This window comes from Talpa europaea, assembly GCF_964194135.1.
Source record: "Talpa europaea genome assembly, chromosome: 2".
NCBI classification, from domain to species: Eukaryota; Metazoa; Chordata; class Mammalia; order Eulipotyphla; family Talpidae; genus Talpa; species Talpa europaea.
The window spans coordinates 103,690,957-103,763,045 of NC_140068.1; the positions used below are offsets into that span (position 1 = coordinate 103,690,957).

General features: G+C 46.0%; 1 protein-coding gene and 1 pseudogene across 2 annotated transcripts; one reads left to right on the forward strand and one right to left on the reverse strand.

Annotated features, from left to right (window-relative positions):
• The first annotated feature begins 3,562 nt into the window (after positions 1 to 3,562).
• On the forward strand, positions 3,563 to 7,541 carry LOC311188194 (neurogenic locus notch homolog protein 4-like; annotated as a pseudogene). Its single transcript has 7 exons — positions 3,563 to 3,620; positions 4,348 to 4,429; positions 4,605 to 4,897; positions 6,362 to 6,717; positions 6,813 to 6,925; positions 7,039 to 7,275; positions 7,378 to 7,541. The product of its transcript is annotated as a neurogenic locus notch homolog protein 4-like (transcript).
• Positions 7,542 to 22,839: 15,298 nt separating this feature from the next.
• On the reverse strand, positions 22,840 to 47,838 carry LOC311188195 (butyrophilin subfamily 1 member A1-like; the record flags this gene model as incomplete). The annotated part of the gene is made up of 12 exons (XM_084259349.1): positions 22,840 to 22,919; positions 22,982 to 23,008; positions 25,443 to 25,469; positions 25,562 to 25,706; positions 37,920 to 38,147; positions 38,313 to 38,461; positions 38,841 to 38,867; positions 43,073 to 43,099; positions 44,092 to 44,118; positions 44,264 to 44,350; positions 44,470 to 44,751; positions 47,475 to 47,838. 12 exons carry the CDS (start codon positions 47,836 to 47,838, stop codon positions 22,840 to 22,842), a joined length of 1,470 nt encoding a protein of 489 aa, XP_084115475.1.
• Positions 47,839 to 72,089: the final 24,251 nt, after the last annotated feature.

Genomic DNA, 72,089 nt, shown 5'->3' on the forward strand with positions numbered 1-72,089 from the left:
TTTGAAGCTTTTTCTTTATGTCTGGAGATGCCTGGTTAACAAAAGCTGACAAACTGCTGCCTGGCTGTCAGGGTCCTCAGGGTCAAGGGAACCATACTGCCTGAAAGCATTCATAATACGTTCTAGAAAGGCAGCCGGGCTATCCATCGGCCCTTGTCTTACATCATGAATCCTAGCCAGATTTGTCGGCTTTTTGGCCGCTGCTCGGAGCCCAGCCATCAGAGTCTGGCAGTACACCCGGAGCCGCTCCTGCCTTCAAAGGTGTTGTAATCCCAAACTGGTCAGCACAAGGGGAACCCAGGTCTTGGTAACCGGATCCTGGGTAGGGCAGCAGTCCACACCCGGGACCTGTTTACATGCCTCTCCCCAAATCCTGTCTCTTTCTTCTGTCGTAAACAGGATTTGCATATGCTGGAGGCCGTTGTCCCAGCTAGGTTGGTGAGTGAACAAGATAGACTCAAAAAGGGTTAATAAGACCTCTAGGACTTTCTGAGATCGGAGCGTTTTGATATTTCCAATTATAGAGGTCGTAGGTAGAAAAGGTCCAATACTGCATGGTTTGTTGGCCATTATCGCCTGCCGGCCCCATGGCCCTTAAAGGGGCTAGAATAAACGAATCTCCCACCTTCCCCCTCCCCCGTGTATGTGTGCTCGGGCCTGGTGACCAGATCAGCCAGAAGGGGAGTCAGGTGCTGCGTAGCCACAACAGCATCCGCTCCCTCCTGCACAGTCACTGCACCCGCTTCCTCCCCCTCTACCCCGGCCCATGCAGCTGCTACATCATTTTGTTCTGGCGGTGCCATGCCTACAGGAGGAAGGAGAGATCATCGTCCAAAGTCTAGAGGAGGGAAGGGTTAGAATTTGGAAGAACAGATGTTTTTTGATCACGTCTGGAAGTCTGGGCGACATAGATGTGGGTCGTCAGACCATTAGAGGAAATGATGCCACGAGGACAAAAAGGTCATAACCAGTCAGGCGGAAAAACAGTCAGGTCCTCCCAAAGGAGGATATAGGGGACCTGTTCAGGATGAGAAGTCGTGACAACCTTCTTTACTTGACGAATGAGAAAAAGGAACCACCGCGCGGCCACTGTAAACCTGGAAAGGAAGGCCATTCAGATGAACATAAAGTAATAAGGAGACGTTTGCAAACGTCTAAGGAAAGATTTTGAGCTCGTGCATGGACGTCCGAAAAATGATCCACCATGAGTGAGAGGGAAGTCATCTGTCTCTGCCCCATGATTACAAACACAAATGCAACAAGAACAACAGACACCAGGAACAAAACAACAATAGCTTTTTTGACCTTCCAATAAAGGGGTACCTGCTGCCCAACAAGGGGTGTGGATAACTAATCAGAGGGTACAGGGACATCTCCCATGGCCCCTCCTGGAGGCCTTCCAGTGCATCCACCTAGGACTTACCTGGCTCAAAACCAAAACAAACTATTACCTGGGTAAAACCCTGTGCTGCAACACTCATCCATTGTGGGGTCCCTGTCCCCTGTCTCCGTCCCAATGTCCTGTTAAATCAAGAAAGAGGGTTACGAACACCACAAGCAACAATAAACAGAAGACAGATGCAACACAACACAAGCCGGCTGGACAACTATGTAAGGCCTCGAAAGAATTTACCAGTGTGCACACAGGACCGGAGTTCCACGTAGGTCCCCTAGTCTCCGGCTTCCACTTCGGAGGAATCTGCAGTAGGCTTCCCCTAGACTCCAGCTTCCACTTTGGAGAAATGGGCTGAAGACTTATAACTGCTCCTGTCGTCGGGACGTCTCCAGACTCATCGATCTCCCAAGTCCCCGCGACTGAGATCGGCATGAACGAGGTTAGGCCAACTCACGAATTGGGAGGTTGATCACGGACGAGCCCCCAAATGTTAGAGCACACCAGTGCCGAGTCCAAGAACGACCGAGACTCAAGTTCAATGCAAAAGCAAAAGTGGCCTTTATTAGCTATCTCGAGCTAGGGTCCGAACCCCCGGAATGGAAGTGACACAGCGGCCGCACCCAGACAGGGTTGGACCCCATGCACCAAAGTTAAGCAGTTTAAATAGGCATACAGAAAGGGCCCCTTTGGGTAATCTGACAGCTGCAGATGTGGATTCTAGGAATCCAACTGTTAGGGTAATCTGATGGTTACAGATGCCGGTTCTTAGAAGCTAGGATTCCAGGAATTGCAACCTCACTATCAGTTAAGCTCTTAAATGGCTGCTGTACTTTAAAATGACTGCTGTTTTGCTCTATTCTTGCAAAAATTATCTAAAATTTTGGGCTCCAAGATGGTGCAAGGGGTTAAAACGCAAACTATGAAGCTATCTGCAGCTACTGCAACATGATTTCGATCACAGATCAGGGAAATACCCACATGGCACAGCAAACCTCTCCTGTCTTGCCCACTACTCCCCTCAGCAGTGTATTTCAGTAGATCTGCCTTTTCTGCTCCCCACTCTGTCTCTGGTGAATCCTTTCATCCCTCACACCTCTGGCCTGTACCCCAGTTCTTGTATGCATAAATAAATAAATCTTTTTAAAAATTATCTAAAATTTTATTATTGTTTAAGTTTCAATTTATATGAGTCAAAATATAAGGCTTAAAAAGAAGAATGAGGCTGGCAAAGTATATCCTGGACACCTGGAAAGACACCTGGACCCCTTGGTGCCTCATGGGGGGCTAAGGCTGCTCCCCTCAGGCTACTGGACACTCAGTTCTCTGTGCTGCTGGAGGAACTGGGGTCTGGCTGACCCCATGCTGTCCCATGTTGACTGGCCAAGGCAGGATGAGTCAGAGCAATGAATCCCCTGCAGCCCCTGGACACTGCCGAGGAGGGAGGGAGACACTGGTGGGGGAGGGGAGCAGCCACCTAAGCAAACGCAGTGTTTGCGTGAAAATCCTGAACGCAAAATTTTGTGCTAACAATGTTCATTTATCCTTGACCTCCCCCCAAAAACCAGCCCAGCATCTTGCATATTCCCCTAAAAGAGAAAACTAACTTCCCCACGAGGGTAAAAGTAAGGTTCAAAAGTCCCCTGAGTTCCCTCTGCCAAGGTTTGTGGTTTCCACTAAGGCAAGTTGCAGATTCTGAGACCACTCTGTCCTGACCTCACAAAACAACCACCCTCTCCCGGAAGAGGAAAAGGGGATCTCTCACCCCCTACACACACCTCTGTTCCCAGGTCCTGATGCTCCGAAGCACAGGGAGGCCACCTTGCAACCCCCTCTCTAGAAAGGAGGGATATCAAGAGGCAGAAGGGCTGTGTTGCCCCCAAGGACCCCACCAGCCAGTCTCCTCTCCTAACACCTGCCCTGCAGCCACACAATTCTCCTTCACCCCCACCTCCCCTGGGGTTGTCAGGGACAGAAAGCCCCTCCCTCATCCACTCAAGTTCCTCCCCATCACTAGGGTGTCCAGGACATTGTGTGACTCAGGAAACAGCTCAGACGTGAGGCTTGGAGCCCAGCAGGAGGAGGAAGGGCCTGGAAGCAGAGGTGGCAGCTCGGTGCGGGTCCTTCCTGCAGAGGTGGAGGGGCCTGGGCTGGGGCAGGGGCTCTGGCATGCAGCCTCCCTCACTGTCGCTGCTACTGCTGTATTGCTCAGTCATCAAGACCAGAGGTGAGGTGTGGGGTGGGAGAGGTGGGGGGACCTATCTCCACTTAGGAGGATGATGGTGGTTGGGGCAGAGGCCTGAACCCAGGATTTGAGGCAACACAGGATGGAGGCAGTGCTCACCCCCAGATAGGGCCGCTGCAGGGAGAGGACTCTGCCTGGAGCTGCACAGACAGGGCTCTGGGCCTGGTGCCAGGGATGGGTCTGTGGAGGGTGGGTAAGAATTGCCTATGCCAGGGAGAACCCAGCTGTCCCTGGAGCTAAGGGACGGGGGCTCTTACACTCACATTTAGGAGGGAGAGAAGAATCAGCTTGACCACCTGCCAGGGGAATAAGACGGGAGCAGGAGATGGAGACAGAAGGTCAAGGCCCACCAGGTCCCTCTCCCAGCCCAGCTGTCCCCACCCCTGGATGGCTGGAAGCTGGGCCCTTCCTGGAGGAAATCCCTTCCCTGTCTCAGCCATTCCCCTCCCAGGAGCCCTCAGCCCCCCTCCTGATCCCAGTTGTCTTACTTCCAAGGGATGGAGCCTGAGGCTGGACTCGGAGCCCAGAGAATAAACAGGAAGGGGGGGAAGGGGACTAGTAACTGAGAGGCTGGGATCTAGGGGGCTGGGCAAAGGGCCACACAGGGACAAGGATCAGGGGTATGAAGGAGATGGGTCCCTCTGGAGCACCCCAGGAGGAAGCGTGGACACAGGGCTCCCTAATCCCAGCTCCTCCTGTCCACTCCTAGGGCTGCATTGTGGGAGCGCCCCAGGACCCTGTGCCAATGGAGGGACCTGCCTGAGCCTGTCTAGAGGACTAGGCACCTGCCAGTGAGTGTGCCCTGAGTGGGGGCCAGAGAGGAGGGGAGCAGAGAAGGAGCAGGTGGGGAGGAGGCAGCGGGGAGGAGGTGGGGGAGAGGAAGGGAAACCATGAAGACACAGGAGGGAGGGGGAGACAAGATGAAGGGGCACTGATAGGAGTGTTCCTCTCCCCACCCACCCCTAGGTGCGCTCCCGGCTTCCTGGGTGAGACATGCCAGTTTGCTGACCCCTGCCAGGATGCCCAGCCCTGCAAGAATGGGGGCAGCTGTCAGGTCCTGTTTCCCACCCTACAGGGCACCCCCAGTCCTCCCTCTCTCTCAGCCCCCACCTTCTTCTGTACTTGCCCCTCTGGCTTCACTGGCAAGAGGTGTCAGGCCCCGCTCAAGGACCCCTGTGCTTCCTTCTGTTCCAAAATGGGCCGCTGCCACATCCAGGCCTCAGGCCTCCCGAGGTGCTCCTGCCTACCTGGATGGACAGGTGAGCATACGGCAGGGGTGCAAGGGCACAGGCAGGTGCAGGGGACTGGGCTGTGGGGTGGGAAAGGCGGCACCAGAGCCAGCGACTGGGAGCCCTTTGAGGACAGAGGCCGTGGGAACCAACAAGCTCTGGTTGGCAACCCGTTTACCCGAGACTGTGATCACCAGCCTGGTCGTGCTGATGCTAAAATGTCAAAACAATTCCACGGTCGGTAAAGAGCTGCTGTTATTGCCCCTTAGTGTGCCGCCCTGGCCCCTCCCTGCCCCCCCACCCAGAAGCTAGGTTAACACCTGTCACCCAGGCACCTCCAGGACTCTGCTCCCTGAGCATCTGAGTGGGGGTGCTCACAAAATCACCTGGAAAGTGTGCTGTGGGGGTGTGGGGGGAAGATATGACAGGAGAGAGGAGGGGGTGCCCATCCCAGGAGAGGGTGCCGCCCTGGGGCAAGAGAACAGGACAAGTGATGAGCAGGTTGTCGACCCTGAGGAAGTGGCCAGGGGGCATGGGCAGGGCTGGGCAGCCCGTAGAGGACCAAGGACTCCAGCAGCATGGAGGGGACGGGCCCTGGCAGCCAAGACCCCATGGGTAAGAAAGTGCTTGGAATGTGGGTGCCCCCATTAGGGGTAAACTAGAAAAAAGACTTGACTAGACACAGCAATCAGCTGGAAAGTCTTAAAAATACCAGCGCTTCATTCCAGAGAGTCTGATTTAGTGGGTCGAGGGCAGACCCAGGTATGGAGATTTTTTTAACTGCCCAGGTAATTCCGAGGAAACCAAGCCTGGGGCCTAGGGTAAGACACCAGCATGTGACAGCAGAAGATGGTCACGGACAGTTCACCAGACCTTGTGCTTCAGAGCAGGGACCAGGGGCTGCCAATTCCCAGGCCAGCACTAGCTGTGCTGCTGACTAGATGCACACACTTGTATGAGCTGTCTTGGCTCTCTGACATCCTCTGATGTCCTGAGGCTGTGAGAGGAGGACAAGGGTGATGCTGGGGAAGTGCTCCTTTAGCTCAATACCCGCACACAGGCCCTGCCCTGCTCCCACTGGGGTACCAGGCTGGAGTGAGTTATCACTATGCGATCACACTCCCTGGTAAAGATCAGCAGCTCAGGGTGAGCGGCTAGATGACCCCAGCTAGCTGCAACACAGGTGCTAAGACCTCTGAATGCAGAGAAGGGGGCCCTCAACCTCCCCACGGAGGCCGCCACAGAAGGGAACCTGTGCCCTAGACCCTCCCGGGCAGACGCATGTCCTCTTCAGCTTGGAAAATGTGGTCATTCTAGATAGAACCTGCCCAAGGAATTGGGGGAAGGAAGGCAAGGGGTGATGGTGCAGGGCGAAGATGGTCTGGGAGGAAAGAGAAGGGAATGTGAAGATGAGCCCCATTGAGGACCCAGGATGAGTGCTGGGTGTCCCAAGAGCTGGAGTCTGAGCTAGAAACACTCTGTCCTCTGCCTCAGGTGAGCAGTGCCAGCTTTGGGACTTCTGCTCATCCAAACCCTGCATCAATGGAGGGGTGTGTCTGGCCACATACCCCCAGATCCACTGCCATTGCCCGCCTGGCTTTGAGGGCCATGCCTGCGAACACAACATCAACGAGTGTTACCGGGACCCGGACCTCTGCCCCAGGGACCACCTGCCATAACACCCTGGGATCCTTCCAGTGTCTCTGCCCTGCTGGGCGGGAGGGTGCCGGCTGTGAGCTCACGCCAGGACGATGCCCCTCCAGAGGCTGCCTCAACGGGGGTACCTGCCAGCTGGTTCCAAAGAAGGAGTTCACCTTTCACCGCTGCCTCTGTGCCCCAGGTTTGTCCTCATGGGGACCTCCAGCAGGCCCCCTTTCTGGGCAGGAGGTTGTCTCCATGGATCCCCCGCCCCCAGCTGATCCCACCACCCTGTCAGATTTCACAGGCCTGGACTGTTAGGTGAATCAGACGACTGTGTTGGACACCAGTGCCAGCATGGGGGCACCTACCAGGATGAGCTGGGCACCTACACCTGCCTCTGCCCAGAGGCCTGGACAAGTGAGCTGTTGAAGCCATCTCCACAGCACCCCTACCCCGCAGGGCCAGCTCCTGAACTCCACCCCTCGGAGGGCTCCAAGCTCAGTCCCTGTCCCATTCACCCCCCCTCACAGGTTGGGATTGCTCTGAAGATGTGAACGAATGTGAGACTCAGGGTTCCCCTCGCTGCAGAAACTGGGGTACCTGCCAGAACTCGGCTGGCGGCTTCCATTGCGTATGTGTGAGTGGCTAGGGAGGCCCAGGCTGCAAGGAGAACCTGGACAACTGTGCGGCCGCCACCTGCACCCCAGGAGCCACCTGCATTGACCGCGTGGGCTTCTTCTCCTGCCTCTGCCCACCGGGCCGCACTGGTGAGCACAGAGGGTGCAGGAGGTGGGGGGTGGAGACGGTGAGTAAGAGAAGTGCCAGGAGGGCAGCTGGGCCTCAGAGCTTCATCCCTCCCTGCCCTCCAGGCCTCCTGTGCCACATGGAGGATATGTGTCTGAGCCAGCCCTGCCACGGGGAAGCCCCAGTGCAGCACCAACCCCCTGACGGGCTCCACACTCTGCCTGTGCCAGCCTGGCTACACAGGGCCCACTGCCACCAGGACCTAAACATAGCAAAAGGTCATATATGACAAGCCCATAGCCAATATCATTCTCAATGGTGAAAAACTGAAAGCCTTCACCTTAAGATCTGCAAAAAAACAAAGATGTCCACTCTCACCACTGCTTTTCAATATAATACTGGAAGTCTTAGCCACAGCAATAAAATAAGAAAAACACATACAAGGAATCCAAATAGGGAAAGAAGAAGTAAAACTATCACTATTTAAAGATGATGTAATAATATACATTGAGAACCACAAAAACTCCACAGAAAACTACTCAAAATAATCAAACAGTTTAGTAAAGTAGCAGGATACAAAAACAACACACAAAAAAACAGTAGTCTTCCTATATTGAAACAATCAATCTGAAGAAGAAATTAAAAAAAATCCCTTCTATTTTTTTTTAAGTAATGTATTTATTTATATATAAGAGCCAGGGTACAAGCCAGATGCTCGAGAGGGTGAGAGGATTCACCAGAGATAGAGTGTGGAACAGAACAGGCAGACATATGAAATACACTGCTGAGGGGAGCAGCAATGAGATAGAAAAGTTCTGCCATGCCATGTGGAACCCTTGCTGGACCGCCAGGGTCGAGCTGGTTTTGCAGAGGCTGTGGACATCTTCACGGCACTGTGTTCAACCGCCTACACCACCAGGGGAGGCCTCCTTCTATAATTTAAACAAAAAAAAAACCTTAATTACTTGGGAATACGCCTTACAAGAGAGGTATGGACCTATACCAAGAAAACTACAAACATTTTTAAAAGAATCAGAAGAAGACACAAAGAAAGGGAAAGACATCCCCTGCTCATGGATTGGAAGAATTAACATTATCAAAATGGCCATCCTATCAAAAGCAATTTACAGATTCAGTGCTATTCCAATAAAAATTTCAATGACAGAGGAGGCGGATCAACATGGCCGCAAGGAGACGTTGCGAGTCAGATCTTCCATTAAAGAAAACTTAATAGGGAGGAAAAGCGGCAGGTCCCAGTGAGAACTGGGACACGGAAGATAAACGGACGACTCCAGCAAACTACCCGAAGAAGAAAGTTGCCATAAAAGAGGACTAGAAGGGAGGAAAGCGCAGAACCCTGCTGCCCTCTCCCACCCACAAAGTCAGCACTCTCCCACCAACAGAAAGGAGGAAAAAAACAAACTGAAACGACCAACAAGAACAAACTACGCAGCAAGCGGGACTCTGAGTGGAAAGGAACTATTTCAGCCACCACACCCCGTGAACTGGAGCTGTGGAGAATCCTGCAGGATTTGCCGTGGAGGTGAGCGAACAGCTCCAGGCACCATTAGAGAACAACAGAGACCCCCGGAGACCTGCACACAGCACTGGGCCAGCTGGTAAGCTTGCACGGAAAAGCAGCATGCTTGAAAAGCAAACACAGATAGCGGCTACCCAGGTCCCCACGCCTGCGACCTAGGCTTATGGGGAGACGCGCGGGGGCACTCATTGAGGTGAAAGTCCCTCACTGAGTAATCAGGAACCAGGCGCCCAGGCACGGGAGCGGGGGTACAAAAGGCGCCATTTCTGCGGTCATTGAACTGGGCCACAGCCCGCGTCCTTGACCTGAGGGCTTTGGAACTGAGACCCGGGGAACAAAATTCGGAGTGTGGGTTCTCCACGACGGTGGGGCACAAGGCAGACACAGCACCCCAAAGCCGTTGAAGTTAACCCTACCATTCCCGCTCTGTTCCCTGTCCCACCGGGTGAAAAAAACAGCTCCCCAAGTACACTAGGAGAGATCTCTGGTGCCACCTAGCGAACAGAAAAAAAGTCACTAACACCCCATAGAACAGGGAACTTTCTTCAGAAAAGACTGCTTGAAAATGGCAGAAGACTCCCAGAGGAGCCAGTGGCCAGCTGGGAAGTTAGCCCACGCTAGGCCCCTTCTGACCAGCAGTCTGAGCCCACAGGGGGAGCGGGCACTCACGGCCGGGGCAGACCGGGCACGCAGAAGAGTGTGCCTGAGACCTGATGTGCAGGGAGTGCGTCCTGCATCGCCATTTTAGAACAGGGACATTTCTTCAGTAAAGACTACCTGAAACCAACAAAAGGCTCCCTCAGCAGCCAGAGGTGAGTGGGGAAGTTCACCCACGCCAGGCCCCTTCTGGCCTGCAGTCCAAGCCCAGAGGGGGAGCGGGAACCCACCTGGGGCAGACCAGGCGTGCAGGGGAGTGTGTCCCCACATCAGCATTTTAGAACAGGGACCTTTCTTCAGTAAAGACTGCTTGAAACAGACAGATGGCTCCTGGAGGAGCCAGAGGGGAGTGGAGAAGTTCACCCAGGATGCAGGCCAGTCCCAGCAACACAGTGTCCCAATGCATACAACAAATTAGAAAACAGACAGTAGGGAGTAGAAGAACCACACGCAACCTAACAACTCCTCAGGAAAAAAGCACACCACAAAAAGAAAACCACCACCCAGATTGCAACGACAGTAACTTGGAAGAACTTCTGAGCCTTCGAGAAAGAGAATTTAAAATTGCCGTGATTAAAAAAGTGACAGAACTCATAAAGGAAAACAATGATATGAGAAAAATAATCAACCATGAGAAGAATGAAATTGAGTCCCTAAAGGGGGAAGCAAAAGAAACGCAGGAGATCAAAGAATTAATGGAGGAACTAAAGAATTCTGGGGAAAGCAATGAAAGCAGAATAGATGAAATGGAAGAACGAATAAGCACTCTTGAAGACACAGAAATAAAAAGAACCAAAACAGAAAAGGAAAGAGAAGTACAAAGGAAAAACACTGAAGAAAGACTTCGGGAACTATCTGACTCCATGAGGAAAGGAAATATAAGAGTTATAGGAATACCAGAAGGAGAGGAGAGAGATGTAGGAACAGAGAAAATATTCAAAGAGATAATTGAAGAGAACTTCCCAAATGTGAAGAAGGAGCTGAAAATTGATATACAAGAAGCAAGAAGAACACCAAACTTCCACGACGAAAGGAAAAATACAGCAGGACACATAATAGTACAGCTCCCAAGAATCCAAGACAAGGAAAAAATAATGAAGCTGACAAGAGGGAAGAAACAGATAACATTCAAAGGAAAACCAATCAGGCTGACATCAGACTTCTCCGAAGAAACACTACAGGCAAGGAGAGAGTGGGGGGACATAGTCAACAGACTCCAAGAAAACAGATGCCAACCAAGAATACTCTATCCGGCAAAGCTCTTCTTCCTCTATGAAGAAAGAATAAGGACCTTCCCAGACAAACAGAAACTCTGGAATTTCATTACAACTAAACCCCCACTCCAAAAAATACTACAAGGAATCCTAAAGCCAGAACCTCAGAGGGACAAATAATAATGAAAGAAGGCCAAAAAAAAAAAAGTTATTAAAAGAATAAATAAATAAAATCAAAGGAAAGACAAATACAATGGCAAATACAGATGCTAACATATCAATATTAACTGTAAATGTAAATGGACTAAACTCTTCAATAAAAAGACACAGAGTTGCAGCCTGGATTAAGAAACAAAACCCAGAAAAGAGGGGCGGAGCAACATGGCGGCGAGGAGCGAGTAAGATCTCCCATTAAAAAAAGTTAATAGGGAGGAAAAGCGGCAGGTCCCAGTGAGAACTGGGACACGGAAGATAAACGGACGACTCCAGCAAACTGCCCGAAGAAGAAAGTTGCCATAAAAGAGGACGAGAAGGGAGGGAAGCGCAGAACCCTGCTCCCCTCCCCCGCCCACAGAGGCGGCACTCTCTGACCGGCAGAGACGAGGGAAACAACAAACCAAAACGCCCAACAAGAAAAACGGATGCAGCAAGCGGGACTGTGAGTGGAAAGGAACTATTTCAGCCACCACACCCCGCGAACGGGAGCTAAGGCGAACCCTGCAGGATCCGCCGCGGAGGTGAGCTCCACGCGCCATTAAAGAGAGCCCCGCCCCCCAGGAGGAGACCAGCACCAGCACACAGCCCCGGACGCCCGGTAAGCTTGCGCGAAAGCGGCGCTCGGATTGCAGCTGCCCAGGTCCCCGCGCCTGCGACCTAGGCTTGCGGGGAGATGGCGGAGGCCCTCCCTGAGTGAGCAGGAACAAGGTGCCCAGGCAGGGGAGCGGGATTCAAAAGGCGCCATTCCCGCGCCACTGATCTGGGCTACAGCCCGCATCCTGGAACTGAGGGCTTTGGAACTGAGACCCGGGCGGAGGCCCTCCCTGAGTGAGCAGGAACAAGGCGCCCAGGCAGGGGAGCGGGATTCAAAAGGCGCCATTCCCGCGCCACTGATCTGGGCTACAGCCCGCGTCCTGGAACTGAGGGCCTTGGAACTGAGACCCAGGCGGAGGCCCTCCCTGAGTGAGCAGGAACAAGGCGCCCAGGCAGGGGAGCGGGATTCAAAAGGCGCCATTCCCGCGCCACTGATCTGGGCTACAGCCCGCGTCCTGGAACTGAGGGCTTTGGAACTGAGACCCGGGGCACGAAATTAGGGGCGTGGGTTCCCCACGACGGTGGGGCACAAGGCAGACACAGCACCCCAAAGCCGTTGAGGTGTACCCTACCATCCCCGCTCTGCTCCCTGTCCCACGGGGTGGAAAATCAGCTCCCCAAGGGCTCTAGGAGAGATCTCTGGTGCCACCTAACGACTTGACCCCAGCACAGGCTACTGAAGGAGCTAGTGGCCAGCTGGGGAGTTAGCCCACACCGGGCCCCTTCTGAACAAGTAGTCTGAGCCCACAGGGAGAGCGAGCACCCACAGCCGGGGCAGACCAGGCGCGCAGAAGAGTGTGCCTGAGACCAGAAGCGCAGGGAGTGTGTCCCACATCACCATTTTAGAACAGGGACATTTCTTCAGTAAAGACTACCTGCAGAAGGCTTCCTCAGGAGCCAGAGGTGAGCGGGGGAAGTTCGCCCACGCCAGACCCCCTCTGGCCTGCAGTCCAAGCCCAGAGGGGAGCAGGAACCCACCGCCGGGGCAGACCAGGCGCACAGGGGAGTGTGTCCCCACATCGGCATTTTAGAACAGGGACCTTTCTCCAGTAAAGGCTGCTTGAAACTGACAGATGACTCCTGGAAGAACCAGAGGGGAACAGAGAAGGCCACCCAAGATGCCGGCAAGTCCCAACAACACAGTGTCCCAACGCATACGGCAAATTAGAAAACAGACAGTAGGGAGGAGAAGAACCACACGCAACCTAGCAACTCTCCAGAGAAAAAGCACACCACAAAAAGAAAGCCAGCCCCCAGATTGCAACGACAATAACTTGGAAGAATTTCTGAGCCTTCCAGAAAGAGAATTTAAAATTGCCGTGATTAAAAAACTGACAGAAGTCATAAAGGAAAACAATGATAAGGGAAAAATAATCAACGATCAGAAGAATGCAATTGAGTCCCTAGAGAGGGAAAACAATGGTCAGAAGAAAGAAATTGAGTCCCTAAAGAGGGAAGTAAAAGAAATGCAGGAGATCAAAGAATTAATGGAAGAACTAAAGAATTCTGGGAAAAGCAATGAAAGCAGAATAGATGAAATGGAAGAACGAATAAGTAATCTTGAAGACACAGAAATAAAAAGAACCAAAACAGAAAAGGAAAGAGAAGTACGAAGGAAAAAGAACGAAGAAAGACTTCGGGAACTATCTGACTCCATGAGAAAAGGAAATATAAGAGTTATAGGAATACCAGAAGGAGAGGAGAGAGATGTAGGAACAGAGAAAATATTCAAAGAGATAATTGAAGAGAACTTCCCAAATGTGAAGAAGGAGCTGAAAATTGATATACAAGAAGCAAGAAGAACACCAAACTTCCACGACGAAAGGAAAAATACAGCAAGACACATAATAGTAAAGCTCCCAAGAATCCAGGACAAGGAAAAAATAATGAAGCTGGCAAGAGGGAAGAAACAGATAACATTCAAAGGAAAACCAATCAGGCTGACATCAGACTTCTCCGAAGAAACACTACGGGCAAGGAGAGAGTGGAGGGACATAGTCAACAGACTCCAAGAAAACAGATGCCAACCAAGAATACTCTATCCCGCAAAGCTCTCCTTCCTCTTTGAAGAAAGAATATGGACCTTCCCAGACAAACAGAAACTCCGGAATTTCATTGCAACTAAACCCCCACTCCAAAAAATACTACAAGGAGTCCTAAAGCCAGAACCTCAGAGCGACGAATAACAATGAAAGAAGGCCAAAAAAAAAAAAAGTTATTAAAAGAATAAATAAATAAAATCAAAGGAAAGACAAACACAATGGCAAATACAGATGTTAACATATCAATATTAACTCTAAATGTAAATGGACTAAACTCTTCAATAAAAAGACACAGAGTTGCAGCCTGGATTAAGAAACAAAACCCAACCTTTTGCTGTCTCCAGGAAACACATTTAGCTACAAAAGATAAAAATAGGCTCAAAGTTAAAGGATGGAAAACAATCCTACAAGCAAATGGACCAAAAAAGAAAGCAGGAACAGCTATACTTATATCAGATAAAACAGATTTCAAACTCAAAAAGATAAAAAGAGACCCCAATGGTACTACATTATGATCAAGGGGACAATACTTCAAGAAGAAATAACACTCATTAACATATACTCACCAAACGAAGGAGCACCAAAATATATCAGACAACTGTTGTCCTCTCTGAAAACAGACATCAGAGAAAACACATACGTAGTGGGAGACTTCAACACACCACTATCAACAATGGATAGATCAACAAGACAAAAAATAAGTAAAGAAACCAAAGCTCTAAATAAAGACCTAGAGCAATTGGGCTTAACAGACATCTATAGAACACTAACCCCCAAAAAAACGGAGTACACATTTTTCTCAAGCGCACACGGATCATTCTCCAGGATCGATCACATACTGGGGCACAAGACAAACATCAACAGATACACCAAGATTGAAATCATATCAACCATCTTTTCTGACCATGAAGGCATCAAACTAGAAATAAACCATAAAAAGAAGGCAAGGAACTTTCCTACCTCATGGAGATTAAAAACCACACTACTGGAAGACCATTGGACTAATGAGGAGATCAAAGAAGAAATTAAAAAATTTTTTGAATTGAACGATAAGGAGGACACCAATATCCTAAATGTATGGGATGCAGCAAAAGCAGTAATAAGAGGAAAATATATAGCAATAGAAGCTCACATCAAGAAACAAGAAAGAACGCAAAGAAACAACCTAATCTCGAAGCTCAAAGATCTAGAAAAAGAACAACAAAAAAACCCCAAAACCAGTAGAAGAAAAGAAATAATAAAAACCAAAGCAGAAATAAATGAAATTGAAACTAAAAAAACAATCCAAAAGATCAATGAAACCAAGAGCTGGTTCTTTGAAAAAAATCAATAAAATAGACAAACCCCTAGCCAGGCTCACAAAGGAAAAAAGGGAGAAAGCACAAATAAACAGGATCATCAATGAAAGAGGAGAAATCACAACGGACACAGCAGAAATCAAAAGAATAATCAGTAACTACTATGAACAGTTATATGGAAACAAGTTTAATAATCTAGAGGAGATGGACAAATTCCTACAACTCTACGATCACCCAAAGCTAGATAAAGAAGAAATAGAACACCTAAACAGACCAATTACAATTAGCGAAATTGAAATGGTAATCAAAAACCTCCCCAAAAACAAAAGCCCAGGACCTGATGGATTTACAAATGAATTCTACCAAACATTCAGAGATGAATTAGTGCCTATCCTTCACAAACTCTTCCAAAAAATTGAGAAGGAAGGGACAATACCAAACACGTTCTATGAAGCCAACATTACACTAATACCAAAACCGAACAAAGACAACACAAAAAAGGAAAACTACAGGCCAATCTCCCTAATGAACACTGATGCAAAAATCCTCAATAAAATTTTAGCTATCAGAATCCAACAATGTATCCATAAGATAATTCACCACGACCAAGTTGGATTCATTCCAGGGGCACAAGGATGGTTTAACATCCGAAAATCAATCAACGTTATCCAACACATCAACAAAAAGAAATATAAAAACCATATGATAATATCAATAGATGCTGAGAAAGCTTTCGACAAAGTGCAACACCCATTCATGATAAAAGCCCTTGAAATTCTTGGGATACAAGGAACATACCTCAACATCATAAAGGCCATCTATGACAAGCCAACAGCCAGTATCATTCTCAATGGTGAAAAGCTGAAAGCAATTCCATTAAGATCTGGAACAAGACAAGGATGTCCACTCTCACCATTGCTTTTCAATATAATACTGGAAGTCCTAGCCAGGGCAATAAGACAAGAGAAAGACATCCAAGGAATCCAAATAGGAAAAGAAGAAGTCAAACTATCACTATTTGCAGACGATATGATATTATACATAGAGAACCCCAAAAACTCCACAGAAAAGCTAATTCAACTCATCAATCAGTTCAGTAAAGTGGCAGGATACAAAATCAACACGCAAAAGTCAGTAGCCTTCCTATACACAAACAATAAATCTGAAGAAGAAGAAATCAAAAAGACCATCCCTTTTGTTATTGAAACAAAAAAAATCAAATATTTGGGAATAAATCTAACAAAAGAGGTAAAGGACCTATACAAAGAAAACTATAAAACACTGTTAAAAGAAATAGAAGAAGACACAAAGAAATGGAGAGACATCCCCTGCTCATGGATTGGAAGAATAAACATTATTAAAATGGCCATCCTTCCAAAAGCAATATACAGATTCAATGCTATTCCAATCAAAATTTCAATGTCATTCTTCAAAGAAATAGAACAATTATTGACGAAATTCATATGGAATCACAAAAAACCCCGAATAGCCAAAGCTCTCCTGAAAAAAAAAGAAGGGAATGGAGGCATCAGACTCCCAGACTTCAAACTATACTACAAAGCCATAATCATCAAAACTGCATGGTATTGGAACAAGAACAGACATACAGACCAATGGAATCGAATAGAAAATCCAGAAATAAACCCACAGATTTATGGTCAACTAATCTTTGACAAAGGAGCAAAGACTATGCATTGGAGCAAAGAAAGTTTGTTCAATAAATGGTGCTGGGAAAACTGGGTCGCTACATGCAAAAGAATGAAGCTTGACCACCACCTCACACCATACACAAAAATCAACTCAAAATGGATTAAAGAACTAGACATAAGACCTGAAACCATAAAATATATAGAAGGAAATATAGGCGAAACACTACGTGATTTGCACATCAAAGACATCTTTACAGACACATCACCCAAAGCAGTGATAGTGAAGGCAAAGATAAACAGCTGGGACTATATCAAATTAAAGAGCTTTTGCACAGCAAAAGAGACAATAACAAAAACAAAGAGAAACCCCACCAACTGGGAGAACATTTTTGCACCCAACACTAATGATAAAGGACTGATCACAAAAATCTGCAAAGAGCTGATGAGACTCAACAACAACAAAGAAAATAATCCAGTCAAAAAATGGGCAGAAGAGCTTAAAAGAAACTTCTCTGAAGAGGAAATGCAAATGGCCAACAGGCATATGAAAAAATGTTCAACATCACTTGTCATCAGGGAAATGCAAATCAAAACTACCATGAGATACCATCTTACACCAGTGAGAATGGCACATATTAAAAAAACTAGCAACAACAAATGTTGGCGAGGGTGTGGAGAAAAAGGAACTCTTCTGCACTGTTGGTGGGAGTACAAACTGGTCCAACCACTGTGGAAAGCTGTGTGGAGATTTCTGGACCTACTAAACATAGAGCTTCCATATGACCCAGCAATTCCACTCCTAGGTATTTACCCAAAGGACACAGAAACATCAATTCCAAAGAACACCTGCACCCCTATGTTTATAGCAGCACTGTTTACAATAGCTAAGCTTTGGAAACAACCCAAATGCCCAAAAATAGATGACTGGATCAAGAAGATGTGGTACATATATACCATGGAATATTACTCAGCATTCAAAAAAGATAAACACATGCAATTTGCTGCAACATGGATGGCGCTGGAAGGGATCATGCTCAGCGAAATAAGCCAAAAAGAAAAAGAAAAATACCGGATGGTCTCACTCATAGCAGGAATCTAGAAAACTTAAATAAGGGACCAGGAAAATGAATAACTATAAGAAAGTGAAAATCAAAATCAACAAAAAACTATGAACCAGAGACACTTTTAGGGGGGCGGGGGTGGGAGGGGAGGGATTGGGGTCAGAATGGGGGGCTGCAATTGTATGGGGAATATAACAATAAAATTTATAAAAAAAAAAAAATTTGCCATTTACTATTCACAATAAAGCATCAGCAAATTAGGAATAGAAAAAAAAAAAAAGAAACAAAACCCAACCTTTTGCTGTCTCCAGGAAAAACATTTAGCTACAAAAGATAAAAATGGACTCAAAGTTCAAGGATGGAAAACAATCCTACAAGCAAATGGACGAAAAAAGAAAGCAGGAACAGCTATACTCATATCAGATAAAAGAGAATTCAAACTCAAGAATATAAAAAGAGACCCCAATGGTACTACATTATGATCAAGGGGACAATACTTCAAGAAGAAATAACACTCATTAACATACTCAGCAAATGAAGGAGCACCAAAATATATCAGACAACCGTTGTCATCTCTGAAAACAGACATCAGAGAAAACACATACGTAGTGGGAGACTTCAACACACCACTATCAACAATGGATAGATCAACAAGACAAAAAATAAGTAAAGAAACTAAAGCTCTAAATAAGGACCTAGAGCATTTGGGCTTAACAGACATCTATAGAACACTAAACCCCAAAAAAAACGGTGTGCACATTTTTCTCAATCGCACATGGATCATTTTCCAGGATCAATCACATACTGGGGCACAAGACAAACATCAACAGATACACCAAGATTGAAATCATATCAACCATCTTTTCTGACCATGAAGGCATCAAACTAGAAATAAACCATAAAAAGAAGGCAAGGAACTTTCCTACCTCATGGAGATTAAAAACCACACTACTGGAAGACCACTGGACTAATGAGGAGATCAAAGAAGAAATTAAAAAATTCTTTGAATTGAATGACAAGGAGGATACCAATATCCTAAATGTATGGGATGCAGCAAAAGCAGTAATAAGAGGAAAATATATAGCAATAGAAGCTCACATCAAGAAACAAGAAAGTACTCAAAGAAACAACCTAATCTCGAAGCTCAAAGATCTAGAAAAAGAACAACAAAAAAACCCCAAAACCAGTAGAAGAAAAGAAATAATAAAAACCAAAGCAGAAATAAATGAAATTGAAACTGAAAAAACAATCCAAAAGATCAATGAAACCAAGAGCTGGTTCCTCGAAAAAAATCAATAAAATAGACAAACCCCTAGCCAGGCTCACAAAGGAAAAAAGGGAGAAAGCACAAATAAACAGGATCATCAATGAAAGAGGAGAAATCACAACGGACACAGCAGAAATCAAAAGAATAATCAGTAACTACTATGAACAGTTATATGGAAACAAGTTCAACAATCTAGAGGAGATGGAATAATTCCTACAACTCTACGATCACCCAAAGCTAGATAAAGAAGAAATAGAACACCTAAACAGACCAATTACAATTAGCGAAATTGAAATGGTAATCAAAAACCTCCCCAAAAACAAAAGCCCAGGACCTGATGGATTTACAAATGAATTCTACCAAACATTCAGAGATGAATTAGTGCCTATCCTTCACAAACTCTTCCAAAAAATTGAGAAGGAAGGGACAATACCAAACACGTTCTATGAAGCCAACATTGCACTAATACCAAAACCGAACAAGGACAACACAAAAAAGGAAAACTACAGGCCAATCTCCCTAATGAACACTGACAAAAATCCTCAATAAAATCTTAGCTATCAGAATCCAACAATGTATCCATAAGTTAATTCACCACGACCAAGTAGGATTCATTCCGGGGACACAAGGATGGTTCAACATCCGAAAATCAATCAACGTTATCCAACACATCAACAAAAAGAAATATAAAAACCATATGATAATATCAATAGATGCTGAGAAAGCTTTCGACAAAGTGCAACACCCATTCATGATAAAAGCCCTTGAAATTCTTGGGATACAAGGAACATACCTCAACATCATAAAGGCCATCTATGACAAGCCAACAGCCAGTATCATTCTCAAAGGTGAAAAGCTGAAAGCAATTCCATTAAGATCTGGAACAAGACAAGGATGTCCACTTTCACCACTGCTTTTCAATATAATACTGGAAGTCCTAGCCAGAGCAGTAAGACAAGAGAAAGACATACAAGGAATCCAAATAGGAAAAGAAGAAGTCAAACTATCACTATTTGCAGATGATATGATAATATACATAGAGAACCCCAAAAACTCCACAGAAAAAATAATTCAACTCATCAATCAGTTCAGTACAGTGGCAGGATACAAAATCAACATGCAAAAGTCAGTAGCCTTCCTATACACAAACAATAAATCTGAAGAAGAAGAAATAAAAAAAACCCATCCCTTTTATTATCGAAACAAAAAAAAAATCAAATATTTGGGAATAAATCTAACAAAAGAGGTAACAAAAAGAACAAAAATAAATCTAACAAAAAATAAAAATAAATCTAAAAATAAAAATATATCTAAAAATGAAAAAATAAATCTAACAAAAGAGGTAACAAAAGGAACTCTCCTGCACTGTTTGTGGGAGTGCAAACTGGTCCAACCACTATGGAGAGCTGTGTGGAGATTTCTGGACCTACTAAACATAAAGCTTCCATATGATCCAGCAATTCCACTCCTAGGTATTTACCCAAAGGACACAGAAACATCAATTCCAAAGAGCACCTGCACCCCTATGTTTATAGCAGCACTGTTTACAATAGCTAAGCTTTGGAAACAACCCAAATGCCCAAAAATAGATGACTGGATCAAGAAGATGTGGTACATATATGCCATGGAATATTACTCAGTATTCAAAAAACATAAACACATGCAATTTGCAGCAACATGGATGGCACTGGAAGGGATCATGCTCAGCAAAATAAGCCAGAAAGAGAAAGAAAAATTCTGGATGGTCTCACTCATAGCAGGAATCTAGAAAACTTAAATAAGGGACCAGGAAAATGAATAACTATAAGAAAGTGAAAATCAAAATCAACAAAAAACTATGAACCAGAGACACTCTATGGGGGGTAGGGAGCAGGAGGGGAGGGATTGGGGTCAAAATAAGGGGGTTGCAATTGTATGGGGAATATAAAAATAAAATTTATTATAAAAAATAAAAAATAAACATGGAGTACAGGCTTAAAAAAATTTCAGTGACATTCTTCAAAGAAATATAACAAATACCGATGAAATTCATATGGAGATACAAAAACTTCAAATAGCCAAAGCTCTCCTGACTGAAAAGAAGGGGAATGGAGGTATCACAATCCTGGACTTCAAACCATACTACAAAGCCATAATAATTAAAACTGCACAGTACTGGAACAAATACAGACATGCAGACCAAAAGAATCTAATTGAAACCCCAGAAATAAACCCACAAGTTTATGGGCAATTAATCTTTGACAAAGAGGCGAAAAATATGCAATGGAACAAAGGCAGTTTGTTCAATAAATGGTGCTGGGGAAACTGGACTGCTACATGCAAAAGAATGAAGCTAGACCACTACCTCACACTATGTACAGAAGCCAACTCAAAATGGATCATAGAATCTCACACTATGCACAGAAATTAACTCAAAATGCATCAAAGAAGGCATAAAACATGAAACCATAAAATACATAGAAGATAATATAGGCAAAAGACTACATGACATACATCTCAGTAACATCTTTAAAGACACATCACCTAAAGCAAAGATATTGAAGGAAAAATGAACAGGTGGGACTACATCAAATTAATGAGCTTCTATACAGCATAGAAGACATTAACCAAAACAAAGAGACACCCCACTGATTAGGAGAAACTTTTTGCACTCTACCCATCCAATCACAAAGATCTACAAATAACTCACATGACTCAATAGAAACAAAGTAAACAGTCCAGTCAAAAAATGGGCAGAAGAACTTAAAAGACATTTCTCCAAAGAGGAAATGCAAATGGCCAACAGGCATATGAAAAAATGTTCTATATTCCTCATAATCAGGAAAATGCAAATCAAAACGACAATGAGATGCCACTTTACACCAGTAAGAATGGCACATATCAAAAAACTAGCAACTCCAAATGTTGGCGAGGATGTGGTAAAAAGGAACACTCCTACATTGCTGGTGGGAATGAAAACTGGTCCAACCACTATGGAAAGCCATATGGAGGTTCCTCAGTCTACCAAAAATGGAGCTGCCATATGACCCAGCATTCCAACTCCTAGAGATCTACCCAAAGGACATAAAAACATTGATTCAAAAGAATACATGCACACCTATGTTTATTGCAGCACTATTTCTAATAGGTAAGACATGGAATCAACCCAAACACCCAAAAATAGATGACTGGATCAAGAAGATGCACAATGGAATACTATTCAGCAATTAAAAAAGATAAACTAATGTCATTAGCAGCAACATGGATGGATCTTGAAGGTATCATGCTCTGTGAAATAAGCCAGAAAGAAAAAGAAAAATACAGGATGGTTACACTTATAAGAGGAATGTAGGGGATCAAGGGAAAAAACAACAGCAACAACAAAAAACACAATAAAACAAAACAAAAATGAACAGACAACTATAAATCAGAGACATTCTGTGGGGGCAGGGGGGAAGGGCGGGAAGAGCACAAGGGACAGTGGTAATGGTGCGCGGGTGAATTGGTAGTGGAAATTCTATGGGGACTCACCTGAGAGAAGAAAGCAAACATTGCAAAAATAAATAAATAAATAAATAAATAAATAAATCTAATAAATAAATTTACTTGTTTTTACCTGGACATTAGTTGATATCCAACTATAATATAACTATGATAACTCTTGCATACTATGAAAAAAAAAAAAAGACAGGGTAGTGAAGGAAAACAAAAACAGGGCAAAAAAAAAAAAGGAAAATAAAAGTGGCCTCTAACTTAAGATACAGAAGGTCAAGCACTGTCATGCACTGCAGTACACTAGGCAGTTAATTTTTATGGCAAATCATTTAGTCAGAAAGTGTTTTTCCATTTTATAAATAATATGAGATCACACATGTATCTATCGATGAACCTGTCAACATGAAAATGTTGATTCTAGTGTATTAGTGGTGTTTCTTCAAAATAAAAAATGTTAATAAAAAAAGTATGTGTGAAAATATATGAGACATGAGTTAAGCAGAGACTGGAATGATGGTAAAGAGGATGGTATGATCCTCACTGTGTGGAAATGGGCCCCCAGAAAACCAGGAGCCTCACTCTGAGGTGTAGTTCTCTGGTGGAGGCTGCAGAGTGAGAGGAGACCAGGGATGCCAGCCCTTCCTGGTGGGGGTCCCTGATAGAGAAGGGGCAGAGGGAAGCCTGGGAGGGCGTCCCAGGAGTCTCAGGACCACTCACCTGTGTACAGCTGGGACTTCCTCCAGGCTGAAAGGGAACACACAGGTGAGAACTCAGCACAACCACCAGCTCATGTGATCCAAGGGCCCTGTGGTCCCTCTGTTCTGCAGGTGAGACTTTCTGGGGGGTGGAGGGAGAGGCTGAGAGGTCATGACCTCCTGCCCTGTGCAGACAGCAGCGGGTGGTGGGAAATCCCTGGCTCAGGTCAGGAGCCTGCAGGACAGACTGACCCAGCCCTGCCTGCTGCCAATGTGGGGCTTTGGGAAAGTCACTGAGTGGCTCTGGATCTCACAGCCTTCAAAAGTCCTGTTTCATTGCTTTTGGTAGGATGGCCATTTTGATAATGTTAATTCTTCTGATCCATGAGCAGGGGATGTCTTCCATTTCTTTGTGTCTTCTTCTATTTCTTTCAACAGTGTTTTATAGTTTTCTTTGTATAGATCCTTTACCTCTTTTGTTAGGTTTATTCCCAAGCATTTCATTTTTTTTTTTGTTTCAATAATAAAAGGAATGGTTTTCTTGATTTCTTCTTCTTCAGATTTATTGTTTGTGTATAAGAAGGCTACTGATTTTTGTGTGTTGACTTTGTATCTTGATACTTTACTAAACTGATTGATTAATTATTTTTAAAAAACTAATTTAATTAGTTTTGGGGTTCTCTATGTATACATCATATTATCTGCAAATAGTGATAGTTTGACTTCTTCCTTGCCTATTTGGATTCCTTGTATGTCTTTCTCTTGTCTTATTGCTCTGGCTAGGACTTCCAGTATTATATTGAAAAACAGTGGTGAGAGTGGACATCCTTGTCTTGTTCCAGATCTTAATGGGAATGCTTTCAGCTTTTCACCATTGAGAATTATATTAGTTATGGGCTTGTCATATGTGCCTTTATGATGTTGAGGTATGTTCCTTGTATCCCGAGAATTTCAAGGGCCTTTATCATAAATGGGTGTTGTACAAAGAGTTGATGAGACTCAACAAAAACAAAGAAAATAATCCAGTCAAATAATGTGCAGAAGAGCTAAAAAGAAACTTCTCCAAAGAGGATATGTAAATGGCCAGCAGGCATATGAAAAAATGTTCAACATCACTTGTAATCAAGGAAATGCAAATCAAAACTACAATGAGATACCATCTTACACCAGTGAGAATGGCACATATTAAAAAAAACTAGCAACAACAAATGTTGGTGAGGTTGTGGAGGAAAAGGAACTCTCCTGCACTGCTGGTGGGAGTGCAAACTGGTCCAACCACTATGGAGAGCTTTGTGGAGATTTCTGGACCTACTAAACATAGAGCTTCCATAGGATCCAGCAATTCCACTCCTAGGTATTTACCCAAAGGACACAGAAACATCAATTCCAAAGAACACCTGCACCCTTATATTTATAGCAGCACGATTTACAATAGCTAAGCTTTGGAAACAACCCAAATGCCCAAAAATAGATGACTGCATCAAGAAGATGTGGTACATATATGCCATGGAATATTACTCAGCACTAAAAAAAGATAAACACATGCACTTTTCAGCAACATGGATGGAGCTGGAAGGGATCGTGCTCAGCAAAATAAGCCAGAAAGAAAAAAATACCGGATGGCCTCACTCATAGCAGGAATCTAGAAAACCTAAATAAGGGACCAGAAAAAAGAATAACTATAAGAAAAAAAATCAAAATCAACAAACAACAACTATAAAGGAGAGACACACTATGGGGGGGGCAGGAAAAGGAAAGATTGGGGTCATATAAGGGGGGAAATAAGAGGAGTGCAATTGTATGGGGAATATAAAAATAAATAAATTTTTAAAAAGTCCTGTTTCATGCACTACTCAGTGTTCCTACATGACCATAAAAAGTTTAAAGGAGGATGTCGTTTTAATACATACATTAAACCATAATTATTTCCTTGCAAATATATATGAGATATTAACATCAAACTGAAATAAGAACATATGTACATCAGACCAGCTCCAGGGTAAAAGTAACCCATCTTTCACAGGTGAAATATTTCTAGAAATAAACACTCTCTGGGAGATGGAAAGTTCCCCCACCCCTTCCCCTGCAGGATCACCCCGTCCTCTCCCATCACGACAGATCAGCATCTTCAGGAGCAGAAAGAACAGAATCTTCTTTGGTGGATTTTGGGGAGTAAGAACAGGGGGGAGGTCACTCTCCTTAGCGTAAAGAACCCATTGATTTATAAAACCTCAGAGCAGTTGACTGTGGTTTCCAGGTGCTGACCAAGAACAAGATGCCCTGAAGGCCAGAAAGCCAGCACCATGGTAGGAAGATCAGGGAATGAATGACATCAGGACACAGGAGACTCCAGGGGTCACCACATCCCATGATCCTAGAACTGGGGGTAAACAACAGCCCAGTTCAATGTGTGATTGAATAGACAAGGGGAGGGACCCCTGAGCACAGGGGCAGGGATCCAGGACACCTAGGGCATCACTCACCAGCCAGGTAACCTGCCTTCTTCTGGTCTGAAAGGCAACACAGGAAACAGGGGAGCTAAGAACTAGAATGTCACTAATAAAGGGGACACAGGGAGTTCAGGAAGAAGAGCAGAGCTTACCTAGATCTTCCTGGAGATCCTGCATCTGTGTAAAATGTTCTCTCTGGGTGTAGCAGGCAGCCCCCAGGAGCAGGAGCTGAATCAGCAAAGTCAGCACCACCTGGAAAGCCAGCTTCCAGGGAGAGGCCCCGGGGGAAGAAGGGCTCTGCAGACAGAGACCCCACAGAGACCCCATCAGGACACAGCCCAGGACACCCGAGCCCAGAACCCCTGGGGATGGCAGCGTCTTCCTCTGACCCTGCAGGGTTTGGTAGCTGGGAGCAGTGCTGACCTGGGATGACAATAGCCATGGCCTTCTCCTGGCCCAGGACTGGGTTGAGGATGGAGCAGGTCACGCTCCCCGCAGAGCTGTCTCACACCACCAGTGCGGCCTCCTCATTGTCATGGGCCTGGACCTTGGAGAACTCCAGGAACTGCTCCCCACGGGGGTGTCTCCACTGCACCTGGGGCTCTGGGAACCAGCCCTAGGCTGTGCACACCACACGCACCCCGTCCCCCTCTGGCCCTGTGATGTACAGTTGAGGGCAGAGCTCACACCTGCGAAAGGAAGATGAGAGCCAGGTGGGGCAGGGCCTTCCTGTGCACACCTCCAGGGGAGACTGTCAAGGTGCATTTGGGGGGTTTGGGGGATATCACCCCTGGGGGAGCAAGATGGAGACCCCAACACAGAGAACAGAAGGAAGGAGCATGATAGGCTAGAAGGGCCTCAGCTCCTCTTCCAACCCTGTAGGGAGAGATGATTCCCACAGGAGAGAGAAGGAATTTCACATCTCTCTCTTAAACACATAAGCCATAAGGATAAAACTCCAGATCACTCTAGGTGGAAAAGGCTTATATTACCAAATTTTCATTGCATAAATTAAATTCAGCCATACATTTTTGTCAACACAAAATGTTGACAAAATGAGTGAACTTCCTCTAGATAGCAAAAAATGTTGCGAGCCAGCCGCAGCAGTCTGGGTGTCAGGGGTTCCTGAAGGATGGGAAGGCATCGGGCAATTGTACAGAAAAATAGTAAGGGAAGGGGGAGAGAAAATGTGGAGACGCAGACACTTGATCAGGGTGCTGACATCATCCTGCTGAGGGTCTCAGCAGCCCTTTATTTATACTAAGCAAATCGTGAGTACACAAGCATAAGGTAGGAAGATAACAATTATCACATGTCCTTTTTCAGGAGCCGCCAAGGGTCTGTTTGCCTTCCGGCAGAGGCAGAGGTGTAACATTTATTATTCTTTGTCTTAAAGAAGGCACAGTTGCTAAACAAATGTTTTCAAAATAGTTATTTACTTTAAACAATCTAACAGTTATTTTATCACTAGCAAAAAGCATATGTGTCTACAATTAACATTTCTAAGTTTGCCATGGTGAATGATTAACTATGGGCTGAGGGAAACAAAGGGCAGGAAGTTACCTGGGGGAAGGGAGACAAAGGAATTTTTTCTAACTAACCTACAAAGTTTAGACCAACATATAACTAATTGATTAAAGTAAAAAACAGAAGGCTTTTATTTAGAAATTATTATCTATATTGTTTTAGCTCTACCAGTCATAAAATTGCTGTTGACTTATTCTTGAATGCATACTCTAACAGCTACCATACCCATTGTCACCTCCAGGGGAATCAGCCCTAAACAAACAGGAAGAATTTAGCAGGAGTCAGCTATGGTGCCTCCTGGCTCATCAGGAATTTTCTTACACTTGGAGAATGGATCACTTCTGCCACCCAACTGCTATCTTTAAAGTAATGGAATTTCCTTCTCCAATTAGCTCTTGCCTCAAAGGACCACATCTCCATATTAAAGACTTGGCCAAGGGATGTTTACAGCCTTTTGTTCCCAGAAGTTTTTTCACTTGCTAATGTAAGGCCAAATGTTGACTGCCTTTTGGCAGAGAAAGACTAATTTTATAAAAAATGTAATAATTGTATTATGCAGTGTCATTTGCCATCAAATTGGTTATTGAGTAATTGATCAGTATTTGCAGTTTTACTTTTAAATGTATATTTTTAGCAATGGTAGAAACTAGCCATAAACAAATGAGGAGAATCTTGGAGTCAGCTAACGAGATTCCTGATTTTTCAGAAATCTGCCCCATGCCTGGACTTTTGTCAGACGACATGAGTAGCGCAGCTCCCATTAAGAAAATATCTGAATTTATAAGATTTGTGGACTCGATATGGTTTTGCTTGTTTTAATCACCCCAAAACTCTTGTGTACCCAAACTGGTCTTCCCACCCTCCTTTGGATCAGGGGAAGGGAATCTCCCCTCCAAGGGTGACTGTTCCTGAGCTCAAATCCCACAGGTCCCCCTGTTATAGGGCAGGGAGAGGGGAGCACTCCAAGTGGCCTCAGACGCCATCTTTGATCTGGCCACATGGTCCAATGTACTGCCTAATCTTTTGAGTAAAACTGGCACAGAACAATTTCCACAAATTAAAATCTTTTAGCAAGTCACTACAAACAAATTACACACAAACACACAGAATTTTCACAAAACCCAAGCCAGTTTTTCTACAGCAAATCGACATATGAAACAAACACACTGGAGAAACCAAAAATCACATCTGCGCTTATGGTAGCCAGTGCCATAGGGAAGCCCAATTTCCCCATGGGGCTGACTAACCACGGATGGCTCTGTCCTAAATCTTCCTGGTCGCCAAATCTGTTATAGGACAGGGAGAGGGGCAGCCCAAGCCCCGCAAACCTGCCTATTCTAAATGGGTTCTGCCATCCGCCGCATCAACATAAAACAGAGGAGACTTTAATGAAAAGGAACTTTAATAAAACTAGGAAACAATACAGGTAAGGCAAAGAGTCTAGTTTCTAAATCAAGCACCCAAATTTACCCGACCCCTCGGGGGTAAAAGTCCATCCAAATGGGATTGGCCCAGAGCAAAGCCCCAAGGCCTGCCACAAGTCTAAAGCATTTTCCAGTGGGGACCCACAGAAAAGGGCCAGAAACCACCAGACAAGCTCGGAAGGAAAAGAGCAAAATCAACATCAAGATAAAAGCTGCCATGGTCACCTCCCCACTGGTCTCACCCACATCTGTGTCACCTAGTCCACGACCAAAAGACAAGCGCAATTTTTCTTCACGTGTCTCTGGGCTCCTTGCGGCTCCTCCAGGTCTCCTTCTGGCTCCATCTTGCTTCCTTACTTAGTCTCTTCTCCAGCTTCTTCTCTTCCTGCTCAGCTCCACCCTCTCTTGGGTGGGGCAGGGAACCTCCCCCTTTCCTGGGGACCACCCTGTTACACCCCTCTCCTCCTCCCTCTTAGGGGTTGTTATCATAATTCATTTTCATTCTCTCTCTCTCCCCACCCCCACTGTCCTTCCATCTTCTCCCCTTTTCTCATATCTTACAGACGTTTAATCACCATTGTTTTTTTTTTTTTAAAGATTTATTTATTTTTTTATTTATTTATACACGCACTGGGTACAGTCAGAAGCGCGGGAGGGTGAGAGAATTCACCAGTGCCAGAGTGGGGAACAGGCAGACTGACGAAGTACACTGCTGAGGGGAGCAGTGGGCAGTAGGAGAGGTCTGCGCGCCATGTGGGACCCTCGTCTGGCGGCCCGAGATAGAACCGGTGCTGCAGAGGCAAGGGCAGCTTCGCAGCCCAGCGTTCGACCGCTGCGCCACCGGGGAGGCACTTATCACCATTGTTAACCTCTACCTTTCTACCTATTATTTTTACAATTATATAAACATATTTAAATCTTTGTGGAATGTGTTTTTTTTTTGTTACAAGAGAGCACTCTATAATGTATAAACAGCTGTATTTTCTCACTTCTGCCCTACATTCAGCCACCACAGTGCAGCAGCTCCTACTGCTCCATTCACCAGTTCTGGGCTATGCAACATGTCTCCTGTCTGGTTCCCCAATCTCCAAGGTCCTTCTCATTCAATGTCCCCTCAGTGTAGGACATTCCTAAGTTCATCTTGAAACCATACCCATCTTCTTTGATCTCCCTATCTTGAGGATAGTTTGTTGTAACTTGACCACCTGCTGAGCCCTTTTCCTGTTCTCACCTCCACTTGATCCTTGAAGGCAGCACAGTCCCAGGGTTTAGTACATAAAGCCCCAACTTATCTCAACATTCTCCCACGGAATCTACTACACTTCCTGTTTCTACACAATTTCTTATACACCATTTCCAAATAACAACTCACAGCCTCCCCTACCTCTCCTCCCACTAAGCTCCATCCCCTTGGTTACTTCTACCTGCATTCCTCACATGTCCTTCACACTCCAATTATTGTATATATGAACTCAAGATTTTGCCTCATCTTTGGTAAATTAGTTATATATTCCTAATTCTCCGTCCTTCTTCATGTCTACCTCACACTCACCATGTACATTTTAGATCCCTCACACTCTGACTCTGGGTTCAGTCATGTGACTTCATGTGTCTAATGAGAAATCAGCTCATGTGACTCAGCAGAGGTTTAAAGTGCTGGCCCCAAGGGTCTTCCCTCTACCATCTCCATGGAAGACATTGTAGTCCAGGTGCTACAGGACGAGCTCATGGAGCAGGGCCTGTCACCACCAGCCTTTCCCCCTGAAGATGTCTTCCCTCAGCAAATACTCTGTGTCCATCATTCTTGTAAACAAGCCCAGCCAAGATCCACGTGGTAGCCAGTAGAGATTAGCCAAGTTTCTATTGGCAAAGTCCTGAAAGACCCAAAGTAAATGCAAGTCCATTTTTATGGGCCACTGAGATTTTTTTCTATGGTTCTTGTTATACAGCAGTATTATGGTAATAGGTAACTGATAGGCATGTTCTTAATATAACAAAAAAGACAGAACAAAAGAGGAAGCCTCTGCAATCTATGCTTCTCCCTTCAAACTGTGTCCCAATTATACTCCTTCAGTTGGGTCTTATTTCTACACCTCAATGATGGCTGCCCTCTGGTCTAGCCTCTGGCACTTGGTAAAGCCAAATAGTCCACTCCACACCCCATGACTGCACTCCACACCTCCAGACTTTCTCCACTCCCTTCTTCTCCCCACTACTGCCAGAGTCACCATTCTAAGCACTGTTCTGCTAAAAATCTTCAACAGCTACACATTCCAACAACATAACACAGCCAACTGCCTCCCTTCGCAACCCTTTTCTTTATGTTTCCTTCATTGATTTTACCACCTGTGCCCTCAAGGCCCAAAATTCCAAATCCAAGTATTTAACTGCTATTAACCACAATCACCAGGCTCTGTGGACCTGCTCATCCTTCCTTCTTCTGGTCTGAATGGCATTATAGAACCTTGCTTGATAAAATGAAGTCATAGCTCAAATATCTTATCCCATGGAGTTTTTTTACCAACAAACCTTCAGTGGCATCAATCAACCACCCTCAACTGTGTACTCTGTACCCATAGCACCTTTTCATAACAGTATTATCACCTCTTAATACCCTGCCTCCTTCACTCTGTCCCCCAGTTATGAGGACTCACTGGGAGCCAAGAATACACCAAACACATACTTACCCCAGGACATTCACACTGGTTATTCCCTTTATTTAGAAATTTCATTTCCTGTGACTTACAACATCATAGATAACACCACTGTGTGACAGAAGGAAAGTTATTAAGAGAGTAACATATAAGAGTTTTTTTATTCACTATCAGAAAATTCTTACTCTTTTGCTTCTTTTGCTTTACAGACACATCACCCAAAGCAGTAATAGAGAAGGCAAAAATAAACAGCTGGGACTACATCAAATTAAAGATCTTCTGCACAGCAAAAGAGACAATAACCAAAACAAAGAGAAACCCCACCGACTGGGAGAAAATTTTTGCATACAACACTAATGATAAAGGACTGATCACAAAAATCTGCAAAGAGCTGATGAGACTCAAAAAAACAAAGTAAATAATCCAGTCAAAAAATGGGCAGGAGAGCTAAAAAGAAACTTCTCCAAAGAGGATATGCAAATGGACAACATGCAGATGAAAAAATGCTCAACATCACTTGTAATCAGGGAAATGCAAATCACAACTACAATGTGATACCATCTTACACCAGTGAGAATGGCTCACATTAAAAACACTAGCAACAACAATGTTGAGTGCTGGGCTGCGAAGCTGCCCGCAGCCTCTGCAGCACCAGTTTGATCCCAGCCACCAGCGAGGGTCCCACATGGCATGCAGACCTCTCCTGTCACACCCGCTGCTCCCCTCAGCAGTGTACTTGGTCAGTCTGCCTGTTCTGTTCCCCACTCTGGCTCTGGTGAATTCTCTTACCCTCCTGCACTTCTGACTGTACCCAGTGCTTGTATAAATAAATAAAATAAATCTTAAAAAAAAAAAAAAGAATGGTCTTGGGAAAGATGGCTGCAGTCTTGCTCATCTTACACTAACATCCACAATCAAGAGGCAGAGGGTCTTAAAGAACTTTATGTAAGAAATACAAAACAGAAAAAATTCCAATAGCGACCAAGCAAAGGTTTTCAGAACAAAGGCTCTGAGCTCTCTGTCCCCATTATTCTGAAACCAGGGGCAACTGCCTGGGGACCTGCGCCCTCACTGGATGGACCAGCCTCCATACCCTCCTTCCACACATCTCCCCAGTGACCCCCAGACTCTTCCCCAGGGCTCTGGCCTCACCCTCCAGCTCCCCTCTGTCCCTCTGCCCCTCCCGCCCCCTACCTCTGCACTGCTGTCATCATGGCTTCTGACCCCCTGGCCACCAGAGACCAGCTCCTGTGGGGGAGAAGCAGCCTCACGCTCCCTGTCAGTCAGCTCTGCTCCTCCCTCCTGGAGCTGCTCCTGCATCAGGGGTCACACAGGAGACCCAATCAGATCTAGAAATTTCTAGTTCACACTCATTAGGTCAAAGTGGTCTCCTGACTCCTTCATCACACCCCCATCCCCTCCTCCTCTGAGGTGATATCCACCCCCTTGACTAAAGTGCAGGAGGGCAGAGGAGAGGCCCCAGTACTGAGACAGATTGTTCCTCCCCAAGGGGACCAGCACCCCTGGTCCTGGGCCTTCCTTCCTCTCCCTCTGCAGGGTGAGGCCTCCTGCCCTGGGGCTGCTCTTAGCAGGGAACATGCTCCTCCCCGGGAGCAGGGTGGCCTCTGGCTGCCCAGAGCTCTGAGGTTAGAGGCCAGATTCCCAGTTATTTCCAAACTTAGGGTTCATGTCTCTGGGGCACCTGCGATCAAGATTTTAGGAACATAGATAATGTTGATCAAAAAGTATTAGGACAGCATCACTCCAGGGGCATTGAAACATCCACGTGTCACATGTGGACAGCTGAAGGGAAGAAAGGGCAGAAATTGGGAAGAAAGTAGATGGGCCCAGTGGGAGTGAGAGATCAGGCAGGAGCACCCCCAGGGCTGAGGGAGCCATGTCTGCTCTGCCTGAGATCACAGTGATGAAATGATCCCCACAGAGCTGTGAGAGGATTGGGGTCCCCATGAAAGGAATCAGAAGCCGTATTGGGAGGAGGATCCTGAGGATACACTCTGACTCCCCCAAACCCCTGTGACCTGCCCATTTGCAGGGGACTCCTCTCCCTCTGGATGAAGATCTCACCTCCTCAAATGACTCCCCCTGAGCCAAGAGAGAAAGAGAGAGAGAGAAGATGAAGGAGACGGGGCTGGGAACAACTCACAGAGACAAGGGGACAAGCCCTTGTCAAGCCCTGGGGACGTGAACTCTGGGGCTCAGCTGAGGGCAGACAAGCTCCTGAGGTGAGAAGGACCATGAGTGTCAGATGAGCAGCTTCAGTCTAGACCCAGGGTCTGCCCCGTCCTGTCTGGGGCCTGGTGTCTCCTCCTCTCCTCAGGCTGCTCCTCAGGTCTGCAGGAGAAGGTGCTGAGCTGTGTGAGAACTGGTATTTCAGTTTCTCGTTTTTATGTTAAAAGCGGGAGATTTTTAATGCATTAACTTTAAAATTACTAGCATAAAGTTTTCTATTATAATCAATACAAAGCTTTCTGTATAAAAAGCTGTCTTAAAATAACTAATCTTGTATAATTTTTATAAAATCATAAACATGACTCTCAAATATATAAACAATTAATATTTTTAATTAATCAGTGGCAGTACTGGTATTATTGCAGCATGCTACAAAGAGCATTTTGAAGAATAGATCCTTTGTTATCCAGCATGAAAGCAACTTAAAATAAAATATTCTAATAAAAAGCAAAGGGGTAATAGCTATGGATAAAAAAATTATAGTTTTTGGAATTATCTTTTTTGCTTTACATACAGCGTGTGACTTCACAGCAAACACATCCTTTTTTTTTTTAAGAGATACTGGTTCAACTTTCAATTTTTTCTTCAGTCAACATTTATTTATTTATACAAGCACTGGGTACAGTCAGAAGCACGGGAGGGTGAGAGAATTCACCAGAGCCAGAGCGGAGAGCAGAGCAGGCAGAAGCACCGAAGTACACTGCTGAGGGGAGCAGCAGGTGGCAGGAGAGGTCTGCGCGTCATGTGGGACCCTCCTCCGGTGGCCAGGGAGCAGCCGGGGATCGAACCAGCGCTGCAGAGACTGTGGGCAGCTTCGCAACCCAGCACTCAACCGCTGCGCCACCGGGGAGGCTCCAAACACATCCTTAATAATGGTAAAAACACAAGTCAAACCTTGTACATTTTCTAAATAGTTATATGTTTGAATCCAATTACAAAATCTCTAATGTCCCATTTAATCCAAAGACTTAACACAAAGCTTACTTATCAGGTTTTAGTATCTTTTCAGATCAATAGAAGGAAAAAGTCCATGGATAGTAGCTGAGGGTAAATCTTAAAAACGACAAACATCCCATCTTAGGATCCAGAAGAAAAGCAGCACGACCACCAGGAGAGACATGTGTCCTCGGCTGTGACTGGGGTGCCCCTCCAGGGCTCATCCTGACACTGTGCAGGGGGCAAAGGAACATGCTCCTGGGTTCCAGCTCCAGGTCACACAGGGGGGAATGTGGGGGGATGTGGGCCAGGAAGTGATAAATGGTGATGGGAGAGTCCACACCTGTGACTACTAAGCTCCACACACACAAGTCACACTCATCTGAACACCCACACAACACAATTGCATGTTTTTGGGCCTCCCCGGATGGCGCAGGAGGTTGAGCACAGTGCTGTGAATCTGTCCGCAGCCTCTGCAGTGCCGGTTCCACCCCCGCCAGCCGGGCGAGGGTCCCACATGGCGCAGCAGAGCTCTCCTGTCGTGCCTGCTGCTCCCCTCAGCAGTGTACTTCTTCAGTCTGCCTGTTCTGTTCCCTGCTCTATCTCTGGTGAATTCTCTCACCCTTCCATGCATCTGGCCTGTACCCTGGTTCTTGTATAAATAAATAAATCGGCCTCCCCGGTGGCGCAGTGGTTGAGAACTGGGTTGCAAAGTTGCCTGCAGCCTCTGCAGCGCCAGTTTGATCCCTGGGCACCGGGTGAGTGTCCCACATGGCATGGAAGACCTCTCCTGCCACCCGCTGCTCCCCTCAGCAGTGTACTTCGTCAGTCTGCCTGTCTGTTCCCCTCTCTGGCTCTGGTGAATTCTCTCACCCTCCCGTGCTTCTGACTGTACCCAGTGCTTGTATAAATAAATATATTTTAAAAAAATTAAAAATAAATAAATAAATAAATAAATCTTTAAAAAAATACCACAATTGCATGTTTTTTTTTTTTAATAGAGGCATGTTTTATTTATTTATTTGTTTGTTTGTTTGTTTTGTTTATACATGCACTGGGTACAGTCAGAAGCGCAGGAGGGTGAGAGAATTCACCAGAGCCAGAGCGGGGAGCAGAGCAGGCAGAAGGACCGAAGTACACTGCTGAGGGGAGCAGCGGGCGGCAGGAGGGGTCTGCGCGCCATGTGGGACCCTCCTCCAGTGGCCGGGGAGCAGCCGGGGATTGAACCGGCACCTCAGAGGCCGCGGGCAGCTTCGCAACCCAGCGCTCAACCGCTGCGCCACCGGGGAGGCCCACAATTGCATGTTTTTAACTATCAAGAGAAAGCTCCCTTTACATGTCTCCAAAACAGCGCCAATCTTTGTTGTTTATATTACGTATTTCTCAAATTCAGTCACAATTCAATTGTTCATCTATTACCCAAATAATACATCATAAACATAAGGTATTCTTCAGCATCTGGATTCCTCAGCACAAGTTCAAGTTGGATAAACTCCAGTTAATTCAGGACACAAATTCATTGCTCATTCCCTTCCTTGTCCAACCAGTAGGAAAACCCCTTGAAATATTTTTTGATCTCCCATGGTAACATTCTTTCTACACTGAACAGGTTCAAGTCAGTCAATTTTACCATCTGTGGCCTCAGCAGGCCTGACCTGACTGTTCTCACAGCCACGGCAGTAAATGGGTGATAGGAGAGTCCATACATTCAACTCCTCAGCCCCATACTCACAATGTATAGACTGCTTATCTTTAAATATCAAGAGACGCTTCCTTTACAAGTGAAGAAGTGTAGGGGCAGGATGGCCACTGAACAGGTTTTTTGATCTGGTAGATGGGTAAAGGAGAGTCCTGGAGCCCTCAGTGGCTTTCTCAGGCTTTTATTGAGCTTTACATGCATTGGAGCAACCACGTACACAGCACCCTGGGGTGCCAGGGGGCCAAGAAGCCCACAGGCCTCCAAGCCCCCAGCAAGCCTTCACTCTGGCTTCTCTCTCTCCTCTAGCTTTCTTTACTCTCCTTCTCTCTCCTGCCTCTCTCCTGCTTCTCTTGCTTATCTCCTGCTTCTGCTTCTCTCTGTTACTATCTCTATACTCCTCCCACCACCCACAGAAGTAAATAAGTCAGCTTGCAACAATGTAACAAGAGCAAATTCCCCATCAGGCAGGGTCATCCTAATGGTGGGAGGGCAGAAAAGCCTGAAAACCATTTACCCTACAACAAGTGCTCACCCTTCCCCCAAAATGAGGAGGCAGACAGCCCCAATTTTTATTTTTAACAAGCCATTTAGGCATTTCTCAAATTTGCTCACAATACCTTTATCTATTCTGTTACCCAAAACTATATTATACACAAAAAGTACATCAACTTGTCTAAAAGCACAAGGGAAGATGACAAATGAAGACAATGGGTAATAAATACAAATTAACATCTTCTTGATCCACTCATAGCAGGAATCTAGAAAACTTAAATAAGGGACCAGGAAAATGAATAACTATAAGAAAGCGAAAATCAAAATCAACAAAAAACTATGAACCAGAGACACTCTATGGGGGGTGGGGGGTGGGGAAAGGAGGGCTTGGGGTCAAAATAAGGGGGTTGCAGTTGTATGGGGAATATAAAAATAAAATTTAAATAAAATGTGAAAAAAATACAAATTAACACACAACAAGAGAAATTGTTAGAACTATTATAGTCTCTTCACAGTCACACACCATCATGATGTCCGACATCTCCCCCACTCTTCCTTCTCTGTCTTCTCCTGGCACCAGAACCATGTCAGTGTCCCCTGGGGGAGGGATCACACCTTCCTCCCTGCAGGTCTGGTGCTTCCTCTGGCAGCTGTGGTTCCCGAGACCCTTTGTCTCAGGACATGGAAGGACCGAGTCAGCACAGGGGCCTCTGGAGCTCAGGTCACATTTCCCCAAGTCACCCCAAATCTGAGAGTCTCCTCTTCATTCACATCTTAATTCAGGGAGCTGTTCACTCCAGTCCAAATGGTGCTGAAACAAAAGAGGAACCAGATCCTTCTCCTGAGTTCACCAAGTTAACACACCACAAGTTTATCACTGGTCATAGAAATTCATCAGGTTTGAAAAAATAAGTGTATTTCATCCATTCCAGAGTAGGAAGCAGATAACAGAATATTAGGCTCCTCTAAAAGTCCATTGTTTGCCATTTCCCCAAATATTTTAGAGGCATAAGTACCTGGTCAGATAGTCCAGACCCCAATAAACAGACCTGGGGACCCTCCATCAGGCTCTAGTTTCCTCCACACAAAGTCAAGTTGGATAAAGTAAACACCAATTCATTTAGGAGAATCATTCAGAGCTCATCCCCTTTCTTGTGCTAGCAGCATAAAATCTCTAATAAATATTTCCTTTATCAAATGATAAATGATTTCCCATGGTAAAGTTCATCCTGCCCCAAATGGGTTCAAAATTATGTCTCAGCACAAGGCCTGACCTGACTGTTCTCTCAGGCACGGCCCAGGAATCTGCACCCAGAGCAGGAGGACGAGACTCCAGCATCTGGGACTAACTCACAGATTTGTCCACAGGGAACTGCAGCCCCAAGAAGAGCCCAGGGCAGGGCTGGGCAGGCAGGAGCCTCATGGGGACACAGTCTCAGGGGGTGCAGTGGAGGAAGGGGGCTTCAGGCCCTGGGGGAGCCCCATCCACACCAGAGCCTGAGGGGATCCCCTCCCTTCGGGGACTCACAAGCTCCTCCAGAGAAGGATTGTCCATGGGCCCAGAGGGCTTCTGGGGCCCAGCCTCCAGGGGGCAGAGGGTCATGGACACATCTCCTGAGATACATCTGAAGTACGGAAAGAGGGTCCCAGAGAAGGACTCAGGAGGGAAGGAGAAGATGTGGGAGCCATCAGTCATGTCATAGAAGGAGATGTCCCCGTGATCATAGTCCAGGAAAACCCCTACCCAGTGGGGAAACTGCCTAAGGAATAGCGGAGTATGAAGGTCAGTAAAGGCTTGGAAAATGTTACTGCACCGGCCAATCGCCCATTTCCCTTTCAGTGGAGACACAGTACCATATCTAGTTTTCTCATCTTCCCTCCAGACCCCCAGTGCCCACTCAGTTCTGTCTGCATTCCTGACCTTGACTTTCCAGTAGCAGCGCCCTGATGTGATGCCCTCAAGACCCAAAACACTGTCTATTAGTCCATTGTGTTGCTGGGTCAGACTCTTTTTATCATGAGAGAGGACAATGCTGTGTTTACAGGAAGCTGGATCCAGAGTGACAGTCCCTGCAGAGAGAGAACACATAAGCCAGCCTGACATAACAAGGGCACACACCTCCCCACCCCAGATACTCAGCTTTATGGGGAGAGGGATATGTGCCCTGAAATGAGAGCCTGGTGACCCCAGTCCACAGCCCCCAAGCAAAAGAAGGAGCCACAAGATTATTGGGGGTCAAATATGTCACAGGAACCCTGGGGACCTGCTCAGACCCCAAGGATTAAGGAGCCCCTACAGCACCCATGACCAGTCGCCCCCAGCCTAGCTGTGTGATGTCACAGCTGCACCCACCCCACCCCCCATGGAGGTTGCAGAGTCTGTGTCCACACAGAGAACAGAAGGAAAGGCCAGAAGCTGAGCAGCCCCAGAGAGAACAGAGTGACTCACAGGCCCGGAACTGCTCCTTCCGCCAATCTGCAAGAGACACACATGTCATGTGAGGGACTCTAGATGTTGACACATCAGGGCCCACACCTAGTTTTCTATAAGACAGTGACACAGAGTTCACAGGGGAAAATATTTGGAAAGATTAGTTGATGCATTTAACTTTTAGATTCATACACATGCACACACACACACACAATTGTTATGCTGCAAATCTCCCATGATTTAAGACCTAAAGCTTAATACTCAGAGGTAAGAGGCTGGACACCAACTGAACAGAAAGGTCTTTACCCAGACACGACCATCAAATTATACTTTTAAAGTCACCAGCCACAGCCCCATCCTGGAAACTAGGTTTTCTCGAGCAGGTTCTATGGAGATGAAACACCCAGGACTGCATGTGCTTGTGCAGAACTAACAGACCTGGCTGTGCCACTTCTCTGTGAGCCCTGGGGCTTAGAGCTACAACCAGCCCAGGCCTGTATGTGGCCTGATGCTCCTGCCTCCTGGGACAGCAAAGGTCTCTGGAGGCCTGGTGATGTGGGGGCTGGTGGGCAGAGCTTTTCCCTCTGATTGTGAATAAATCTGTTTGTCCAACAAGGGGAGAGAGACAGACAGTGAGAGAGAATGAAAAAAGATGACTGAGCAGCACGTGGGGGTGACTGTGACATGAGTGAGGAGACTCAGGACACTCTGCAGAGGGTCCTGCCCACTCAGGAGGGGGTGGAAAGGGTTCAAGGAGGAGAGAGACATGCAGAGTAGGGGACATGGACACACACTGAGAGGATCAACACTAGTGAACAACTTTCCACATTTTCATGTGTGGTAGAAACAAAACCAACCCTGTAGACAGAGAAGAACACAAACACATTGGATTGACACAACTGTTTCCTTCAAGAAGAGCCCAGAAAGATGGAAGCTTCAAAGTAAAACCTCTCTGTATAAGCAGAATAATGACTTCAAAAATGTCCATGTCCTCATCCCATGACCCTGTAAACATGTCTCCTTGACAGAGGAAAGAGAAACCTGCAGGTGGGACAGATACGGCACCTGGAAAAAGGTATGTTACTGTGGATCATCAGGGGGAACCAATCACATGAGCCTTAACAGCCGGGACACCGCACCTGTGCTCAGAGACAGTCACAAGGTGACGGCAGCAGGGCCATAAAGAGGCTGCAGGGCAGACTGTGTAGACAGAGGATGGGGTCCCCAGTCAATGCAGGGGCCCTAGATCCTGGGAGAGGAAGGGGCTCCTGGAAGGAAGGAGCTGCCAGACCCTGGAGTTAGTCCCAGGATGTGGTCTCAGGTGTCTGCCCTGCAGGCGTGAGTGATGATAAACTGTGTGGGTGACGCTGCTCAGGGTGTGGTGATGTGTGTCAGCAGCATCTGGAGCTCTGATGCCCCATGTCGGGGGCTCAGCAGGTGAGCAGAGCCTGTCAGTGGAGGGTCTGGAGGGAGCACCAGGACCCCAGGACACTCATGGAGAGATGAGGACCCAGAAGCATCACTTGTTCTGGGGAAGACAGAGTGAGAGAAGGGCCTGGAGAGCAGGCAGGGAAGGAAGGATGGGTGAAGAACGGAGTTCAAGGACATGGGACAGGAGGAAGTAACCAGAAAATTCATCAATTTGCTGACCAGAGACAGACCCATAACCTAACTCCGCTGTAGGGGGAGGGTCACCCACAAGCCCTAATGAACAGACAGGACCAGCCCTGCCCACGTCAGCATGTGCCACACAGACTCTTAGACCAATGGCCCCAGGGGAGCCCCTGAAATGACTGAAAGGGGAGCACAGGTCCCTCTCCCCCAGTGCCCCAAGGCCATGTCATCCCCACCCACACCTGCCTGGGAAGGAGGAAGCAGGTCATTCCCCAACACTCAGGTCAGACACAGCAAGACTGAGATGCCATCAGGGAAGAGCATGAGTTTCCCAACCATGTGAGGAGCGAGGGGGAGAGAGGAGAATCCAGGATCCACATTTGTAGGAATAAGGAACAACATCTTCTTGTGCACATGGTGTGTAAATGTGTGACACCAGCCACACCTGCACAAGCTCACTCAGAGAAACTGGCAATTCCATCTTAGCTTGGTAAGAAACAAGATCACATGCAATGACTGGGTGGCATATATGTGACCTCTTTGTAAAAAAAGGAGATTTTAAATTTACTTGTTTTTCCTGAGACATTAGTTACCACCCGGTATAATGCTCTATCCATGCTTCTTCATACAACAATGAAAAAGAGGGCATGGAGGAGAACAGGAACAGGAGCAGCAGGAACAAAAAGAGAAAATCAAGGTGGCATTTAATGTGAGACACAGCATGCCCAGTGTTGTGTGTGCACTGACTGCTCTAGTCAGTTAATTTTTGTAGCAAAACGTTAAGTAAAAAATTTTGTTAGGGCCTCCCAGGTGGTGCAACGTTGAGCGCTGGGTTGCGAAGCTGCCCGCAGCCACTGCAGCGCCGGTTCGATCCTCGGCTGCCAGGAAGGGTCTCACATGGTGCGCAGACCTCTCCTGCCAGCCGCTGCTCCCCTCAGCAGTGTACTTCGGTCCTTCTGCCTGCTCTGCTCCCTGCTCTGGCTCTGGTGAATTCTCTCACCCTCTCATGCTTCTGACTGTACCCAGTGCTTGTATAAACAAATAAATAAATAAACCTTTTTTTAAAAAAAGCACTGTATCAAATTTAAATTTTTTTTTAAATTTTACAAATAATAGGAGATCACACATGTATCCATCTGTGAATCTATCAGTGTCAAAATATTAATTCTAATGTATTAATGGTGCTTCATTCAAACACATCATTGTTTTTGCATGCCAAAGGAAAGTTTATGTTAAAATGCACGAGACATGAACTCAGCAGAGGCTGGAATGATGGTAAAGACGACTCTATGATCCTCACTGTGTGGAAATGAGCCCCAGGGGAACCAGGGAGACTCTCAGGAGGGTCCTCAAACTCCTGGTCCCAGGCCCCTCCCCCACAGTTCCCCTCTCTGTGGCTCAGGGTCTGTGTCCAGAACCATAAACAAACCCCTGAGCAGGGAAAGGGCGTGTGACTCAGGCTCAGGAGGCTCAGATCTCCCCTCACCAGCGTCTCTGACCTTCCCTGCAGGACTCTGTGCAGACCCTGCCCTGGGGTTACAGGGGGAGCTCATGTGAGAGGCAATGCAATTAGATGGTCGCCTCAGTAATGGTTTTTAAAGTGTAACTTTATCTGAAGTACTTCAAAAGGCCCACTGTGTTTCATTCCCAAGCCTTGCACAGAGTCTGCACAGCACAGATTCAAACTGGTGACTGTGCCCAAAACCTCTAGAAGGCTCTTCTCCCACACACCCCTCTCCTTCCTTCCCCTCTCTCTTCATCCAGACTTTTCTTTCAAATTTCCCCCCTGTTCTTCGAAAATGGGTTATAACCATTTTAGGTTTGTTCTTTTCCAGTCTACATAATTTCCTCTTAAAAAAAATAAATAAATAAAATAAATAATAGCAACCATGAGACTGTCAGACAGAATTCTCCTTAAAAAAAAGATGGTTCTGAATATCATACATTGTTTATCTTGTTACAAAGACACAAAAAGTACACAACTACACACACACACACACACACACACACAAACTGGATTTTACAGTAATTTCAGAACTTTCACAGGCCTCTGCCCAAGAATCATAATCACCCAGAAGCTCTGACCCAGACTCAGAACACCTGCCCTAAACAACTGATTCCTCAGCACCCACGAGGGATTAGAAGGAAAATCCAGCTTGGACATGATCAGAGCATGCATGAGAAGAGAGAGAATCAAGAGGAAACAGGAAACAAATACCAGATCCAAAATTGGACTGGAATTTTAAATCCAAAGGATCCATAAACAGGACCCTTTAGCACGACCTGACTCCGAAGCATGAAGTAGAATGTCTGGAATTTTCAAGAGATCAGCAAAATCCTGAACCACACATTTGTCCCTGCTGTAGCCTCTCCTCACACTGACCCCCACTGTCCTCACCCACAAGAAAGGACCAGGTGACAAGGGGTCAGAGGGTGTCCTGACCCCACATGACCTGCAGGGAGGACAGGACAGGTGGAGGCAGGTCTGTGCTCACTAGGGGGGCCCTGTTGTTCTCAGATGAAGACTCCAGAGTGAGAGGAGACCAGGGACTCCAGGTCCTTAATGTGGGGGTCCCTGATAGAGAAGGAGCAGAGGGGAAGCTGGGAGGGGTCCCAGGACCCTCAGGACCACTCACCTGCATACAGCTGGGCCTTCCTCCAGGCTGAAAGGAAACACACAGGTAAGACCTCAGCACAACCAGCTGCTCTTGTGATCCAAGAGCCCTGGGCTCCCCCTGTTCTGCAGGTGAGACTCTCTAGGGGTGGAGGGGAAAGGCTGAGAGGTCAGGACCTCCTGCCCTGTGCAGACAGCGGGGGTGGTGGGAAATCCCTGGCTCAGGTCAGGAGCCTGCAGGACAGACTGACCTAACCCTGCCTGCTGCTGCTGTGGGGCTTTGGCAAGTCACTGAGCAGCTCTGGGCCCCACAGCCTTCAAAGCTTCTGCTTCACCTGCTACTCAGTGTTGCTACACAGGATCAAAAACAGTATATGGGAAGATATTTTTTAATGTACATATTATTCCATAATCATCACATTCAGTATCTGCTTGGAAATTAATAGGAAGATGAAATAAAAAGACGACATGGACATCACACCAGCTCCAGAGTAGAAATGGCCCATCTTCCTCCAATGCAGTATTTCTAGTGATAAAAACTCTCTGGCAGAGGGAAAGTCCCCCCACTCCCTCCCCATGCAGGGTCACCCTTTCCTCTCCCAGCACCACTGATCAGCATCTTCAGGAGCAGAGAGAACAGACTTTTCCTGGTGTTGTTTGGGGAGAAAGGGCAGGAGGAGGTCACACTCCTAAACTTCAAGAGTCCATTTACTTATCAAATCCCAGAGCAGCTGCTTTACTTCCAGGTGCTGACCAAGAACAAGATGCATTGAGGACTAGAAAGCCAGCACCATGGTGGGAAAGTCAGGGCTGGAATGAGACCAGGATGCAGGAGAGTCCATTGGTCACCACCCACCAGGATCCCAAGAATGGGGAGAAATAGCACCCAGATCTGGAGAGCCCATGGAGCAGGGTCCTGCCTCCTACCAGCTCCCACTTCCACCCCAGGGAAGGGCCCACATGTCTGTACTTAAGATAGCCAAGGGGAGGGACCCCTGAGCACAGGGGACAGGGACCCAGAACACCTGGAGCATCACTCACCAGCCAGGTAAGCTGCCTTCCTCTGGTCTGAAAGACAACACAGGGAACAGGTGAGCTAAGAACCAGAATGTCTCTATGAAGGGGGCATGGAGAGTTCAGGAGGGAGAGCAGAGCTTACCTAGAGCTTCCTAGAGATCCTGTATCTGTGTGGAATGTTCTCTCTGGGTGTAGCGGGCAGCCCCCAGGAGCAGGAGCAACAGCAAGGGCAGGCTCACCAGGAAAGCCGGCTTCCAGGGAGAGGCCCAGGGGAAGAAGGGCTCTGCTGACAGAAACCCCACAGAGATGCCATCGGGACACAGCCCAGCCCAGCACACCTGGGGGTGCTGGTCCCCCATGTGATACTGAAGAAGCAAGGAGGAGTGGGGGAGCAGCACTGACCTGGGATGACAATGCCCATGGCCTTCTCCTGGCCCAGGACAGGGTTGAGGATGGAGCAGGTCACGCTTCCTGCAGAGCTGTCTCTCAACACCAGAGCAGACTCCACGCTGAACAGCCCCTCAGTGTCCTGGGTGTGGACCTTGGAGAAGTTCTGGAACTGCTCCGCACGGGGGTGTCTCCACTGAACCTGGGGCTCTGGGAACCAACCCGAGGCTGTGCACACCACGCGTATCCCATCCTCCTCTGGCCTTGTGATGTGCACTTGGGGGGCAGAACCCACACCTGTGGAGGAAATATCTTGAGAGCCAGGTGGGGCAGGGCCTCCTGTGCTCACCTCCAGGGGAGGCTGTCAAGGTGCACTCTGAGGTATCTGGGGATCCCTGGAGCAAGATGACGACCTGGCATGTCATCTCTACCTTTCTACCTATTGTTTTTATAATTATATAAACATGTTCAAATCTCTGTAGAACTTTTTTCTTGTTGGAAGAGTACACCTTATAATCCATAAACAGCTGTATTTTCTCATTTCTCACCAACATCTCAGCCTCCATAGTGCAGCTTCTCCTTCTGGTCCATTCTGTTCTGGGTGATTCAACAAAAGCCTCCCATTTGTCAACCCCAGTCTCCACGGTCCTCTCAATGTCCTTTCAATCAGGACACTCCTGACATGACCTTGAAACCACCTCCATCTTGGACTGGTCACTTCCCTCTGAGGGTGGCTTGTTGTAACTTGGGCCCCTGCTGAGCCCCTTTCCTGACTTTTCTCCCTGCACCTGCTCCTTGAAGGCAGCACAGTCCCAGGGTCTAGTCCTTAAAGCCCCATCTTATCTCACACCCTCTCTCAGGGCTTCTTCTCCCTCAGCTCCTGTGTCTCCTCACACATCACTTCCAGATATCATCACACTAACCTCCTCAACTCCCTCCCTGATAGCTCCAACCCTGTAGGTTACATCTGCCAGGATTCCTCACATGCTCTTCACACCTAAAATTCTACATCTGAACTCATGCTGTCATCTCATCTGAGGTAAATTAACAAAAAAAAATTCCTAATTCTTCATCCTTCTTCATATCAGGCTCACACTCTGCCATGGACATTTTACTCACACTCTGACTCTGGGATCAGTCATGTCACTTCATGTGTCTAATGAGAGATCAGCTCATGTGACTCAGTAGAGATTTAAAGTGCTGACCCCATGGTCTTCCCTCTCCCATCTCCATGGAAGGACATTGTAGTTCAGGTGGAGAAGGACCTGTCACTAGCTTTTCCCCCTGATGCTTGCCTCCCTCAGCCAGGTGCCCAGGACCATTCATGTAACAAGCCCAGCCAAGGTCCACTTGGTGACATTTTCATGTGACCAAATAATGTAGGAGTAACTCCAGTGGAGAGTAGTCAAGTCCATCCCAGTCCAGCTGAAGTCTCCACCAGCCCATGTGAATACAAGTCCATTACTACAGGCCATTGAGAGATTTTTTCTGGGGTTCTTTGTTACACAGCAGCACTGTGGTGACAGGTAACTGATACACATTATTAATGTTCCAGACATTAAATATCACACAGACTTTACAAGGCCTTGGAAGCCTCTGTAATCCCTTCTTCTACTTTCAATTCTGTGACTCAATTCTCCTCATTCAATTGGGTTATTTCTAAATTTCACTGAGGGCACCTCCTGTGCATCGACCACCACTGTGTGACCCAGACTCCATCTCCACCCCATACCTGCATCCACAACTCCAGATACTGTCCCCACCCTTGTCCTCCCCACTGCTGCCAGAGTCATCATGCTAAGTGCAGTTGTGCTGAAAATCTTCAACAGCTCCACATACAAACACCACAACATGTGCACCAGGACCCCTCATCTGTGACTCCTCCCCAGCCTCTTCTCTCTGCAGTGCTCACACTTTTACACCTGTGCCCTCAAATCCCAACTCCCCAAACTAAAGAATCTAACTGCTGTTGTCCACAATCACCAGGCTCTGTGGCCTCCATCATCCTTTCTGCATCTGGTCTGAGGGGCTTTATAGACCCTGTTAGATAAAATGATGGCCCAGCTCAAATATCTACATCACATGGAGGTTTTTATGATTACCTTTGGGAGCATTCATCAGCTACCCTTGTCCTCTCCGCCATGTACTCACAACATCTTTTCATGACAGTATTGTCACCTCACAACACTTTGCTCCTCACTCTCCCCCACCAGCCATGAGAACTCCATGTGAGCAGATCACACACCAAACACATGCTCCCCCCAGGTCATTCACACGGGCTGTGCGGCCACATAGAAATTCCCTTCCCTGTAATGTACAACATGACTGTAGCCAGCATTGCTGTGTGATGTGTCGGAAGTTGCTAAAAGAAAAGCTCCAAAGAATTTTTTTTCACAGTGAGGAAAATTTCCCCTTTTTGCTTCTTTTTCTTTCTTTTTATTAAACCTATAATAGCAGACAGATGTGATTTAACCTATTGTGGCAGTCAATTCACTGTATATATAAATCAGTGATTACATGTTACAAATGATACATAGTAATTGTCTATAAACTGGGGAGAAAGGAACACCCACACATCAGATATCTACTCATCTGTATTCCCACTTCCCTGGAGACTTTGCTCCCATGGCTCCAGCCTGAGCTCCTATTTATTACTGTAACCACCCCTCAGGCCCAGCCCCACATTGCTGATCCATCTCCCTGCTCCATTTGGCTTCTGTCCTCATCACTTCTCACTTCCAAATGTCATTTATGCTCTGGTTATTGATTACGATAGCTCTCTCTCCCACCACAAATATAAACTTACAGAGTGAAGAACTTTATTAGATTTGCTTTAGTATCCAAGAGTTTAAAACAGGGCCAGACATGTAGTAGGTACCCTGGATATTTACATTTCATAAAACATGAATGAATAAGCCTTTTCTTACTCGTAAATGAAATGAAAAACTAAATTGCATTGCCCTTATTTTCTCCCCAATGCCAACACTCTAGGACTCTGAGATATTTAACATGTCACCCACCTGCCACCTGCAGCTCCAATCTAGCTTGCTCATGGAAAACTCTGTTGCTGAAGAAGCAGGTGTACAGCCTGTTGTCAGCAGCCTGGACCTTGTGAATGAGCACAGCAGCCTCCCCCTTGCTGAGGAATTCCCCCACCAGCGAGGTCCACCCTGCATATTGGGCCATCAGTTCCTCATGTCGCTCCTGTCCGTCTTGATAGGTGAACACTGACTCCCAGAAATGTGACCGGAACCACCTCAACTCCATGTTCTCTGCACTCATGACTGGGTCCAGAAAGCAGGGCAGTGTGGCGTCCTCACCCAGCTCTGCCACAATGGGTGCTCGGGGGCCAAACACACGGAACCTCTTTGTGATCACAGACATGGGAGTTAGAAAGGCTGGGAGACACAGTCATATCAGGGAACACACACAACATCACTGGGGGAGGCCCCAGCAAGCTGAGGGAAGGTGTCTGATGAGCAGACAGCTGACATGAAGGATTAACACTGACAATTCCAAATCTGGGAAAGATCTTCCAACCACAACTTGTGGTCCAGAAATAATGTCAAAGATGCTCCCTCATTCACTGGTGTACCTGATGGCAGGACCTTCCATAAAAACTCTAACTCCATGGTTCTCACCTTCAGCATCACAGTCACCAGGAGGGCTTGTAACTGTAAAATGCCAGGAACCTAACCAAGGCCTAATGTAGCAGATTGGGCTGTACCCAAGAATGTCCATTTCAAAAGAGTTCTTAGGGGACTAATAAAGTGTCTGAGGAAATCTGTTTCATTGCACAAAGGATCATGAATGTGAATGAGTGGATAGGGCACCCAGAGAACACCAGGCTTGCGACAAAACTGGACACTCTTGTACAGCAGTCACCAGGCAGACAGCACCAAAAGGGACACAGAGGAGAGTCATGCTTCATTGAACAAGAGTTAGGCAGAGAAGACACCTGGAGGTTGTGGTCAGTGTGGGGGAGGCTGCAGCACACACTGTGGGGCTGTCACTCAACCAGGCGCATGACCCTGGGCAGGGAGAGCTGAGAGTTAGGGGCTCACAGCTCTGGTTGGGTGCTCCCAGCTAACAAGGTCCCCACTGAAGAAACAAGGCACAGAGGTGGATGCACCCCCATTCCCTCTCAGGACTGGCCCCGCCTTCCTGAAGCTCAGGGACAGTGTGCACAGGGCAGAGTCTCAGGGCTGGACTGGGAGAGGTGGGTGTCAGGGGTGCCATAAACATGAGCTCACACACCCCAGCCAGAGCACCCACCCCAGAGGCTGGATGACTGCAGGCCCCACAGTCTCTGACTCAGCATCTCAAGGATCAGGTCTCTAGTCCTGCATAAGTTTCAAATCTAAAAACATAACACGGTCACCTGATGGAAAGTTAGAAGTAGTTCAACTCTCTAAGTTACCATTACAGACACATTTTTTCAAAAATAAGAAATTAAAGCAGCAAAATAAGCCCTAGATACTTGAGATCTCATTGGAACATGAAATCACAAGACGAGACCAACTCTGCAATATGCAACTACTACGGTATGGAAGATCATATCCTACTATCAAGTAGAATTCAAATTGCTGTAATAAAGTCAAAGAAATGGAGAAAACACAGAAAAGTGAATCAAAGAGAAAAACAAAATTTGGAACAATAAATGAATGACTTGGAAAATAAAATGAGTAAAAAGAAAATAGAAATAGAAGCCTTAGATTAAAATCACAGTGATGGGAGCTGTAAAAAATTAGCAGAGAAGCTACTCACTCCTGGAGAAAGTATTGGAGCAGAACAGACCAAATGAAAGATCAAATCAGTGACCTGAAGATAATAATGAAGAATGGACTGAAATAGAAGAAAAAAGAGAAAATGAAGAAAAACTGGAAGAACTAACCAATCTATGAGGAAAGGCAACATAAGCATAATGGATATTCCACAATTTGAAGAGAGACAGAAATAGAGATTCGTTCAAAGAAATAGAGTAACATTACATATATACACACACATACACATAATGAAATAGTACTCAGATTTTTTTTAAAGATTTATTTTTATTTATGTATGCATACAAGAGGTGAGATATAAGCCAGAGGTGTGGGGGTGAGAGGATTCAGGCAGACTGACAGAAATAGACTGCTTAAGGGAGCAGCAGGCAAGACAGGAGAAGTCTGCAATGCCATGTGGGTAGCTCCCTGGCCAGGGATCAAACTTCTGCAGCAGTGGCTGGTGATAGCTTGATAATGCTGAGACTTAACCCCATGGTCATCTCTAACTCTGTGGGGGATTTCTGCTTCATGATGAGGGACCCAGAGAGACACCACCAGGGAGGCCCACATATTTTTTTTTTTTTAATAAGTAAAATCATGCCTTTTAAAACAACATGGATGGAACTTGAAGATACTATGCTAAGACAAATGAACAAAGGCAATTCCTGAAGGAGGAGAGTCCAGAGCCCCTGGGCCCCACCCACCCCAGGGACACACAGGTACAGGGAGGGACACACTCACCTGGGGAGCCCCCATGGGGCAGCTGGAGGAGGAGCAGCAGGGAGGGGAGGAGGCAGAGCACAGAGCTGGGGCAGGAGCAGGGCACCATCTCCTCAGGGCTGGGGAGAGACAGGACAGGAGGCAGCCAAGCCCATACAGAGGAGCAGGGCAGCCAGGAGCTCTGGGCTCATGGGGGAGCAGGGCCCAGGGACCCCCCACCAGAAGGAATGGGGCCCTTCCTGGTGACCCCTTAGGCCCCGAGTTCAAGGACAGACCTGGCTCCTCTCAGGGCTTCTGAGCCTCTGTGCTGCTAGAAACCAGAGGCTTATTAGAGAAAAATACTGTTTCTTCCTTTCCCACCCTGTGAAACTCACACCCAAGACCCACTCTCCTCAGTACACCAGGCCCCTCCATTCCCAGCACCTGGGCCCGGGGTACGAATTGCCCTCCCCTCCCCATCATAACACCCAGTGACTCACCAGGACAGAGGCCCAGACCCAGGCCACCATGAAGGACAGGCCAGCACCTGCTCATGGTCCTGTCCCCTCAGTGTGAGCAGGTGTCCCTGAGAAGGATCAGGACACATGACACTGTCCCCAAGGAGTCGGGGTACCCTCACAGGTCCCTGTCCTGCTCTGTCTGCTTGTTCAGCTCACCTTTAGGTCAGTCCCTCCCCAGCCCTGACCTGCCAGGAACAAGGACAAGATCCTGCCCCAAACACAGCAGGAGCCGTGTCAGATCCCCACTGAGGGCTTTGTCATTGTCCTCTCTAACTCTGTGGGGAGTTCTGCCTCATGGTGAGGGACACAGTGAGTCACAACAGCAGTAAAGGAAAATGAGTCCTGCTCTGAGAAAACACCCACAAACCACATAATGGCGGTTGTTAGGAGGAGGCATGTGATGGTTCTGGGAGGGCAGATTCTGGGGGGTGACTCCGAGGTCATCTCTAAACTCAGCCACTCTCTGTGTGACCATTTCATCAAGTCTCTTAAACTCCCTACCTCACTTTCCCCACAGAAAAATGGAAATAGTATCAGCATCCCCCAACCAACGTTGGAATGAGAATTACATGAAATTTATTGGAAGAGTCACTATCTACAATTCTAAAACAGGGTGCGCCAGGCTGTGCCTCCCATGCTGTCTCTTGACATGGTCCGGGCATTGGGGGAGACTCCCGAGAAGCGGGGAGTCCCTCTGCTCCCCCGAAGAGGGAAATTGTACTTCCCAGAAGAGGGGAGTTCTTGCACTTCCCAAGAAGATCCGAACTAGGGAGTCTCCATGGCAACGCCTGCTAAAGTTCTCCTCTTTGCTCTTGGTTAATGCTGAAATAAGTTAGTTATAAAGTGGCTTGTGAAAACCTAACACAGGTGACACAGGTGACAATTGGCTTATTGTTCTTACGCATGAATTGTCACAAAGCAAGTAAAAATTGTTCAAGATATAGTTAGGATAGAAATGTCCTGGCCCTGAGAACTATGGAGAACAAGCTGCCCTGAACCAGCTGTGCTTGGAAACCATAGCCTAACCTGGAGGTACATGTTGGTGGCAACAGTACATCTCCTGGTGTACGCGAAAGGCCAACAGTTCGCAGGTTGCGTGGAGGTTAGCTACTTCTAGTTAAAAGTTGGATTTCTGTAGAACTAAAACAGTATTGATGAACTAGTTACTTTAGATCACTCTGAAGTAATTGATAATAGGCTAGATGAATTGAGTACTAGGGAATGGGTTGATTTTAGTAATAAAGCATAACAACGGACTTTCATGTCTACTCCAAAATAGGAAGGCTTGACAGGATGATTGATTGTTACTGAACATTGCACTGTCTTAGACAATTGATGATGTTAGAAAATGAGTTGTACCAAGGAGAGTAATTGTCCCTGTTGATTTTCTTAATCAGATTAAAGAAGTGTCCTTTTGTAGTATGAGACCAAGAGGGTCTCTGTATGTTCATGAGAAAGTATGTAATGATTGTCTCTGTTCTGCTTTGATGCTTATGCTGATGTAATCTCACTGCTCACCTTAAGGTATAAATAAAGACCCGCTGAGACCCTCAGGAGGAGACACTTGCACGAGAGAAGGTGTCTGTGTCTACCTCACTCCCACCTCGCGCCACTTCCCTTTTGCCCTCCGAAAAAACTTCACTAACACCGTCCTCTTCTTTCTGAGATCCCTGACACGATTTCTAGCTAGAGCTGGTCTCCGGCAACAGGGTCCTGCCCCAGGATGTTACAGATAGATTATTAAAATAGTGAAGTACAATCTTTAGTGAGGTGGTGCTGGGTCCTCCTAGAGCTGCACCATTTCCGGTACAACCTCCCATCCCACCTAATGCCCACTACCTTCTCAGCCCCTCCTTACAGTCAGCTGCTCCCCACTTTCTTTTCTTAAAAGAAACATGTCCTCAAAACTGACATACCTGCTTTGAAATGACAGGGCTTCTAGGGCATCCTTCAAACTTGAGAAGTTTCAGTGCTTCCCCAAATCTTCTTACAGAGTTAGCACCTGCTGTTTAGCAGCTCGGGAGCCCTGCTGGGTGCCAAGGGGGCCTCATGGCTCAGAGATGATGGTTCCCATGAGAGAAGACAGTCAGAATTTGGCACTCATTGAGGGTTATCTCACCAGGGGAGGGATCCCTAGGATCCTCCTAATTTTCTCTTAAAAACCCAATCACCTTTCGCTGCTTCCTACACTATCTGAAAATGAAAGCTTGAAATGCAATCCCAGCAGCCTCCACCCTACCGCCTAGACAGTGCACCCCCGTTATCAGGAAGGAAACAGCAGAATCAGAGGCATCAGCAGAGGGGAGGTGCAGGCCTCCTGACACCTCTGCAGGCACAGGGGAGGCTCCCACCCAGCACCCACTGTTGAGCACCCCCTGAGCACCAGGCTGCTTGGCTTCCAGACCCAGAACTAGGGGTGAGTGTGGGGCCCAGTCAGGACTGACTCTGAACCCATGCAGGGCTCAGCCTGTGCCCCATGGTGATCACCCTAATGACCCCATGTCAGCTGTCACCCCACAAGACAGAACCTGTGAGGAGCCCCCAGGGGGTCTATTTTCTTCTCCTCACAGCAGCTGACCCAGGAACCCCCACACCCTGGACACCAGGAGTCAGCACTGGGCACCAGGAGCTGCCAAGACGTGGTCCTGCCCACACTGCATGGACAGGGCCTGTGGCTGGTTCAAATGTTAATGTCACCCGAGACCTGGTCACAGTGACCAGACCCTGTCCCTCCAGGACACGGGGTCACCAGGAAGGCCCGATTCTATGTCTCCAAGGAAACTATGGGGCCTGGGCCTCCCTCCCCCCTCACTTCCTATGGTTTCCCTTTCTCAGTGAAGGGCACCTGTGTCCCCCCCACTTATCTCTGCCAGAGACTCCAGGGTCATCTTCACAGTCCACTGCCCACCCAGACTACTTTAAATGCACCCAAATGTTCAATCCACATGCATGACAAGCACCTCTTCCACATCACCCTCATTTCTCACCTGGCACAAAGGTCACCCTACTTCACCTCCAGCCTCACCTCCACCAGTCCAAGACCGCACCTCTTACTTCCAAGACCATGATTGTCTCCAGTCAGCTCATATCATCTCCCTGTCTCATCCCTTCAGGGGATTCCTTGGCTTACAGCAGGGGCTCCCAGGCCTCCCCCTCCCTCTCTATTCCCCTCCCATTGCTCTCCTAGGGGACCCCTCTGGCTCAGGTGACTCCTCCAATTCAGTGAAGTCTCCCAGCCTCAGGCCTCCTCACAGTCCCTGATGCTCCTGCTGCCTCTGCTTCCCAAACCCCTTCACCTTTCAGGCCACATCTGAAGCAACCTGCTCAGGAGGGGCCTCTGCCAACCTCCTGATCCCACCTGTGCACCCCACACCTGCTTATTGGGCTTGGGGGTCCTGTCCTCCACCTCAGCCCTGACGTGTGTCATCTGGGAACCATGTGGGATCCCGGGAGGAGGTCCCATGAGTCTCGCTCTGTGTCCAGCAGGGAGGACCCTCACCAGCCTCAGCTGAGCTCGTCTGCAGAGGAGATGTTGCTGCTGCCCATCAGCCCCTAGGCCTCGTCCACTCAGAAAACCCCTCAGCCCACTGAGAACACGAGATGTCACCTCTGACCTGAGCACCAACCTCTGATAGACACAGTGTCCACCATGCTAGCCTGTCTGCTATTCTATGCCCCCATATATAAATGGGTCACTAATCACATCTTGCTGAGTTGGAATCATTCAGGGCAGCACCTGTGTCTGTCCCCCAGACCCTCCCAGGGCTCAGTCCCCAGATTCACTCCCTGGTGACTGAGGCCCTCACCTCACTCCTGCGGATTGTGGACTTCACAGCACATTCTACTCACCAGGGACCCGACTCCTCACGGAGTCACAGCCTCACACCAGCAGGACTGTCCTGCCAGGGCTCACTCTCCCTCTCCTGAGGGGCCTCCTGTGTCTGTCTTCACAGAGCCAGACTGACCCTAATGCACAGAAATGCTCGGTTTCTGCTGAAATCTTTTCCGAGATATTGAATCTCAAGATTTCTGTATATTCTTGAAAACACCCCATTCTGTCATCCTTAAAATTTCATTTATGATCATATTGACTTAGAATCCATCTTGGAATCTCCAACTCAATTTGAAAATAAAGAGACAAGGAATAATTCTCTCTTCCATCACCAATCACTCTCCAATAGGGACAATTCTCAAGGCCTAAAGGCATTAAGATTATTTGATGAAGAAACAGAGGGGAAAAAAACACTGTATTGAACACCTAAGTGCCAGGACCTGGGCTGCACAGGTGGTGTCTGTGGCCCCTGATTCTCACACCTGCAGACAGAGATGAAGGCACCTGAGTCCTGTCCTCTGTGTAGTGACATGATCCAGGACCTTCCTTGGGGGGAGTAGCTGTTGCTGCAGGATGTGCACCACCCCAACCCAGGTTCTCAGTAGCCCAGTCCCCATCTCCACACCCCTCAGGACCTCCAACTGCCCCAGGAGGTCACACCCAGAAACCTCATCTCCCCCTGAATGCTGCCCTTGAGTCCATGTGGGGAGGGAAGGGGAGGAGGGACAGAGCACAGGGCAGGTGTCCCTGGACAACATTGGGGGACAGGGGACACCCTGCAGGAAGGACAAACACCCCCCTCACTGCCTCTCCGGTTCCATAGGGTCTGTTCCTGCTGCTTTGTCAAAAGTCACTGGGGGTAACTCACTGAATTGTCTTGCTCAAATATAAATTGTCCCATGGCTGATGGGTTAATAATTTACTCTTTTAAGAGCCATATTGCTGGGACCAGCTCCACCTAGAACTCATGTCAGGGATCTCAGAAAGAAGAGGACGGTGTTAGTGAAGTTTTTTTTGGAGGGCAAAAGGGAAGTGGCGCGAGGTAGGAGTGAGGTAGACACAGACACCTTCTCTCGTGCAAGTATCTCCTCCTGAGGGTCTCAGCGGGTCTTTATTTATACCTTAAGGTGAGCAGTGAGATTACATCAGCATAAGCATGAAAGCAGAACAGAGACAATCATTACATACTTTCTCATGAACATACACAGACCCTCTTGGTCTCATAGTACAAAAGGGCTTTAATCTGATTAAGAGAAACAACAGGGACAACTAGTCTCCTTGGTACAACTCATTTTCTAGCAATAATCAATTGTCTAAGACAGTACAATGTGGGGAGGGAACAATCAGTAACAATCAATCATCCTGTCAAGCCTTCCTAATTTTGGAGTGGACTTGAAAGTCCATTGTTATGCTATATTACTAAAATCAACCCATTCCCTCATACGCAAGTAATCTAGCCTATTATCAATTACTTCAAAGTGATTTAAAGTAACTCATCAGTACTGTTTTAGTTTTACAGAAATCTAACTTTCAACTAGAAATACCTAATCTCCACACAACCTGCAAACTGTTAAATTTTCTCATACCCCAGGAGATGTACTGTTGCCACAAACATGCACTCCACAGGTAAGGCTATGGTTTCCAAGCACAGTTGGTTCAGGGCAGCTTGTTCTCCATAGTTCTCAGGGCCAAAACATTTCTTTCCTAACTATACCTTTAGCATTTTGTACTTTCTTTGATACTGATTCAAGTGTAAGAACAATAATTCAATTAACGTCTAAGTCCGAATTAGGTTTTCACAGGTCAATTAATAACTAACTTACTTCAGCATTAACCAAGATCAAAGAGGAGAGCATTAGCAGGCGTTGCCATGGAGACTCCCTAGTTTAGATCTTCTTTGGGAAGTGCAAGAACTCCTCTTTTCTGGGAAGTACAATTTCCCTCTTCAGGGGAGCACAGGGACTCCCCGCTTCTCGGGAGTCTCCCCCAATGCCCGGACCATGTCAAGAGACAGCATGGGAGGCGCAGCCTGCCACACCATATGATACCAGTAATCTTTTAATTGCTTCAAGTGCTTTGAAGTACTTTCTGGTAAATGCCTAAGTTAGCCAAAAGGCAATGGCAAATGTTTAAAGAATTATGATTTTAAAATAAACTTTTTGTTGGAAGGACTAAAGTCCTTTGCTTTAACATTAAAGCTTAATTTCTCTGGATATTATTAAAATTAAAGGCTCACAGGGTTATTTTCTCTTGCAGCAAAAAGTTTAAAGTCATTTTTCAGACTGTTTAGTTTCAGGTTAGGTGGAGTAGGGTGCTTCCCCAGAAGGAATTGGAAAGTAAAAGAAACACACACACATAGAGTGATGGCTATAATTTCCACTTTAAACTTCCCTCCTTGGTCCTCCCTGGTGGTGGGAGGGGTTAAGACACAATTTAGGAAGCTATCCTCAGCCACTGCAGCATAAATTCAATTCCTGGCCAGGGAGCAACCCACATAGCACAGCAGACCTCTCCTGAATCGCCTGCTCCTCCCCTCAGCAGTGTATTTCAATCTCCCTGCTCTGTTCCCCACTCTGTCTCTGGTGAATTCTCTCACCCTCCGCACCTCTGGCTTTTACCCCAGCTCTTGTATACATAAACAAATAAATCTTTAAAAATAAATAAATAAACTTCCCTCCTTTCCCTAACCAGCATGACCCTGACTGGGGGGCTGAGCTTTGCCTTGGAACAGTGGGGGTATCACCCACCTTTGTGCCTACACATCTACCGCTCCTGTGAGGAGAGTTCATCCCAGGTCAGGCTGTCCGCACTGTCATCCCATCTGAAACAGCCACCTAAGGTTACTCAGGTGCTTCCAAAGACCCTCATTCACTCCCAGTCTAGTACCTGTCCAGGGCCACCCTCTGTCCTATGAAGAGCCCTCTTGGCCTGAGGCACCTGACATACCACCTCTGAATGGGCATCTACTCTGTTGTCTGAAATTCCAAAGGAGGTGAGGAGGCATCACTCCACACAGGCCCTGAGATATATAAAGGGAAAGGAGTGAGACATAGGGAATAGATATTCTTGCAGAAATTTTAATAAATTATACTATACATTTCTGGTTGTGCAGGTATCTACCCATTACCACCTACAATCATGATCCCTCAGGAAGTGACCCTGACCATGGACTCATCCAGCAGCACATTGGGAACTGGCCCTCATCCCATACCAGGCCACACAGAGCCCCATGCCACAGCAGTGACTCTCAGGCATCTTCCAGGAAGTCTGCTGAACCCAGGTCTAACCACCAGCTCCTTGGAAACACTGTAGGTCCCAGACCTGGCTGCACTGGGTCCTACCCAATAGCAGCTACCCCAGCCACCTCTATGGAACACCCCAGCCCAGAGTGGCAGGGGTACAGACACACCTAGCAAAAACAATACCAACAGTAGTATGGTCTGGAAAGCAATGGAGAGATGGAATAACAGCAAAAGGTCAAAGGAAAATAAATGGAAGATGTTCTTGTCACATAAAGAATTCAAGTTTGTCATCATAAAGGAATTTTAAGAACTCAGAGAAGATACAGAAAAGCAGAACAAGTGTATGCAAGAAAAATCAGGAAAACAAATGAATATACTGGGAAACAAAAACAGTGAACATAAGACTGAAAATCATACTTTAAAGAAAGAAATAAAGGAATTGGAGGAAATGAAAGTTACTATGGAAATTTATTGTAGAATCAACTAAATGGAAGAGTGAATCACTGAACTTGAGATATGATGTTACAAAGAAACAAGGAAGGGACCTCTGGTGACCAGCCCAGGGGTTAAGTCTCAATGATGTCACTGCTATGACCTGAGTTCAATCCCTGGACAGAAATCTGACCCACATGGGGAGTAGCAGACCTCTCCTGTCTCACCCTCTGAGCCCTCAGCAGTGTGTTTTAGTAAATCCACCTGTTCTCCTCCCCATTCTGTTTTTGGTGAATCCTCTCACCCCCCACACCTCTGGCTTATATTCCAGTTCTTATACACACACACACACACACACACACACACAAATACTAAAACAAAAAATGAAGTAACACTTCATGAACTATCAAACACCATGTGGAAAAGCAATACAAGATAATGGGTATTCTGGGTCTTCCTGGTAGCCCAGGGGTTAAAGCCTCAGTCTTATCAAACTATTGCCAGTCACTGTGGCATGAGTTCCATTACCAGCCAGGGAGATGACACACATGGCACAGCAGACCTCTCCTGACTCGCCTGCAGCTCCCCACAACAGTGTATTTCAGTCAGTCTCCTGTTCTGCTCCCCACTATGTCTCTGGTGAATCCTCTCACATACCCTGCATCTCTGGCCTGTACCCCAGTTCTTGTATGCATTAATAAACCTTTAAAAAAAGAATTAAAAGCCCAGCTCCAAACCCCCACTCCTGGGGGTCTCTGAAGCAGCAGGGCTCCCAGAGGGAAGCAGGGTCAGCCTTCAGCTCCTGCCTGGGGACACCAGAAAGGGGAACTACTTGGAGCCCAGAGGCCAAAGGAAAGGCCACCAGGCTTGTCCCAGGTTCCCATGAGGCTCTGGTGCCCCCTTGTGGCCAGTGCAGGGTGGACACTGAGGAAGGGAAAGGAGGATGCAGACCTCATCCTTGGAAATTTGGACAGGAGAGCAGGAACCAGACACACACACACACACACACACACACACACACACACAAACACACTCAGTCCATGCAGAATTCTAGATATAAAGAACAGGCAAAACAAATCTGTGGTGATGGAAATCAGTGGAAGAGTCCCCAGGCAGGCTGGGAGGGTCCTGGGGTGGTGAGAAGTAATTCACCTGCTTATTCACTCACTGGAGACTGAGCTCTTCTTTGTGTTCATTTTCAACAATGAAAAACTGATTCTCACAGGGCAGCAGGGGACACAGTCAGCATCTCTGTCCAGCCAAGCCTCACCCATTATCTATCCACATGCTCTCCAGTCTCACAGCTGCCTGAGCCCTGAGAGGGTGAGGGTCTCCCCTTTCACAGAACACAACACACACACACACACACACACTGAAACTGTTATAGAGTAACCCCGATATTAAACGGGTTCCTGGCTGTGGGTCCTCACCCGCGCGCTTTAAAGGGACTTATGAATACTCTACTACAGACACACGCAAAAGGGTTAATAAAAGGTTTATTTACAAGAGAAAAAGAAATAAGGAAAATGTACAACTCAGGGAGAAAATAGGGAAATAAAGTCTTTAATGCGTCCTACCCGATCCTGTAACAGGGTGGTCTCCAGGAAAGGGGGAGTTTCCCTGCCCCACCCAAGGGAGGGTGGAGCTGAGCAGGGAGAGGAGAAGCTGCAGAAGAGACTGAGGAAGGAAGCAGGATGGAGCCAGGAGACCTGGAGGAGGCGCATGGAGCCTAGAGACATGTGAAGAAACTGCGCTTATCTTTTGGTCGTGGACTGAGTGACACAGATGTGGTGAGACCCGTGGGGAGGTAACAAAGGCAGCTTTTATCTTGATGTTGATTTTGCTCTTTTTCTTCTGGGCTTGTCTGGTTGTTTCTGACCCTTTGCTGTGGGTCCCCACTGGAGGGTGCTTTAGACTCATGGCAGGCTTTGGGGCCTTGCTCTGGGCCAATCCCATTTGGATGGACTTTTACCCACGAGGGGACGGGTAATTTTGGGTGCTTTATTTAGAAACTAGACTCTGCCTTACCTGTATTGTTTCCTAGTTTTATTAAAGTTCCTTCCCCTTAAAGGCTCCTATGTTTTCTGTTGATGCGGCGGATGACAGAACCCATTTAGAATAGGCAGGTTTGCGGGGTTTGGGCTGCCCCTCTCCCTGTCCTATAACAGATTTGGCGACCACGAAGATTTAGGACAGAGCCATCCGTGTTAGTCAGCCCCATGGGGAAATTGGGCTTCCCTATGGCACTGGCTACCATAAGCGCAAATGTGATTTTTGGTTTCTCCAGTGTGTTTGTTTCATATGTCGATTTGCTGTTGAAAAACTGGCTTGGGCTTTGTGAAGATTCTGTGTGTTTGTGTGTAATTTGTTTGTAGTGACTTGCGAAGAAATTTTAATTTGTGGAAATTGTTCTTTGCCAGTTTTACTCAAAAGATTAGGCAGTACATTGGACCATGTGGCCAGATCAAAGATGGCGTCTGAGGCCACTTGGCGGGCTCTTGTAAAATTCAGAGGTTCTTGTTGCTAGGACTTTGGAACTTTTTTTTTCTTTCTTTTTGTAATCTCTGCTGTCTCATTAGCATTTCTAAAGGCAATAATGGTTCTTCAGTGGTATGTTGCTTTGTCTTTGGCTACTTCCTGCTCTCTGCCTGATGCATTTTGCAAGCCAATTGTGGAGCAGTGGTGTTTAAATTAGCAAATGTATGCCTGGGTGTTAAGGAAAGAGTACCCTTAAGCAGTAACTGGTAATTGCTGGTAGCCTTGATGGATTCTTGGAGATAACTTGAATTTTTGCAAAGTCTGGATCAGAAAAATTAACAAGATTTTGTCTGAGTCTGAAAGGATTTGCTGCTGTGAATTTTGTCTACACAATTTGTTTTGGGCATGTTTGCCATTTTAAATACTGGATTTCTTCAATTGCTGGTGCAAGACAAGATTCTAAGTTTCTGCTTCCTACTGAGGAAGGTCTGTTATGGAAAGCACTCTTTAGGGTGCATCATGTAACTGTACCAGGTTTTCATACCTGTGTTGTTGTTGTCCCTCCCTAGTGTGGGGGAGGTGTAATCTGTGCTTAGATGTTTAATCTGCTCTTTCAGCTTCTGTCCCAGAGTGGCTAACAGAAGTAAGGAGATGACTCCTTTTAATTGAAAGTTAATTAACTGATATTTAGATTTTGCTTTTTCAGGTTCAATTCCAGGAAACCCAAGGAGTGCCTACTTGGTGGCTAACAAGAGATGACTCCTTTTGCTTAAAAGTTAACTTTTATTCTTTCAGTTGCTGTATAGAATACCCCAGGATTGACTTCTAATAAAAAGTCTCCAACACTGAAAACCCTAAGGTGATAAACAAGGTCATGTAACTCTTGTGATTAATAAAACTTTTCCTTCCTATTTCCAAAGTCTTAGGTTTGTAGGATTGAGACAGGGCAAGCTAGGGTTATTAGGCAGTTTTTAGGGACAGTGCAGGAGGGGACCTCTGAAGAATTTAGGGAGGCTTCAGAAATAAGGACAACCAAAGAAATATAACCAATTCCATTAGGAAAACAAACACCCCAGGACCACGAATAATATTAATACTGTTAATGATGGTCCTGGTTTTCTTCAGGTGATAAAGGGAGGTGGAGACTGGAGAAATGGAGAGTGGTTTAATTTATGGACACATTAGAAGGGCAGCTGTTTAACTTCAATGCAGGGATGCCCATGCAGAGGACTGGGCCATAAATTTAAAGATGCAACTAATGGGGAAAGAGAAAGCTGTTAGATAAGGAATGTGAAGATCCCGCACTCAGTAGCAAATTAAGTGAGACAGCCGAGAACTAACCAATCACAAAGAGACTGGTGAAGTTTTAGAATAATGAGGGGGAAAAAGGTATATATTCCCTAAGACACGACTCTACTTTGGCTTCCTTGCCCCTCCCAGGCCTGGTTCCCTGGCCTGGGAGTCCCACTTTATTTCTGCTCTTTTTCTCCTCAATAAACTTTTTCTTTCTATAAACGAACCTGCCTCGTCTCGCTTGCTTGCCTGAGCGTCTGCGAAGTTCCTGCTGCGGCTTCGTGAGACACCAACCCATGGGGGTCTAGTGGCTGGGGCTCAGCGCTGCCCCTGCAGCCTGGGATCCGTTCCTGGCTGGGAGACTAGGCCTGACAATTCCGGTATCATTTTGGGGGCTCGTCCGGGATCTCACAAGATTTTGGGTAAGTCAGCCGAGAGGCACAAATTGTTTCTATCTTCAGCTTGTCCTAAACTTCTCTTGCTAAACATTTTCTTTCTCTCGGAGCCATCAAAGAGGCCATAAAAAGGGCACAGGACAGTCAGTAAATGCCAAAGGGCGACTGCCTTAAAGATTCCTGTGAAAGGATAAACTGGTGACCAGACCAGGTAAGGGGACTAGTCCATCTGCCAGTCAAAGAATAAAAGTCTGGTTGTCGTCGTATGAGGGACTCCGGTCTCCGAAGAGCTAGGCACATACGTCATGTAGAGGCCGTCCTGGAGCTGCACATAAGGGGCTGATCTCCCAGCAGCTCGGGCCATCCTCCCTTGCCTTCAGCAGAGGGGGAGCTGCCGAGACACAGTGGAGGATGAATGGTCCCAATGGGACAATTGGGAAAGTCATTCCTCACTAAGCACCACACAGGATCCGACACAGAACCCTACCCTGGCCTCAGGTCCCTGTTAGGATTGTTAGAATGGCTCCTTTTATCTTTGTCTGCTCTCTCTCTCCCTTTCCATTCTTCCTTCTCTTGCAATACAACTGATTTGCTTCTTTGTTACCTGTGGGCTTCAGACAGGCAATAGATATTTCAAAAACTTTTTCTCTGTCCTATATTTGATTGCAAAAAAATTAATGGGCACCCGTCGGCCCAGTAAAAGCGACTAGCGTGAGGCCGCCATTCTTAAAGTCTCGGGTGACAGGTTTCTCAGCTGGCAAGGCTTCCTGATCCCCCACTTGCTGAGTGGGAATGTCGGGACTCTCTTGTCACTGATTCCTACTTTCCTCTATCATCCGTGGACTCCGAGGGTGCTCAGAACGACCAAGCTGTGACCCTTGGAACCCTGGACACCCAGGAGATCCGATGGCTCAGACAAGGCATTCTGCTAGGACAGCACCTAGGCGAGAGTCACGGAGGCCAAACAAAAAAAAAAAAAAAAAAAGGGACTTTCACCTTCTTGATCCCTCCCCTATAGGACTGACTTCTTTCAGCTTCTATCAAGGCAACTTATAAACATAAGGTACAAAATGGTCTTATAAGAATCTTGGGGCACCTCTGGGAGCCTTTTCCCTGGTGTCGGTTTTAATCCTGCTGGTTGGCACAGGCAGGAGAGGCTGAGTTTCATATTATGACAGGAATGTATGTACAGTTTGCCTCAAATCCTAGGTCCAGCTAATTAATTATACCTTTGGTATTATAAATTTGTCTCATGGCAGTTTTCCAAAAGGGAGTTCAAGACAAGTAAATATCAGGTTCTGGGCTACTGCCGCTTTAAGGGCTATGGCTTAAGAAAAAAGGAATCAGTTTTGTTGTCTGACAAATGGACATCATTAAAAGTTAAGTTGTAGGACTTGACCTGTGGCTTGTGTTAAGTCTCTACTGTTCAGGTGTTTTCAGGGTCTCTCTCATCAGATGAGGAGAATGACTTACTATAAGCTCGCTAGAAGCTTGGAATAGGTGCCTTTTGTACAAGGACTGGATAGGGGACGCCGGTAGGATCCCACAAAGTCCGGTACCCCACGCCTGTCTGTTCGGTGGGAGACAGACAGTGCCAAGATCAAATCGGTCACGCTGGTAAGGGAGTGATTAAGTCCAGTAGACCCTCTGCGAGGAAACTGTTAATCACTCACAGTTAGAGCTCCGGGTTTAAATGGAGGGACGCCTCCCGTAAAAAGGCAAGGGAGAAGTGGATTGAGAATTGGGTTCAATTTGACCCTAAATCCATAATTTGACCTGTCTATAGGTTTTCTCCGCCTTTGGGGAAAGAAGCAGATGTTGCATACCTGCTTTCATTCCTTTTTTTGCAAATGGGAGCCTCCTTGTCAGCCTTGCAAAGGAGGCACGCATCTCTCCTGCATCTTAGAATTGAGACCAATTTTCAGGAGTAATTGTCTCCTATCTCACCTGTTGCTTCTCTTAGTCAGTCACTTAGACCCAAGTCTCAACATCTCTCCTGGCATCCTAGAGTTAAGAGCCAGTCAAGAGACCATGATATATGGTCCTGGTCAGATGGGACGACCTCTGACTTAACTACAGGAATGTCCCTGCTTTGTCTCTGTGCTGCTATTGCGGGTATCTTTCTTTTATTGCTACAGAGACCATAAAATGCTCTATCTCAATTCCATGGGACATGCCCTTAAGCCACATTTTTAAATTAAAAAAAAAAAACTAGCCCAATTTGGCCATAAATGGCATCTTCTCCAGCTAACCCTCCTTGGTCACAGTCAAGACAAAAAGACAAAATGCTGGGGACTAATAAGTAAAGGGGTCCACTATGGCTGGCTGGTAAAAAAGACTGCCTCTGCTCTCAATAAGCAGCTGCCTGGATTATTTTTTTCCAGTATTGAGATTATTGGTATGTCTCTGCTGCCTTCCAGTTGTGGGGGAACTGGACTCCCCCTTTGTCCACCTTAAAAAAAAAAAAAAAAACTGTTTTGATTCATGCTAGGGAAAAAGTTCTATGTCCCTGTGTTTTTCTGATTTTAAAGTCTAAAATGTTAAAGGTAAAAACTGCTGAGTTACTTTGGACTTGCTAACGAGCCATAAAAGGTGATTTTTGGTTAAGTGACAATTTCTAAACTGCTTATTGGACCTGTAAAAGTTTAGTTTCTTATTAAGACTAATTAATTTCTGTAAGAGTTAAAAAAAAAAAAAAACAGGCAAACTGTACAGGAAAAATCTTATTCTTCCTCTTCTCCTGTCCTCTCCATACATGGTTCTAAAAAGAAAAATGTCTTTTGTCTTAAAAATGTGCTTGGTCTCGGTGTAACAAAACTAAAACAATGTAAAGCCAATTGATAATACTTAAAAATACAAATTTAAAAATGTTTTTCTTGTCTAAGAAAAGTTAGTACAAACTGCTTAACTTTAAAATTGTTGTGGTTTTGGTTGGACCCTCGGTTTTAAGTAAGGGTTAAAATTGGGTACTTGTTCTATGTAAGAATTCTAACTTCTACGTCATTAAAAACCTGCTTGATATAAAAAGGATATTAAAAACGTGGTTAAATGAATATGTCAAAACAAATTGTTACTAAAGAAGGGGAATTTACTAAATCGTAGTTTCTCAGTGTCTTTGCAAATATTGGTAAAAATAACTGTTTCTTAAAATTAATGCACATGGCCAAAAGTTTTAAATGAAATCAAAAGATCTCTTTGTTCTTGCTTTTTGCCTCTGGAGGATTAATTTTAAATGGCGCCTATTAAAAAAAAATCCTAAATTTTGAGATCGCGATCTAAAATTATGGTAAAAAAAAAAAACTAATTCAAAATGTAATGGTTTAAAAAGCATACATGCCTTAAGGTTTTAATGTTGGGTATTAATACTTTACGTTGTTTAAATGTGTTTACTCATGCTCTATAAAGGGAATAATAATTAACCTGGCCTATGCAAACAAACAAAACTTACTTGTAGGCTTCTATCTCTTGATAAGGTCTTGTTCCAGGAAGACTAATCTACTTGTCTTTTCCCCTTGGAATAAACAATATATTCTCCCAGTCAATGACTATATTTCTTTACAGAATTCAAGGTAACATCTAAAGCCATATGGACAAGTTACTGAAAAATGTTTATGGTATTAAGTGTCTAATTTTTTCTTGCTTTTGTCAATCTATCTAGTGCTTGCCTAAGAAAACTTGGTATATAAAATTGTTACAGTGACAACTCTACAGTTGACTTAAAATTCCAGTTCTAAGGAAAAACTAAAGCTAAACTAAGGTTTTTGCTAAGTTGAGTAATAAAATTTGTTAACCATTCTCTGAAATCTCAGGTTTACATTTTCTCCTTATTGTAAGGAAACTAAAGTTTAATGTCATCTCAACAACAACAAAAAAAAAAATTAAAAAAATGTGTCTGTAAGTTGTGTAGTCTGAAGAGATGATAGTGTAACGGCTATTGTGGTGTCTTGCAATGCAGAGATTGGGAACTAAGGTGGATAATTCTGGATACAAGTAAAGTACGGTGTGCTTGTGTTTTAAAAGAAAGAAAAAAAGGCAAAGGAAAGTGTTAAAGGTCTGAGTGAGGGATTTTTTGACAGAAAACTTTTGTGTTCTCAAGTGACTTGCCATGAAATATTTTGGTTAACTTAAGTGTCAGTTGTGCACCTGTGTAGCACCAGGCTTTAGTTATTTTGATATATAAAATTGTTTCTTGTTGTGAAAACAAACTGAGTCACTTTGGGTATATTGATACCTCATAGACAGTATTCTCATAAAATTGTTTCACCTTTTCAACATAAATGTACACAAATAAGATTATTCTAAAATACATAAGACTTCTTAAAAACCTAATAAGCCAGTCATTTCAAGCTAAATTTACTGAGGCTATAAAAAGGTATACTAATCTAGACCCTAAAAATGACAAACAATTTAACGGTCTCTGTCTCCTTCATTAGTCAGCCTTGCTCTGACATCAGGTGCAAACTCCAGAGACTAAATCAAGGGCCTAAAATCCTTTCAACACTTTTAAACACGGCCTTCAAGGTCTACAGTAATATGGAGGGGACTAACTAGACTAAAAAGAAAGGGAGAAAGGCAAGAGAAGGGCCAGTAAATGGCAGTTGCCATTGTTAGTACCCTGCTACCTCAGACTCACCCAAGGCCCCATGCACCCTAGGGCATTTGGGACCTCAACCTCTTAATGGGCTGCCAGCTTGCTTCCACTACCTGCAACCAGGACACCTTAGCTGCAAAAAGCTGTCCCCAGGGCCATGCCTTCTGTGCCATCACACAGGGCACTAAAAAGGGACTGTCCCACTCTCCAGAGAGGGAGGGGCCAGCCCTAACCACGGGCCAGGATGGGAGGACAGGCTTGACCGTCAGCTGCCTCTGACTATGAAGAACCGGGTGCAGGAGAAGATCTCTGAAGAAGCCCAGAGGTGAGAGAGACTCCCCTGTTTACTGTTTATATGGACAAGCCTCGGGTGACCCTAAAAGTGGCAGACGTAAAAATCACCTTTTTGGTAAATAAGGGGCCACTTACTCTGCCTTACTCCAATTCTTTGGACTGACCTACTGGTCAATTGTCCCCCTCACTAGTACAATTGGCCAGCCTGAGCCAGGATACTTTACAACACTGCTACCTTGCTGGCTACAAGGCTACTTGTTTATACATTTTTAGTTTTGTTTTCCTAACTATTAAGATGGAGAAAATTGTAACTAAATTCCAAACTAGCAGCCTCCACAGCCACTATTGGCTCTCCTAGCTGCTGCTACTAAACATAAAAATGGCACTAAAGCCCTAGTTCTCACTAATTCTGTCATTTTGGCTACAACACCTCCAGGTGTTTGGGGCACTAACCCAACATTACTCCTTAAAATCCCTAGTCTTAGTAGTAATATAAAATCGCAGAACCCTAGACCTGCCGATGGCTAAAGTTAAAGGAGTTTGTGCCCTCTTAAATAAAACATGTTGCTTTTAAATAAATACTTCTCATGAGGTAAAACAAAATTTAAAAATACTGAAAAAAAATATATTGTGGATGATCTCAAAAAAACAGGCAGGACAAGGGCTTAGCTGGACACAGACAGTCTTTGATTCTATAAAAGGATAACTTCTGTCCTGGCTACTGCCTTTTCTCGTTCCCTTACTAATTCTCTTTATTGTTCTTTTGTTTGGGCCCTGCATCCTTAATACTCTCCTCGGAATCATCTCCACTCGCCTGGAGGCCATCAAGCTCCAAATGGTCCTGCAAATGAAACCCAAAATGACGTCACCACGGTCCATCTTCCGGGGTCCCTTAAATCGTCATCCTACTGTGGAACCCTAACTGTCTCCCCACGTCGCCCACTCTCAGCAGGAAGCAGTCATTGATCAGACCTACGTCCCTTTTCCCTAACTGCAGTTAGGGCTCCATTTGTAAAAGGGGGGAATGAGACAGGGCAAGCTAGGGTTATTAGGCAGTTTTAGGGATAGTGCAGGAGGGGACCTCTGAAGAATTTGGGGAGGCTTCAGAGATAAGGACAAGCAAGGGAAAGTAACCCATTCCATTAGGAAAAACAAACATGCCAGGACCAAGGACAACATTGTTAATGCTGGTCCTGGTTTCCTTCAGGTGGTAAAGGGAGGCGGAGATTGGAGAAATGGAGGGTGGTTTAATTTATGGTCACATTAGAAGGGCAGCTGTTTAACTTCAATGCAGGGATGCCCATCCAGAGGACTGGGCCATAAATTTAAAGATACAACAAATGGGGAAAGAGAAAGCTGTTAGATAAGGAACGTGAAGATCCCCCTACTCAGTAGCAAATTAAGTGAGACAGCCGAGAGCTAACCAAGCACAAAGAGACTGGGGCAGCTTTAGAATAATGAGGGAAAAAAAGGTATATATTCCCTAAGACACGACTCCACTTTGGCTTCCTTGCCCCTCCCAGGCCTGGTTCCCTGGCCTGGGAGTCCCACTTTATTTCTGTTCTTTTTCTCCTCAATAAACTTTTTCTTTCTATAAACGAACCTGCCTCTTCTCGCTTGCTTGTCTGAGCGTCTGCGAAGTTCCTGCTGCGGCTTCGTGAGACACCAACCCTGGGGGGTCTAGTGGCTGGGACTCAGCGCTGCCCTGCAGCCTGGGATCCGTTCCTGGCTGGGAGACTAGACCTGACAATTCCGGCATCACATCCATATGGGATTGGCCCAGAGCAAAGCCCCAAAGCCTGCCACAAGTCTAAAGCATCTTCCAGTGGGGACCCACAGCAAAGGGTCAGAAATAACCAGACAAGCCCAGAAGGAAAAGAGCAAAATCAACATCAAGATAAAAACTGCCATTGTCACCTCCCCACGGGTCTCACCCACATCTGTGTCACCCAGTCCACGACCAAAAGACAAGCACAGTTTCTTTACGTGTCTCTAGGCTCCATGCGCCTCCTCCAGGTCTCCTTCTGGCTCCATCCTGCTTCCTTCCTCAGTCTCTTCTGCAGCTTCTCCTCTTCCTGCTCAGCTCCACCCTTCCTTGGGTGGGGCAGAGAACCTGGAACCTCCCCCTTTCCTGGGGACCACCCTGTTACACAGTCATCTATTTTTGGGCATTTGGGCTGTTTCCAAAGCTTAGCTATTGTAAATAGTGCTGCTATAAACATAGGGGTGCAGGTGCTCTTTGGAATTGATGTTTCTGTGTCCTTTGGGTAAATACCTAGGAGTGGAATTGCTGGATCATATGGAAGCTCTATGTTTAGTAGGTCCAGAAATCTCCACACAGCTCTCCATAGTGGTTGGACCAGTTTGCACTCCCACCAACAGTGCAGGAGAGTTCCTTTTTCTCCACACCCTCGCCAACATTTGCTGTTGCTAGTTTTTTTAATATGTGCCATTCTCACTGGTGTTAAGATGGTATTTCATGGTAGTTTTGATTTGCATTTCCCTGATGACAAGTGATGTTGAACATTTTTTCATATGTCTGTTGGCCATTTGCATTTCCTCTTCAGAGAAGTTTCTTTTTAGCTCTTCTGCCCATTTTTGACAGGATTATTTTCTTTGTTGTTGCTGAGTCTCATCAGCTCTTTGTAGATTTTTGTGATCAGTCCTTTATCATTAGTGTTCGGTGCAAAAATGTTCTCCCAGTTGGTGGGGTTTCTCTTTGTTTTTGTTATTGTCTCTTTTGCTGTGCAGAAGCTCTTTAATTTGATGTAGTCCCAGCTGTTTATCTTTGCCTTCACTATCACTGCTTTGGGTGATGTGTCTGTAAAGATGTCTTTGATGTGCAAATCACGTAGTGTTTCGCCTATATTAAGGAAAGCGGTTTTATTTGTAGAAAAATGAGGAGGGAGGCAGACTCATGTCAGAAAAACCACTGTCCTGCTCTTTGGCAGTGGGCAGGGGTATTTATACAGGGGGAGATGGGTAGGCATCTGAGAAGGGGAGGAGGAAGGGGTCCGCACAGAGACAAGTGGGCTCCAGCTCAACAGGGAGTTGGATGGGTGTGAGCTCATTCATCTTAAGGGAAGGGGAAGGTGTCAAGGCACAGAGATGGGTGATTGCCAGCTTGTTTTCCTTAGGGCGAGGGGGAAGGGTCTACAGGGAAACCGGTGGGTGCCAGCTTTTTTTTTTTCTTCCCAAGGGGAGGGGAAGCTGCAACAAATGGGAAAGACAAGCCATCAATCCTGTTAATGCTAGATAAGGGGAATTGCAAAAAATGGGGTAAAGACAAACTTGTTAACTGTATCATAATCCCCACTCTCAGTTATGACCTTCCATTTCTATGGTCATCTGGCTGCTTCCTGCTGAACAGGGTCGTCGTGGTGGGGGTTTACGATGGAAGGCCTGCACTTACTGGTGCCATAGTTCCCGACATGATGTTAAGGTCTTGGTGCTGGTGTGGCAGCGACAAGATATACAACACAGCATAGTCCTAAATGTAAGAGGGATTACTTTTTCTCTTCCTCAAGATGATGACATTAAGGCTATAGCCCTCACTGGAGAGGACCAGAGAATAATATAGTTACTGAGACATAATTTTTCTCTACCCTCATCCCAATTCTGTAAAATAGTAAACCAAATCTAATTTTAACAATTTTCCCTATATTTGCATAAACTCATTGGGAAGAGTAAACAAGTAGAGTGTTGTTGGCTTTGTTGAAAATTCCACAGGTCTTAGCGTGAGCTTTTTAACATCCAGTCCATGCCGGCTTTATCAAAGTCACAGTCTCACCAAACTTCACCTGAGATTTCCTCTTCTCAAGGTTCCCAGGACTTTTTCCAGGGTTTTCCTCAGTCCTGTCCATGGAGGCAGCTCCCTCATTTTTCATGGAATTCTCTGGAACCCAGTAAGCAAGGGGACAGGCTCTTCTTGGCTTGCTCTTCTCAGCTCAGCACGGTTTATTCCCAGAAGACTTTCAATCAAAGCCTTGTAACAAAACATGTTTAATTTACCAGCTTAAGGAGAAATAAATAAAATTCCCTATTGAGATTATGCAAAGATAGACATTGTCCTGAGAAGTACAAATATTGCCTATAAATTTTTGGGATGAGACAAGAGAAAAGCAAATGCTTCAGTTTGTTCATAAAAAGATGCAAATTGTCATTGTTAAGATCATAGCCCAGCTTAAGACAAGGTTTCTGGAGACCCAAAAAACCAAAACATTAAAAACTAATTTTTTTTTTAAAAGTCATGAAATATTATTCAAATCTTCCTCAGTGTACTTTCCATATATTAAGTCTCCATCTTCTGTTGGTAATTTTCATAAATCAAATTTTTATAGGCTCGGTAGGTCTTTTCAGTTCCAAAACATATCTATATTGTCAGTCTCTTTTTGTGAGTTTTTTGAAGACAAAGCTCAGCAAATAAACTTTAGAAAGAACAAAAACTCAAAAATGACCATACCTAAAATCATGGCTTAAGGTAAAAGACAAGGATGTTTGCTCAATTTTGTGACACACATACACATATATATTTCAGTATAATCAGAACCATCCAATAATATTATACCAGAACATACTAGGTTTTAAAAATTGCATATATTTTAGAACACTTTAATCAATTTTATATATGCTGAAAAGGTATAACTTTTTCCCCTCAATGACAATTTTTATGAAGTTTTAACATTTCTAGATTGGTCCAATGTGTTTTAGCATTTTGCTATAAGGAAAATAATTTATTAAGAGTCCTAAGACGCATCAAATAATTTTACTTGATTCAAAAAAAACTTTACCATTTCTGAAATTTGACTCCAAGAAAAGTTTCATCACAGGCTTAATAATATATACAGATTTTTATAAAACAACACTAAGGTACCCAGAGTGATAACTAGAGGTTTTTAAAAGTAGATATATTTTCACAGTGCTCAACAATGCTGACAGGACTATATTTTTCAGTTTACCAAGTCCAAGGGTAAAAGAGAACCAAGATTTCAGATTACCTAAACAGTTTTTAATTTGTCATCAAGAACTAGTAAAAGCAGTTTAAGAGTACTTGAGCCTTTACTGCAGATGGAAAAGAAATTAAATTTTGGTT